Source organism: Petromyzon marinus, chromosome 65 (assembly GCF_048934315.1).
Source record: "Petromyzon marinus isolate PM22_M1 ecotype Great Lakes invasive population chromosome 65, UKy_Petmar_22M1.pri1.0, whole genome shotgun sequence".
In the NCBI taxonomy this organism is placed as follows: domain Eukaryota; kingdom Metazoa; phylum Chordata; class Hyperoartia; order Petromyzontiformes; family Petromyzontidae; genus Petromyzon; species Petromyzon marinus.
Window position 1 is genome coordinate 5,236,299 of NC_133731.1, and position 72,089 is coordinate 5,308,387.

The following is a 72,089-nucleotide window of genomic DNA, read 5'->3' on the forward strand; positions in this document are numbered from 1 at the left end:
GGGAGAGGGGCAGGGGAGAGGGGCAGGGGAGAGGGGCAGGGAGAGAGAGGGGGGGAGAGAGGGATGGGGAGGGAGGGAGAGAGAGAGGGTAGGGAAGAGCTAATTACAGCTCCGCTGATAGGCCAATGACTTTGAAATTGACTCCGCGTGCATAAAACCAGCAGCCTCCTCCCCCATCTTTCTCCCCATACAACCTCATCTCTCTCCTCCTCACCACAGATTCAACTCCGCCTCATGCAACCTCATCTCTCTCCTCCTCACCACAGATTCTACTCCTCCTTATGCATCCTCGTCACTCTCCTCTTCACCACAGATTCTACATCTCCTCATACAACCTCATCTCTCTCCTCACCACAGATTCAACTCCGCCTCATGCAACCTCATCTCTCTCCTCCTCACAAGAGATTCTACTCCTCCCCATACAACCTCATCTCTCTCCTCCTCACCACAGATTCTACTTCTCCCCATGCAACCTCGTCACTCTCCTCCTCACCACAGATTCTACACCTCCTCATGCATCCTCATCTCTCTCCTCCTCACCACAGATTCCACTCCTCCCCATGCATCCTCATCTCTCTCCTCCTCACCACAGATTCTACTTCTCCCCATACAACCTCATCTCTCTCCTCCTCACCACAGATTCAACTCCTCCTCCTCATGCAACGTCATCACTCCTCCTCACCACAGATTCTACTTCTCCCCATGCAACCTCGTCACTCTCCTCCTCACCACAGATTCTACCCCTCCTCATGCATCCTCCTCGTCAGCATCATGCATCCTCGTCATGCAACCTGCACCACCTCCTCCTCTTCCACCATCTCAGCTCTCCCGCCAGCTCCCCTCTCCTCCTCTATTTCTCACTCTTTACACATCTTCATCCTCCATCCTTCCATCCCCTTCCTCTATCTCCACCTCCTCCACCACCTTCTCCACCTCCTCCTCCTCCTCCTCATGCAACCTCCATCTTACTCCTCTTTCCTCCCCTTCCTTCCCGCTCTCCCTCCTCGTTATGCTTAACTCGCGTCTTCCTCTTTGAAGGCAGCGAACGTGACCCTGAGCAAGTGGTTGAAATTCCACATTCTCATGGCCAGACCAGTGCCTCCCAATCGTAATACGTGAGAGTCGGAGGCGACGGTGTTGGGATGAACCCCACCCTCATCACCACAAGTCCCCCGTCTCTTGTGGAGTCTCTCTAGGTGGGGTTTTAAAGGCCCAAAAGTGCCAAGCGCCCAGCTACAAGCAGCACTTGACTTGAGCAAATGTCACCACCGTTGTAAGCGTTGGGTATGCGAGGTGAATTCCAAAGTGGAACGGTGCGAGGGGAAGGTGATTGGGTGAGTGGGTGGTGGGTGAGTGAGTGAGTGAGTTGGTGGGTGAGTAGGTGGATGAGTGAGTGGGTGGGTGAGTGAGTTAGTTGGTGGGTGAGTGAGTGGATGGGTGAGTAGGTGGATGAGTGAGTGAGTGGGTGGGTGAGCTGGTGTCTGGGTGAGTGAGCTACTGGGTGGATGAGCTGTTGGGTGGGTGAGTGAGTGACTGGGTGAGTAGGTGGGTGAGTGAGTGGGTGGATGGGTGGGTGAGTGGGTGGGTAGGTGAGTGAGTGGGTGGGTGAGTGAGTGGGTGGGTGGGTGAGTATGTGGATGAGTGGGTGGGTGGGTGAGTGGGTGGGTGAGTGAGTGAGTGGGTGGGTGAGCTGGTGTATGGGTGAGTGAGTGACTGGGTGAGTAGGTGGGTGAGTGAGTGGGTGGGTGAGTGAGTGGGGTGGGTAAGTGCGTGGGTGAGTATGTGAATGAGTTAATGATTGGGTGAGTAGGTGGGTGGGGGTGGGGGATTAGCTGGTGGGTGGGTGGGTGAGTGACTGGGTGAGTAGGTGGGTGAGTGAGTGGGTGAGTGAGTGGGTGGGTAGGTGAGTGGGTGGGTTGGTAAGTAGATGAGTGAGTAGGTGGGTGAGTGAATAATTGGGTGAGTAGGTAGGTGAGTGAGTAGGTGGGTGCGTGAGTAAGTGTCCGAGTGAGTGTTTGAATGTCGGTGAGTGGGCGAGTGGGTTGAGGGAATGGGTGGGTGGATGAATGGGTGGGTTGGTGGTGGAGTGGGTGTGGGTGAGTGCGTGGGTGAGCAGGTGAGCGAGTGAGTGGGTAAGTGAGTGGGTTCATTGGTGGGTTGGTGGTTGAGCGGGTGTGGGTGAGCGGGGGAGTGAGTGAGTGGGTGGGTGAGTGGGTTCATTGGTGGGTTGGTGGATGAGCGGGTGTGGGTGAGGGGGTGAGTGAGTGAGTGGGTGGTTGAGCTGTTGGGTGGCTGAGTAAGTGACTGGGTGAGTGAGTGGGTGAGTGAGTGCGTGGGTGAGCGCGTGAGCGAGTGGGTGAGTGGGTTAATTGGTGGGTTGGTGGTTGAACGGGTGTGGGTGATTGTGTGGGTGAGCGGGTGAGCGAGTGAATGGGTGGTTGAGCTGTTGGGTGGGTGAGTAAGTGACTGGGTGAGTGAGTGAGTGGGTGAGTGAGTGGATGAGTAGGTGGGTGAGTGAGTGAGTGAGTGGGTGAGTGTGTGGGTAAGCGGTTGAGTGGGTGGTTGAGCTGTTGGGTGGGTGAGTAAGTGACTGGGTGAGTAGGTGGGTGAGTGATTGAGTGGGTGAGTGAGTAGGTGGGTGGGTGAGTGAGTGAGTGGGTGAGTGAGTGGGTGAGTAAGTGACTGGGTGAGTAGGTGGCTGAGTGAGTGAGTGGGTGAGTGTGTGGGTGAGCGGGTGGTTGAGTTATTGGGTGGGTGAGTAAGTGACTGGGTGAGTGAGTGAGTGGGTGGGTGAGTGAGTGGGTGAGTAGGTGGGTGAGTGAGTGAGTGGGTGAATGTGTGGGTGAGCGGTTGAGAGAGTGGTTGAGCTGTTGGGTGGGTGAGTAAATGACTGGGTGAGTAGGTGGGTGAGTGACTGAGTGGGTGAGTGAGTAGGTGGGTGAGTGAGTGAGTGGGTGAGTGAGTGGGTGAGTAAGTGACTGGGTGAGTAGGTGGGTGAGTGAGTGAGTGGGTGAGTGTGTGGGTGAGCGGGTCGTTGAGTTGTTGGGTGGGTGAGTAAGTGGGTGAGTGAGTGAGTGAGTGGGTGAGTAGGTGGGTGAGTGAGTGGGTGGGTGAGTAAGTGGGTGGGTAAATGACTGGGTGAGTGTGTGGGTGAGTGGGTGGTTGAGCTGTTGGGTGGGTGAGTAAATGACTGGGTGAGTAGGTGGGTGAGTGACTGAGTGAGTGAGTAGGTGGGTGAGTGAGTGAGTGAGTGGGTGAGTGAGTGGGTGAGTAAGTGACTGGGTGAGTAGGTGGGTGAGTGACTGAGTGGGTGAGTGTGTGGGTGAGCGGGTGGTTGAGTTGTTGGGTGGGTGAGTAAGTGACTGGGTGAGTGAGTGAGTGGGTGAGTGAGTGAGTGAGTGGGTGAGTAGGTGGGTGAGTGAGTGGGTGGGTGAGTGAGTGGGTGAGTAAGTGACTGGGTGAGTATGTGGGTGTGAGTGTGTGGGTGGGTGAGTGAGTGGGTGATCGGGTGAGTGGCTGTAACTTGCAGTGTGGCACAGTGTGGATGAGACGAAACAGTCAGTGTCAAAGTTGACCGAGTTCGATTCCCACTCACGGCCAACACCGGTGACGATTATAATCTGAACCGGTCCTGGGACCTCCTCGCCGTAGGTCGACTCGGCCTCAAATGAGTACCCGGTGCGATGAGTAAAACATCGCCACTCGGGAGACAAAGGCGGCCGGGCGTGGTGCTGGCCACACACCCCCTCGTGTGCCGTGCCGGCCTTCATAGGTGCTCGCTAACAGCCCCTTGAAAGAAGTTCAACAGACCCACGCACTTGCCCCAACAGTCTGTGGAGGCTATACGGGGGGATGAGTGGGCCTTTGTCTTTGCGTCAGCACAATGGGGAGCGGTGGTGCAGTGCTTAGGGTACTGCGCCGCGAACCTGGCCCACCCGAGTTCGATTCGCGACCAAAATCGGTGAGGAATGTACGAAACCGATCCTGGGCTATGTGACCCCTCTAGGTCGACTCAGACTTAAAAAAATGAGTACACCGCTGCAGTGGGTGTATGTGTATATGCGTGTGTGTGTATGGGTATACGTGACTGTGTGTGTGTGTATGTGAATGTCTCTACGTGTATATATATGTGTGTGTGTAAAAACAACACGTAAATCAGTACTGGGGAGACAAAGGCGGCCGGGCGTTGTGTTCTACACCATGGGTAGTTTAACTCGCTCACAGCACTTTCCCCAGCAGCGTGTGCAGGCTAACCGGGGCACCTTTGCGTGTTGCTGAGTCGGTGAATCACCACGTGGTCCCCTCCCACTCTGGTGCCCCCCCCCCCGAATTCATGCGCAAAATTCCAGCCACACACAAATCCGCATCACTCACACAGCACCACACACATACACATACATACACATACACACACACATAGATACACATACACACATATACACACATACACATACATACACACACATAGATACACACATACACACACACACATACACACACACACACACGTACACACACATACACACATACACACACACATACACACGCACACATACACACACATACACACACATATACATACACACATACACACATATACATACACACACAGCACCACACACACACAAATACATACACACATATACATACACACATACACACATACATACACACATAGAGACATTCACACGTAGAGACATCCACATACACACATGTACACACGTACACATATATATACACACACACATACACACAAATCCGCATCACTCACACACCTGCACTCATGCATCAGTGTCTACACACACACACATGTACACACATACACACACGTACACACAAACATACACACATAGAGACATTCGCATACACACATGTACACACATACACACATACATACACACATACATTCACATAGACATATACACACACATACACACATGTACACACATACATTCACATATACATACACACACATATACAACAACAACAACAACCGCCATTCGCCACTAAGTGGCGGTGACGTCACCACGACGCTTGTGCCAGGCTATGTGCACCCTGAGGCCACGTGAAGTGTCGAACGCCCGCTGGCAGGAGGTCACGGGGCAGACCCAGGTGCCACGGGTCGACTGACTGAGATGACTGGCTGATGCACCACCTGTGCCCCCTACTGTGCCAACCTACTGTGCTTTAGCCACCCGGCGCTCCGCTCGCTGTTGTGAGCGTCGCTCCTCCGCCCTCCGTTGTTGTTGGAGGGCGACTGCCTCCAACTGCCCAGTAGCATCCTTCACGAGCCTCCTCCACAGAGGCCGATCTTGACACCGCTGGTACCAGTCATCGGCAAGTCCACTCAGCTCCACGTCCTCCTGTACCACATCACTCCATCTCTTCTCTAGCCCGTGCCGCGCCCGCTTAGCCCCCTCAATCCGGCCAAACAAAAGCTGTTTCGGCATGCGGTGGCTGGGCATGCGGGCTACATGACCCAGCCATCGCAGCCTTGCCTGCCGGAGGAGCTCACCGATGGGACCCTGCCCAGATCTTTCAAGGATTTGTGAGCTCCTCACACAATCCAGTCTGGTTAAACCCAGGATGGATCGTAGGCAGGTCAGCCTAAATGTTTCTAACCGGCGAAGATGTTCCATTAGGGGGGTCCACGTTTCGCAAGCGTAGAGAAGGGAGGGAATGACCGTGGCCGAGAAGACCTGAAGCTTAGTGCGGAGCGACAGACCAGGTAGCTTCCACACAGCGTTACGCAACCGATGAAAAGATATTGCCGCTCGACTGATTCGGAGTGAGACCTCTGCTGTTAAACTGGAGCCAGTCATAAGCACACTGCCCAGGTATGGGAAACTCTCCACTCTCTCCACAACTGCCCCATCACCGATTGGGAGTTGTGGGGGTGGAGTGTCCGATGGTACAAAATACCCAGGCAGGTGCTTAGTTTTGGTGGGGCTGATGGTAAGGCCCCACCTCTTAGTGGCACGCTCCAGTCTCAGCAGCAGCGTCTCCAACTCCTCCTCTGACTGAGCAGCTATTACCAAGTCATCAGCATACATAACGTGGTTGAGCAATAGGGAGCCATCCCTTGACCGCACCCGGGCATCGATTAGCCTCCCATTATATCTGTACCATATGGAGATTCCCCCGGTACAGCTATTGAAGGCTTCACGAACTACGTGGTCAAAATAGATGTTAAATAATGTGGGAGCCAGAGGACATCCCTGTCGCACCCCAAGGTGTACAGGGAATGGCTCTGACTCCCGGCCACGTAGTTTTACCCGGGCCCGCTCACCATCATGAAGGTCCTTAATGATCGTGAGCAGAGGGTCAGGTACTCCAAAAGCACGAAGAACGACCCAGAGCCCAGGCCTACTGATGGTATCATAGGCCTTGACCAGGTCAATAAAGCAGAGATGTAGGTCTTGTTGGAATTCCCTACACCTCTGCTGTAGCAGACGGACAGAAAATATGGCATCTGTGCAGGACCGCCCTTTCCTGAAACCGCATTGGGGCTCCGCAAGCCTCTCCTCAGCGTGCCTGGCAAGGCGATGCTGAATAATCCTTGCCAGGACCTTTCCCGGCACACTGAGGAGTGAGATGCCCCTGTAGTTGTTACAGTCTGTGCGGTCCCCCTTCTTAAAAAGGGGGACCACCAGGGCATCCTTCCAATCCTGCGGAACCCGTCCAGTGGTCCAGACTGTTGTTATGATGTCATATAGGGCAGTCTGTGCACAAACGCCACCCTCCCTCAGCATTTCGCTTGGGAGATCATCTCTGCCCGCTGCCTTTCCTGGTCTCAGACTCCGTATCGCCTTCAATACTTCCTCAGCAGATGGCACCTCAGCCAGCCACTCACAGGGGGTGACTTCATCCAATATTTGAGGCACCGCAGCCTCAGCAGGGTCATCCTCACTTTGTGCCACGATGTTTTCCTGGCTGTGGGATTTTCCCTCCCCCAGGACCTCACAGAAATGCTCAGCAAATCTGCGAACCTGTTCCTGGTGGTCGGAAATTGGATCACCGTTTTTTCCCCTAATGATGGTAATAGGTGTGGCGCTGCAGGTTACTTTTTTGATGGAGTTAAATAGCGATTTGTGATCACGGGCCACTGAGGCAGACTCCATCTCCTCAGCAACCCGCGACCACCACCCATCCTTGCAGCGCCTCACGGCTCTCCGAACCTCCGAGCGAAGGCTGCGGTAAGCCTCCTCATTCTCTGACGTGGGATTCTGTAGCCGATGACAGTGGGCCTGTCGCTTTTTCTCAACCATCCTGAACAACTCCTCTGTCATCCAGGGTGTCTGGGGAGGTCTGGACCGCGTACCCAAAGCAGCCATTGCAGCTGCATGAGTCACAGTCCTAAACCTCGCCCATTTACCCTCGACATCAGGAGGAGTCGGGGACGATGCCAATCCCAGCCGCAAGCGATGATGAAATTCTCGCTTGCAACTTTCATCAGATAACTGAGACCAGGCCACTTTAGGTTGGAATGGGGTCCTGGGTGTACACCCACCACCGGAGTGGAAGAATGGCAGGCGCATCTTACAGATGACTAGTCGATGGTCAGAGGGCAGATCAGCTCCACGGTAGGTCCTGGTGTCAAGGACATGGGCTCGCATTCGCTGGTCCGTCACTATGTAGTCCAGCAGATGTTCTTGCTTGGACCCGGCATGCATCCATGATGTTGTGTGGATGCGCCGATGCCGGAACAGCGTGTTGGTAATTACAAGCCCATGGGCTGCACAAAAATCTAGCAGCCTCCTACCGTTGTTATTGAGCTGATCTGGCCCATGCCCTCCAATCACTCCAGACCAGGTGCCAGTATCATGACCAACTCGGGCATTGAAGTCACCCAACATGATGACTCTATCCCGAGGGGCCACTTTAGCCAGCACCTGTGACAGGAGGTCATAGAAGGCATCTGACTCATCGGCTTTGCCTGCATCCCTCCACGGATGTTCATCTTCGGTGGGGGCATAAGTAACCACGACCACCATTCCTCGCCTCCGGTTGATGGGAAGGCGAGCCCAAAGTAGCCTGGGGCTTACAGCTTCCCACACCTCACCGCCACGCTCCCACGCCCCCTTCATTCTTTTGTTCAAAAGAAGACCCACACCCTGTTGTTTGGCAGTCTGCTGCCCCGAGTAGAGGACTGTCCACCCCTCATGGTGGCAGGAGCCAGAGCCGGTCCACCGGACCTCCTGAATGCCGCATAGATCCATGCGGTACCGGTCCAGCTCCCGACAGAGGAGTGGCAGCCTCTCCTCTGCAGTGAGCGTTCGAACATTCCACGTGGCCACCCGTAGTGGCTTTTCGTTGTTTCTGGAGTAGCCCCGAGGGTAGGTATTCAATCTCCTGGCTCCGCCAATTGGGGTTTGGCCAGGAGACGTCATAGACGCCTGGCCCCCCGGGGCCTCCGGCACAAGCTTAGTTGTTACATATTTCACTTTAATTCGTGGTTTTGTGGTAATTAATTGAAGGTGGAGGGGTTACCAGCCCCTCGCACCCGTCCAGAGCCCCCGTTTAGCCCCTGTGGTGGACACATATGCCATGAGGGGAGGAGCCAATCAAAATTGGAACTCCCCCCACAGCACTGTCCACGACAGAGTTGCCCGTCCGGCACCGCGAGGAGGTAGGGGGTTGTTTTGCCGGACACATATACACATACATACACACATACACACATATATACATCACACATAGAGACATTTTCATACACACACATTCACATACACCCATACATATACACATACATTTACATATACACATATACACACACACATATACAACAACAACAACAACAACCGCCATTCGCCACTAAGTGGCGGTGACGTCACCACGACGCTTGTGCCAGGCTATGTGCACCCTGAGGCAACGTGAAGTGTCGAACGCCCGCTGGCAGGAGGTCACGGGGCAGACCTAGGTGCCACGGGTCGACTGACTGAGATGACTGGCTGATGCACCACCTGTGCCCCCTACTGTGCCAACCTGCTGTGCTTTAGCCACCAGGCGCTCCGCTCGTTGTTCTGAGCGTCGCTCCTCCGCCCTCCGTTGTTGTTGGAGGGCGACTGCCTCCAACTGCCCAGTAGCATCCTTCACGAGCCTCCTCTACAGAGGCCGATCTTGACACCGCTGGTACCAGTCATCGGCAAGTCCACTCAGCTCCACGTCCTCCTGTACCACATCACTCCATCTCTTCTCTAGCCCGTGCCGCGCCCGCTTAGCCCCCTCAATCCGGCCAAACAAAAGCTGTTTCGGCATGCGGTGGCTGGGCATGCGGGCTACATGACCCAGCCATCGCAGCCTTGCCTGCCGGAGGAGCTCACTGATGGGACTCTGCCCAGATCTTTCAAGGATTTGTGAGCTCCTCACACAATCCAGTCTGGTTAAATCCGGATGGATCGTAGGCAGGCCAGCCTAAATGTTTCTAACCGGCGAAGATGTTCCATTAGGGGGGTCCACGTTTCGCAAGCGTAGAGAAGGGAGGAAATGACCGTGGCCGAGAAGACCTGAAGCTTAGTGCGGAGCGACAGACCAGGTAGCTTCCACGCAGCGTTACGCAACCGATGAAAAGATATTGCCGCTCGACTGATTCGGAGTGAGACCTCTGCTGTTAAACTGGAGCCAGTCATTAGCACACTGCCCAGGTATGGGAAACTCTCCACTCTCTCCACAACTGCCCCATCACCGATTGGGAGTTGTGGGGGTGGAGTGTCCGATGGTACAAAATACCCAGGCAGGTGCTTAGTTTTGGTGGGGCTGATGGTAAGGCCCTACCTCTTAGTGGCACGCTCCAGTCTCGGCAGCAGCGTCTCCAACTCCTCCTCTGACTGAGCAGCTATTACCAAATCATCAGCATACATAACGTGGTTGAGCAATAGGGAGCCATCCCTTGACCGCACCCGGGCATCGATTAGCCTCCCATTATATCTGTACCATATGGAGATTCCCCCGGTACAGCTATTGAAGGCTTCACGAACTACGTGATCAAAATAGATGATAAATAATGTGGGAGCCAGAGGACATCCCTGTCGCACCCCAAGGTGTACAGGGAATGGCTCTGACTCCCGGCCACGTAGTTTTACCCGGGCCCGCTCACCATCATGAAGGTCCTTAATGATCGTGAGCAGAGGGTCAGGTACTCCAAAAGCACGAAGAACGACCCAGAGCCCAGGCCTACTGATGGTATCATAGGCCTTGACCAGGTCAATAAAGCAGAGATGTAGGTCTTGTTGGAATTCCCTACACCTCTGCTGTAGCAGACGGACAGAAAATATGGCATCTGTGCAGGACCGCCCTTTCCTGAAACCGCATTGGGGCTCCACAACCCTCTCCTCAGCGTGCCTGGCAAGGCGATGCTGAATAATCCTTGCCAGGACCTTTCCCGGCACACTGAGGAGTGAGATACCCCTGTAGTTACAGTCTGTGCGGTCCCCCTTCTTAAAAAGGGGGACCACCATGGCATCCTTCCAATCCTGCGGAACCCGTGCAGTGGTCCAGACTGTTGTTATGATGTCATATAGGGCAGCCTGTGCACAAACGCCACCCTCCCTCAGCATTTCGCTTGGGAGATCATCTCTGCCCGGTTCCTTTCCTGGTCTCAGACTCCGGATCGCCTTCAATACTTCCTCAGCAGATGGCACCTCAGCCAGCCACTCACAGGGGGTGACTTTTTCCAATATTTGAGGCACCGCAGCCTCAGCAGGGTCATTCTCACTTTGTGCCACGATGTTTTCCTGGCTGAGGGATTTTCCCTCCCCCAGGACCTCACAGAAATGCTCAGCAAATCTGCGAACCTGTTCCTGGGGGTCGGAGATTGGATCACCGTTTTTTCCCCTAATGATGGTAATAGGTGTGGCGCTGCAGGTTACTTTTTTGATGGAGTTAAATAGAGATTTGTGATCACGGGCCACTGAGGCAGACTCCATCTCCTCAGCAACCCGCGACCACCACCCATCCTTGCAGCGCCTCACGGCTCTCCGAACCTCCGAGCGAAGGCTGCGGTAAGCCTCCTCATTCTCTGACGTGGGATTCTGTAGCCGATGACAGTGGGCCTGTCGCTTTTTCTCAACCATCCTGAACACCTCCTCTGTCAGCCAGGGTCTCTGGGGAGGTCTGGACCGTGTACCCAAAGCAGCCATTGCAGCTGCATGAGTCACAGTCCTAAACCTCGCCCATTTACCCTCGACATCAGGAGGAGTCGGGGACGATGCCAACCCCAGTTGCAAGTGATGATGAAATTCTCGCTTGCAACTTTCATCAGATAACTGAGACCAGGCCACTTTATGTTGGAATAGGGTCCTGGGTGTACACCCACCACCGGAGTGGAAGAATGGCAGGCGCATATTACAGATGACTAGTCGATGGTCAGAGGGCAGATCAGCTCCACGGTAGGTCCTGGTGTCAAGGACATGGGCTCGCATTCGCTGGTCCGTCACTATGTAGTCCAGCAGATGTTCTTGCTTGGACCCGGCATGCATCCATGATGTTGTGTGGATGCGCCGATGCCGGAACAGCGTGTTGGTAATTACAAGCCCATGGGCTGCACAAAAATCTAGCAGCCTCCTACCATTGTTATTGAGCTGATCTGGCCCATGCCCTCCAATCACTCCAGACCAGGTGCCAGTATCATGACCAACTCGGGCATTGAAGTCACCCAACATGATGACTCTATCCCGAGGGGCCACTTTAGCCAGCACCTGTGACAGGAGGTCATAGAAGGCATCTGACTCATCGGCTTTGCCTGCATCCCTCCACGGATGTTCATCTTCGGTGGGGGCATAAGTAACCACGACCACCATTCCTCATACACACACATATACATACACACATACATTCACATAGACATATACACACATACATATATTCATACATACACACACATATTCATACACACATACATTCACATAGACATAGACATATTCAAATACAAAGATCCCCCATATAGCCTTAACAGACTGTAGGGGCAAGTGCTGTTAGCGAGCACCTATGAAGGCCGGAACGGTACACGAGGGGGTGGGTGGCCAGCGCCACGCCCGACCGCCTTTGTTTCCCTAGTGGCAATGTTTACACACCGCACCAGGTACTCATTTGAGGCTGAGTCGACCTAGGGGAGGCCCGGCACCGGTTCAATAATCGTCACTGGTGTTGGCCGTGAGCGGGAATCGAACCCGGGTCGCCAGGTTCATAGACATATACAACAACAACAACCGCCATTCGCCACTAAGTGGCGGTGACGTCACCACGACGCTTGTGCCAGGCTATGTGCACCCTGAGGCCACGTGAAGTGTCGAACGCCCGCTGGCAGGAGGTCACGGGGCAGACCCAGGTGCCACGGGTCGACTGACTGAGATGACTGGCTGATGCACCACCTGTGCCCCCTACTGTGCCAACCTGCTGTGCTTTAGCCACCCGGCGCTCCGCTCGCTGTTGTGAGCGTCGCTCCTCCGCCCTCCGTCGTTGTTGGAGGGCGACTGCCTCCAACTGCCCAGTAGCATCCTTCACGAGCCTCCTCCACAGAGGCCGATCTTGACACCGCTGGTACCAGTCATCGGCAAGTCCACTCAGCTCCACGTCCTCCTGTACCACATCACTCCATCTCTTCTCTAGCCCGTGCCGCGCCCGCTTAGCCCCCTCAATCCGGCCAAACAAAAGCTGTTTCGGCATGCGGTGGCTGGGCATGCGGGCTACATGACCCAGCCATCGCAGCCTTGCCTGCCGGAGGAGCTCACCGATGGGACCCTGCCCAGATCTTTCAAGGATTTGTGAGCTCCTCACACAATCCAGTCTGGTTAAACCCAGGATGGATCGTAGGCAGGCCAGCCTAAATGTTTCTAACCGGCGAAGATGTTCCATTAGGGGGGTCCACGTTTCGCAAGCGTAGATAAGGGAGGGAATGACCGTGGTCGAGAAGACCTGAAGCTTAGTGCGGAGCGACAGACCAGGTAGCTTCCACACAGCGTTACGCAACCGATGAAAAGATATTGCCGCTCGACTGATTCGGAGTGAGACATATACAGACACACATACACACACATGTCACCCAACAAGATGACTCTATCCCGAGGGGCCACTTTAGCCAGCACCTGTGACAGGAGGTCATAGAAGGCATCTGACTCATCGGCTTTGCCTGCATCCCTCCACGGATGTTTGTCTTCGGTGGGGGCATAAGCAACCACGACCACCACTCCTCGCCTCCGGTTGATGGGAAGGTGAGCCCAAAGTAGCTTGGGGTTTACAGCTTCCCACACCTCACCGCCACGCTCCCACTCCCCCTTCATTCTTTTGTTCAAAAGAAGAGCCACACCCTGTTGTTTGGCAGTCTGCTGCCCCGAGTAGAGGACTGTCCACCCCTCATGGTGGCAGGAGCCAGAACCGGTCCACCGGACCTCCTGAATGCCACAGAGGTCCAGGCGGTACCGGTCCATCTCCCGACAGAGGAGTGGCAGCCTCTCCTCCGCAGTGAGCGTTCGAACATTCCACGTGGCCACACAAAGTGGCTTTTCGTTATTTCTGGAGGAGCCCGGAGGGTATTGATTCAATCTCCTGGCTCTGCCAATTGGGGTTTGGCCAGGAGACGTCATAGACGCCTGTCCCCCCTGGGCCTCCAACACATGCTTATTAGTAAAAAATTGTATTCGTGGTTTCGTGGTAAAAATTTTGAAGGTGGAGGGGTTACCAGCCCCTCGCACCCGTCCAGAGCCCCCGTTTAGCCACTGTGGTGGTCACAGACGCCATACATACACACACATACACACATACATACACACATAGAGACATTCGCATACACCCATACATACACACACACACATATACACACACACGCATACACACACATTCACATACACCCATACATACAACAACAACAACAACAACCGCCATTCGCCACTAAGTGGCGGTGACGTCACCACGACGCTTGTGCCAGGCTATGTGCACCCTGAGGCCACGTGAAGTGTCGAACGCCCGCTGGCAGGAGGTCACGGGGCAGACCCAGGTGCCACGGGTCGACTGACTGAGATGACGGGCTGATGCACCACCTGTGCCCCCTACTGTGCCAACCTGCTGTGCTTTAGCCACCCGGCGCTCCGCTCGCTGTTGTGAGCGTCGCTCCTCCGCCCTCCGTTGTTGTTGGAGGGCGACTGCCTCCAACTGCCCAGTAGCATCCTTCACGAGCCTCCTCCACAGAGGCCGATCTTGACACCGCTGGTACCAGTCATCGGCAAGTCCACTCAGCTCCACGTCCTCCTGTACCACATCACTCCATCTCTTCTCTAGCCCGTGCCGCGCCCGCTTAGCCCCCTCAATCCGGCCAAACAAAAGCTGTTTCGGCATGCGGTGGCTGGGCATGCGGGCTACATGACCCAGCCATCGCAGCCTTGCCTGCCGGAGGAGCTCACCGATGGGACCCTGCCCAGATCTTTCAAGGATTTGTGAGCTCCTCACACAATCCAGTCTGGTTAAACCCAGGATGGATCGTAGGCAGGTCAGCCTAAATGTTTCTAACCGGCGAAGATGTTCCATTAGGGGGGTCCACGTTTCGCAAGCGTAGAGAAGGGAGGGAATGACCGTGGCCGAGAAGACCTGAAGCTTAGTGCGGAGCGACAGACCCGGTAGCTTCCACACAGCGTTACGCAACCGATGAAAAGATATTGCCGCTCGACTGATTCGGAGTGAGACCTCTGCTGTTAAACTGGAGCCAGTCATAAGCACACTGCCCAGGTACGGGAAACTCTCCACTCTCTCCACAACTGCCCCATCACCGATTGGGAGTTGTGGGGGTGGAGTGTCCGATGGTACAAAATACCCAGGCAGGTGCTTAGTTTTGGTGGGGCTGATGGTAAGGCCCCACCTCTTAGTGGCACGCTCCAGTCTCAGCAGCAGCGTCTCCAACTCCTCCTCTGACTGAGCAGCTATTACCAAGTCATCAGCATACATAACGTGGTTGAGCAATAGGGAGCCATCCCTTGACCGCACCCGGGCATCGATTAGCCTCCCATTATATCTGTACCATATGGAGATTCCCCCGGTACAGCTATTGAAGGCTTCACGAACTACGTGGTCAAAATAGATGTTAAATAATGTGGGAGCCAGAGGACATCCCTGTCGCACCCCAAGGTGTACAGGGAATGGCTCTGACTCCCGGCCACGTAGTTTTACCCGGGCCCGCTCACCATCATGAAGGTCCTTAATGATCGTGAGCAGAGGGTCAGGTACTCCAAAAGCACGAAGAACGACCCAGAGCCCAGGCCTACTGATTGTATCATAGGCCTTGACCAGGTCAATAAAGCAGAGATGTAGGTCTTGTTGGAATTCCCTACACCTCTGCTGTAGCAGACGGACAGAAAATATGGCATCTGTGCAGGACCGCCCTTTCCTGAAACCGCATTGGGGCTCCGCAAGCCTCTCCTCAGCGTGCCTGGCAAGGCGATGCTGAATAATCCTTGCCAGGACCTTTCCCGGCACACTGAGGAGTGAGATGCCCCTGTAGTTGTTACAGTCTGTGCGGTCCCCCTTCTTAAAAAGGGGGACCACCAGGGCATCCTTCCAATCCTGCGGAACCCATCCAGTGGTCCAGACTGTTGTTATGATGTCATATAGGGCAGTCTGTGCACAAACGCCACCCTCCCTCAGCATTTCGCTTGGGAGATCATCTCTGCCCGCTGCCTTTCCTGGTCTCAGACTCCGGATCGCCTTCAATACTTCCTCAGCAGATGGCACCTCAGCCAGCCACTCACAGGGGGTGACTTCATCCAATATTTGAGGCACCGCAGCCTCAGCAGGGTCATCCTCACTTTGTGCCACGATGTTTTCCTGGCTGTGGGATTTTCCCTCCCCCAGGACCTCACAGAAATGCTCAGCAAATCTGCGAACCTGTTCCTGGGGGTCGGAAATTGGATCACCGTTTTTTCCCCTAATGATGGTAATAGGTGTGGCGCTGCAGGTTACTTTTTTGATGGAGTTAAATAGCGATTTGTGATCACGGGCCACTGAGGCAGACTCCATCTCCTCAGCAACCCGCGACCACCACCCATCCTTGCAGCGCCTCACGGCTCTCCGAACCTCCGAGCGAAGGCTGCGGTAAGCCTCCTCATTCTCTGACGTGGGATTCTGTAGCCGATGACAGTGGGCCTGTCGCTTTTTCTCAACCATCCTGAACAACTCCTCTGTCATCCAGGGTGTCTGGGGAGGTCTGGACCGCGTACCCAAAGCCGCCATTGCAGCTGCATGAGTCACAGTCCTAAACCTCGCCCATTTACCCTCGACATCAGGAGGAGTCGGGGACGATGCCAATCCCAGCCGCAAGCGATGATGAAATTCTCGCTTGCAACTTTCATCAGATAACTGAGACCAGGCCACTTTAGGTTGGAATGGGGTCCTGGGTGTACACCCACCACCGGAGTGGAAGAATGGCAGGCGTATCTTACAGATGACTAGTCGATGGTCAGAGGGCAGATCAGCTCCACGGTAGGTCCTGGTGTCAAGGACATGGGCTCGCATTCGCTGGTCCGTCACTATGTAGTCCAGCAGATGTTCTTGCTTGGACCCGGCATGCATCCATGATGTTGTGTGGATGCGCCGATGCCGGAACAGCGTGTTGGTAATTACAAGCCCATGGGCTGCACAAAAATCTAGCAGCCTCCTACCGTTGTTATTGAGCTGATCTGGCCCATGCCCTCCAATCACTCCAGACCAGGTGCCAGTATCATGACCAACTCGGGCATTGAAGTCACCCAACATGATGACTCTATCCCGAGGGGCCACTTTAGCCAGCACCTGTGACAGGAGGTCATAGAAGGCATCTGACTCATCGGCTTTGCCTGCATCCCTCCACGGATGTTCATCTTCGGTGGGGGCATAAGTAACCACGACCACCATTCCTCGCCTCCGGTTGATGGGAAGGCGAGCCCAAAGTAGCCTGGGGCTTACAGCTTCCCACACCTCACCGCCACGCTCCCACGCCCCCTTCATTCTTTTGTTCAAAAGAAGACCCACACCCTGTTGTTTGGCAGTCTGCTGCCCCGAGTAGAGGACTGTCCACCCCTCATGGTGGCAGGAGCCAGAGCCGGTCCACCGGACCTCCTGAATGCCGCATAGATCCAGGCGGTACCGGTCCAGCTCCCGACAGAGGAGTGGCAGCCTCTCCTCTGCAGTGAGCGTTCGAACATTCCACGTGGCCACCCGTAGTGGCTTTTCGTTGTTTCTGGAGTAGCCCCGAGGGTAGGTATTCAATCTCCTGGCTCCGCCAATTGGGGTTTGGCCAGGAGACGTCATAGACGCCTGGCCCCCCGGGGCCTCCGGCACAAGCTTAGTTGTTACATATTTCACTTTAATTCGTGGTTTTGTGGTAATTAATTGAAGGTGGAGGGGTTACCAGCCCCTCGCACCCGTCCAGAGCCCCCGTTTAGCCCCTGTGGTGGACACATATGCCATGAGGGGAGGAGCCAATCAAAATTGGAACTCCCCCCACAGCACTGTCCACGACAGAGTTGCCCGTCCGGCACCGCGAGGAGGTAGGGGGTTGTTTTGCCGGACCACATTCACATACACAAAAATAGGATCCCCCGTGTAGCCTTAACAGACTGTAGGGGCAAGTGCTGTTAGCGAGCACCTATGAAGGCCGGAACGGCACACGAGGGGGTGGGTGGCCAACACCACGCCCGGCCGCATTTGTCTCCCCAGTGACGATGTTTATACACCGCACCAGGTAACTCATTTGAGGCTGAGTCGACCAAGGGAAGGCCCAGGACCGGTTCAAATAATCGTCACTGGGTGTTGGCCGTGAGCGGGAATCGATCTCGGGTGGCCGGGTTCTTAGCGCAGCGTAGCGCTAACCGCTGCACCACCGCTCCCCACACACACAGCTGGACATACACACACATACTCTTACACACACACATACACGGTGTGGAGAGATTTAATCTAGCAGTGGATCGACCATGCCTCCTGATGATGATGATGATAAATGAATGGCATGCCTCTGATGGTGATGATGTTGGCCTGCGGGGGAGCACGGGGGGGGCGGGGGGGCCACGGGGGGGACACGGGGGGGTGCACAGGGAGGGGGCAACCTTCCCCCCAAAACCGCACACATTTATCCATTTATTTTCAGTAATTTACGCTTAAGAATAATAATTAATTGTATGCACCGGCGATTCGTGATGTGAGGGACAAAACGAACCCCTGCCCCCCCCCCCTCTATCCCCCCCCCCAAATGTAGAAATAGAACTCCGGCTCAGAGTAAAGCCACAACATAGACAATCCGAGTGCGACGTTTCGCTGACGATAGCTAAATTGGGTTGCGTCGGGTGACTGTGTCGGGTTTGACGACAGAATATTCACATTTAGGCGATCTAAGATAATAACGCCAACCCACTCCTCCGCCCTTTATTATGAATATAATATTTGTAGCGAAAGCCAGTGTCGGATTAAGCGAGTGTGGGGCCTGTATCATATGTTACAAAGGGGCCCTAAATAAAAAAAACACGGAAATATTAAAACACAAATGTTTAACTTGCACAGTAAAGTTATTGTTTTTTTTTCATTCGCTATACAGCCCAGATAATACGCCAAATCTCTAACCTGAAGCACCCGGTCGTTCATAAAAGTTGAAGGGCAGTATAGTACTATAGTAATTGAGCAAGTGCAGAATCACTGAACCGGAATTGATAGCTTGAAATCATTTAGCGCGGGGCCCTTGAAAGTGCGGGGCCCGTAGCTACTACTACATATGTAGTAGCTGCACGTGTAGTAGCTGCACGTGTAGTAGCTGCACGTGTAGTAGCTGCACGTGTAGTAGCTGCACGTGTAGTAGCTACAACACGTGTAGTAGCTGCACGTGTAGTAGCTACAACTACACGTGTAGTTGTAGCTACTACTACAACTACACGTGTAGTTGTAGCTACTACTACACGTGTAGTTGTAGCTACAACTACACGTGTAGTTGTAGCTACTACACGTGTAGTTGTAGCTACAACTAGTAGTTACACGTGTAGTAGTAGCTACAACTACACGTGTAGTTGTAGCTACAACATAGCTACTTTTGCTACGAGGATCATCCGGCACTGGCGAAAGCCTGGCCACGTCTTTTTACTCCGTCTCCAACTGCCATGGTTCAACTCACGTGGAGGAACACTGCCACCTAGCGGTCAAAACCTCCACGCACACTCACACAGTCTCCATACCTGAGACGACAAGGCCCCATGCACCACCTGTGCCCCTTACTGTGACAACTCGCTGCGTTTTAGCCGCACGGCGCTCCGCTCGTTGTTGTGAGCGTCTGCCTCCAACTGCCCAGTAGCAGCGGCGTCCTTGACGAGCCTCCTCCACAGAGGCCGACCTTGACACCGCTGGTACCGGTAATCGGCAAGTCCACTCAGCTCCACATCCTCCTGTACCGCATCACTCCATCTCCACACGAAGCTTCAGGGTCTTCTCGGCCATGGTCATGCGCTCCCCTTCTCTACGCTTGACAAACGTGGACACCCCTAATGGAACATCTTCACCGGTTTATCCAGGCTGGATTGTGTGAGGTGCTCACAAAGCCTTGAAAGATCTGGGACAAAGTCCCATCGGGTGAGCTCCTCCGGCAGGCAAGGCTGCGTTGGCTGGGTCATGTAGCCCGCATGCCCAGCCACCGCATGCCTAAACAGCTTTTGTTCGGCCGGATCGAGGGGGGCTAAACCGGCGCGGAACGGGCTAGAGAAGAGATGGAGAGATGTGGTACAAGAGGACGTGGAGCGTAGTGGATTTGTCGATGGCTGGTACCGGCGGTGTCAGTTTTCAGTTTCATTTTCGTTTATTTGGTATAGCCCTGTGAGCCATTCGGGTCTTGAATCGGGTGCAACCGCAACAAACCAAAAACTAAAAACATGAACAAGAAAACAGGTTAAGTGACTATGCGCAAACAGAAAAATCCAGAAAAAGCAGCAAAAATCTTCCAGAAAAAGCACCGTGTACACCAACGCTGTGTGCAAAAATCCCAGTGGGATGCAAGTAAAATAACAACAACCACAAGACAACTTAAATTTAAAGCCATCAGTCTAACTCCGTACTATAACAAACAAACATGGCCAAACCAAAACACTTTTTCGACGTTTTTTGGTTTGGTGTCAAAGTCGGCCTCTGTGGAGGAGGCTCGTGAAGGACGCTGCTGCTGGGCAGTTGGAGGCAGTCGCCCTCCAGCAACAAGGGAGGGCGGAGGAGCGACGCTCACAACAACCAGCGGAGCGCTGGGCGGCTAAAACACAGAAATTTGGCACAGTAGGGGTGCAGCTGGTGGTGCATCGGCCAGTGATCTCAGTCATCACAGTCAGTCGACCCGTGGCACCTGCTGGGTCTGTCCCGTGACCTCCTGCCAGCGGGCGGTCGACACTTCACGTGGCCTTAACGTGCACCTAGCCTGGCACAGGCGTCGTGGTCACATCGTGGCGGTTGTTGTTGTTCTGGGGAGCGGTGGTGTAGCGGTTAGCGCTACGCTGCGCTACGAACCTGGCTACCCGGGTTCGATTGCCGCTCACGGCCAACACCAGTTGACGATTATCTGAACCGGTCCTGGGCCTCCCCTAGGTCGACTCAGCCTCAATTGAGTTGCTGATGCGGTGTGTAAACATCGCCACTGGGGAGGCAAAGGCGGCCGTTAGTGATGTTGGTCACCCACCCCCCTCGTGTGCCATGCTGGCCTTCATTAACAGTCTGTTCAGGGTATACGGGGGTTCTTTCTCTTTGTGATCACACAATTCATTGAATAATTTGCGGTGTAAATGTTTCGAATTTGACACCGGTGGCACACAAAAAAACTCAACAATTTTTTGTATTTTATTTTACCGGCTAAGAGGGCCCATAGAGGCATTGTGGCGATTTGTTTCAGAAACGACCTGGCCACACATGATAGTTCAACCAAGTAGCTCATCATCATCATCATTTAAATTCATCAAGAGCCCTTAAACAATCGTTCTCAGTGGCCCTATTCATGAAAAGGGGGAGGGGGTGGCGGAAAATAGGTAAACGTGAACCAAGGAGAGAAAGAAAGACGTCAGAAGGACGTTCGAACTAAAGAGATAGAGGAAGACATTTTTAGACGGATACGTTTTTAGTCGACATTTGAAGACGCGTCAGTGTGTCTCGAAAGCCGTCCCCTTGACCTCGAAGGGGTCAAGGGGCCGTCCATAAATGACGTCACGCGATTTTTGACCCGCCCCCCCCCTCGTCACACGGCGTCACAAAAAGTCAAACCCCCCCCCTCAAATATGACGTCACAAAGCTCTGCCCCCCCCCCCAAAAAAAATATCAAACATGCTTCAAATCGTTAGGCATCATGCAAACATGATGCCTTGAATAAAGGTGTCAGTTTTTCTGCCAGTTAAAAGGGTAAAACCTATTTCTATATGCTTCAAATCGCTTTAAACTATTGTCATTGTAGCGCGTATTTAATGTGGCGCTGCACTCTGATGTTGTAGGTAGAAAACATTTATTAAAAAGTCTATTTAATTAAGTAGAACGCGTTGTCCGTATTTATTTAAAGTTGCGCATTTTGATGTGACGTCACATTTCTCAAACACCCCCCCTCCCTCCCCCTCGTCACACATCGTCACAAATGTCTGACCCCCCACCCACCTAGCTGCGTGACGTCATTTATGGACGGCCCCAAAGAGGAGTTGCAGCGTTCAGGTGACACAATTGCAAAGGCATCGTCGTCACCCCCACCTGTGCCGGACTAAGCTCGTGGGGGGCCCTGTAGCAAATGTTATAAAGGGGGCCCTAAATTAAAAAAAAACACGTAAATATTAAAACACACTTTTTTTTTACTTTGCATTGTAAAGTAATTGTATTTTTTCATTTGCTATACGACAAAATCGCTAAACCTTAAACACCGGGTCGTTCATAAAAGTTCGAAGGCGGTGTAGTACTATAGTAATGGAGCAAGTGCGGAATCACTGAAGCGGAATTGATAGCTTGTAAGCGTTTAGCGCGGGGCCCTTGAAAGTGCGGGGCCCGAAGCATTTGTAGCAACTTGTGCTCCTAGGATAATAACACACTGCCCGCCACCCCCCACTGAGCGTGAAGCTGACAGACCCTGGGGACGTTGACCAATGCACACCGCGCTTCCGCTGAGGCCCGCTTGAAGGAGGGTCATTGGCCGAAACGTCGACTGTTTTACAAACACATTCGGTGTTCTACACCACCATCACCACTACCACACGGTGGTGGTAGTGGTGGTGTTCTTGAGGAATGTTTGTTTTTCATGGGAACGTAGGGCGACACTTTTTGGAGAGATGTTAACTACCTCGCCTGGTATACAGGAGGGCATGGGTTCGATCCCGACCCTTGACGCCTGTTGTATATTTGGAGTTTGCGTGTCTCTCGCGCTCATCATCATCATCATCACGGTGCCTTGGAGATGTTAACTACCTCGCCTGGTATACAGGTAGAACGTGGGTTCGATCCCGACCCCTGGCACTTGTTGTATATTTGGAGTTTGCGTCTCTCTCTCTCTCTTCCCGTGGCCACGTGGATTATTTTTTCGGCTCTTCCGTTTTTTCCCCTCGACATGCATTTGTAATATATGGCTACGGCTGTACCTTTCCACGCGAAGATGATAAACCACTTCGTCGGGCTATCATTCGTCGCCAGGGTCGCTTCGAGAAAAATAACCACATCGCTCAGAGGGGCCTTTAACTGGTGAAATAAAAAAAATGTAGTGGACTGATAACACGGTGGACGGTACACGTTGATTGTTTTTTTTTTTTAACAAATATCAGACAATGTACGTGTACGTATATTTCAAATACAACTCACACACGTGTATAGGTTCATCATGCTTCTTTAATAAAAGATGGAATGCATTAACTTAAAGCACCACGAGTCTATCAATGCCATTTGTTTTATGGCAGGGGGCTTTGGGTTATCAGCAGTCACAGGCCAGCCACGATTAGCCGGATTTAGGAGCCAGCAGTTTCCGTACATTCCACATCACTCTGACGAGTCTCTGTCACGTCACAAAGAAGAGAGCATCGCACAAATAACGATTACAACCTGCGACGATAACGCAGCAGCCGAAGATGATCCTGTTGCTGCTGATGCATGTACCGTATGCATCAGTTACTGTGATCACTGTCACGTTGTTTTTTATAGCTTTATCTTGGTGATTTTTAAAACGCCTCCGTTTGGCCATGTTTGTCTGTTTAAGTACAGAGCTAGCCTGATAACTTTAATCTAAATTGTCTTATGGTTGTTAATGTTTGACTTGCATCCCACTGGTGAAAATGCGGTGCTTTTTCTGGAAGACTTTGCTGTTTTTTTCCGGGATTTTTCCTGTCGCGCGTAGTCACTTTCAGATGTTTCTCATCGCGGTTGCACCCGAGTCAAAGAGCCGCATGGCTCACAGGGTTATGCCTAACGCATGAAACTGAAAACTGAAACGTATGCTGAACTTCTTTCGCACCGTACGAGAGCCAACCGTGTGTGTAATCGGAGGCGCGGAAATGCCCGCATGCAAACCGCGTGGATCATTGAGTTTCGTCCAGGAGAACTCTCGTGCCCACCACCGCCAACCTCAATTCCCGCCCTCTCGACCGTAACCGGAGTGGGGGAGCTGCGGTGCGCACGGCTGCGCGCGACCAACAATCTCGCCACGGGCCCTTCGAACAACACGGGCGTACGTAAAAAAATAAAAAAATAAAAGGGAAAACTGTCAACGCGGCAGAATAACTTAAACATTTTTTTTTTTTACCGCGGACGCTTCGGCATCTGCGCTGGCCGTAAATCACGCCAAGAAAATGTTTCGTACTTTGGCGAGATGTTAACTACCTCGCCTGGGGTACAGGAGGTTGCGGGTTCGATCCCGATCCTGACGTCTGCTGTATGTTTGGAGTTTGTGGCGTCTCTCTCATCATCATCATCATCACGGTGGCTATGAGATGTTAACTACCTCGCCTGGTATACAGGAGGTCGTGGGTCTGATCCCAACCCTGACGCTTGCTGCTATATATTTGCAGTTTGCGGTGTCTCTCTCTCTGTGCTCGTGTGGATTTTTCCCCGGATCCTCCGGTTTTTCCCTCCGCATTCAGAATCCACGTGCATTCAGAGTATTCGGCTGCTATACATTTCCACACGATGACGATAAGCCACTTCGTTCAGCGATCGTTTGCGATAGGCCAGGTCACTCCTGAAACAAGAGCGACACGGCTCAGTGGGCCTTCACCTGGTAACAATAAAATGTTATAGTTGAGTTGGCTTTTCCACCGAATTTCTTGTTTGCGGCGACTGCCACATTTCTATTTTTATTTTGTCGAATAAAAAACGTCGAGAACTCGGCGTTGCCCTGACCAAATATCCGCGGACGCCGCCGTTTAGCGAGCGCGCAAATTTGGCCCAAGGATTTTTCGTAAAAAAGGAATATTACCCCCCCCCCCCTTCACCATTTTCCCCTCTGCCAGACCCGAGAGCCGGGGCCGGCGTTATTGGGCCCTTCGCTGGTTTTCCGGGCGCTGTTTTCCACAGCGACAGTTCTGCGGCGTCAGAGGCCGCCGCCGCCGCCGCGAACCAACGCGACGTCCGAATCTGATTCCGGGGGCCCAAGCGGACGCCGGTGGGCGGGTGCCGACGACCCGGCCGTGGGACGTCGACGGCTCGGCTTCTGCGGTGGAAGGAAAATAAAAAAAACCAGACCCACCAGCCGGGGTGCCAGCACCGGCACGGCTTAGTTGTGCCAGTGGAAAACAAACGACTCGCCAGCCGGGGGCCGGCACCGGCAAGGATCGGTTGTGCCAGTGGGAAAAAAAAAAAATGGACGTCGCGCTCCAGGCGGCCGCTCAGCTGCCGCGCCTTACTTATAAGGGGTGGAGGTATCGCGAGATCTTGGATTTTAGAAAGCGCAGGAAGGACTTTGGAAATAGATTCTTGGCGTGCTGAGACGTGGACTTGAAGTAGCTGTGAGGATTCGCCAGGACTTCGAATAGGGTCTTTACCAGCTTCTTGTTCTGAGAACGAAAGACGGAGAGGGGAAGAAGGACAAAAGAGAGAGAGAGATTTGTTAAAGATATGCATCTGATGAATGCCCTCGCGCCCAGGTTTCCGATTGGGGTCTCTCGCAGACAAATGATGAGACCGATGGTCTAAGCTTGGCCACAATATCGGAAAATCGCTACCCCAACTACTGCGCATGTATACCACCCTCCCCCCCCCCCCCCATTTTACAGCCCCCACCATGACCCACCGATCACGCCATCCCTCACTCCAAATCACCTCGGCTCTGGCCGAGTCTCACCGTGGAACACAGTGGCCACATACACCTTTAAAAACACAAGCCCACACAACAAACCCAAGCCCCGTTCGTCCGGAGAACGGGGCGGAACCTACAGAGGAAGGTGCGGGGCCTAAGTGCGAAGGGGTGGGACTGTGAGGCGAGGGGGGGGCGGAGCATACAAAGAAGACGGTGGGAGCTAAAGAGGAAGGGGCAGGGCCTGAAGAGGAGGGGATGGAGCCTAAGGAGGAAGGGGTGGGGCTTAACGAGGAGGGGGGCGGGAACTAAACAGGAAGGGTCGGAGCCTGAAGAGGAATGAGCTCGCCAGAAGGCGGTGCAGAAAAGTGTTGACTGATCTCCGTCTGTTTACATCTGTGTGGGGTTGTTGTCCCCTCGTGAGAGACGGTGACTCAGATGGCTCGAACATGTTCACAGAAAGGACCAGGGACCGTATACCAAAAACGTCCCTAAGGTGGCCACCACCAGGCAAAAGAAAACCTGGGTTGACCCGAGACCACCTGGTGCAAGGCCGTAAGGTAGGGGTGAGGAACGTCCGACCCGCGGGCCGTATACGGCCCGCGAAATCATCTGGTGTGACCCTGCCAAGGCAACCGCAGGCGGGACTCGAAATTCAATAAATCTAGGAGCAAACCTGGAAAAAGCAGTTGCGAGTAGCAACATCGTCAATACCGGCTAACATCATCACACACCTCGCCAAAGAGAAGCGGTTCCAGCCATCGCATTAGGGGCGAGTTAATTCAATGTTTGACCAAAAATAACAGGCTAATTTTTCAGTTGGTAATTGTGTATGGCCCGCGAATGATGTTATAAATATCCAAGTAGCCCTGGGCAGAACATTTTTTTCCCACCGCCTGCCATTAAGGTTGAGCTGGCAGCAGCGATCAACCTATCTTGGGGTGAGGCTCAACAAGAAGCGGAGGGAACTCATTGTGCGGCCTTATGTCCAATAGGGGATGAAGAGGATGAACTCACTAACTATACATTTGTGTTGCTTTTAATCTTTGTTTTTTTCGGTAAAGTAACGTTATCAATCGGGCTATGCGTTAATTGTGTTTTGACCGTCTGTGTTGCTTTATATGTGTTGCTTTTTTTAACCCAGTATAGCAGAACCCTCGTGACAAAGAGTCATCAGACTTAGTGTAGCTCTCCTGGTTTTTTTTATTATCGCTATAGTATTTCGAATGCAGTCTCCGTCTCAAGGCAAAACGTAGACGATTTGTAAAAATGTAGACATCTCGTAGACAGGGAGATGGACTGACCTTGAGCACCTGTTGATGAGACTCGAAGGAGTAGAGATGACCATCGCTGATGATGTCCTGGATGAGGTCTTCGTATTCCTCTGGAGGGCCAGAGTGTTCACCATGACATTTACCACGAGTTACCACTGTGTGCGTACCGTGGTATGTATGTATCACTGTGGGTAGTGCAGTGGTTAGCGCGCTGCTGTGCTACAAACCCTGGGGGGAGATCTTTCTCTTTGGAGTGTTTAGAGCATCGTGCCACCAACCCCACGACTCGAGTTCAATTCCCGCTCACGGCCAACACCGGTGACGGTTATCTGAACTGGTCCTTGGCCTCCCCTAGGTCGACTCAGCCTTAAGTGAGTACCTGGTGCGGTGTGCAAACATCGCCACCGGGGAGCAAAAAGTGGCCGGGCCGTGGTGCTGGCCAACCACCCCCTCGTGCGCCGTGCCGGCCTTCATAGGTGCTGCAACTCGCTAAAAGTCTCGATGTGCTGTGCGGTCTCTCAAGGCTACACGGGCGATATTTGTCCATGTGTACCGTGGTAGGCCACGTAGTCCATGTGGAAGCCCGCCGCTGTCGCGCCCTCTGCCTCTGCTGCGGCGATGCCCGTTGAGCCGGAGGAGGAGGAGAAGTCGACCCAGACTCGCCGCGCCGGGACGTTGAGCAGCAGGGGTCGCGCGCGTGACGAGCACAGCTCGAGCCACACGCGGCCCTGCGGTGACACTGCAGCGGCCCCTCGTTAAGGACACGTTCCGGTGATGCTCGTGAAAAGCAAATTTCGTGAGCGTGCAAATTGCGGCGTTCCCTCGTTATCCGCGAGGGACACGTTCCGGTGATGCTCGTGAAAAGCAAATTTCGTGAGTGTGCAAATTGTGGCGTTCCCTCGTTATCCGCGAGGGACACGTTCCGGTGATGCTCCTGAAAAGCAAATTTCGTGAGGGTGCAAATTGCAGCGTTCCCTCGTTATCCGCGAGGGACACGTTCCGGTGATGCTCGTGAAAGGCAAATTTCGTGAGCGTGCAAATTGTGGCGTTCCCTCGTTATCCGCGAGGGACACGTTCCGGTGATGCTCCTGAAAAGCAAATTTCGTGAGGGTGCAAATTGCGGCGTTCCCTCGTTATCCGCGAGGGACACGTTCCGGTGATGCTCGTGAAAGGCAAATTTCGTGAGGGTGCAAATTGCGGTGTTCCCTCGTTATCCGCGAGGGACACGTTCCGGTGATGCTCGTGAAAAGCAAATTTCGTGAGCGTGTAAATTGCGGGGTTCCCTCGTTATCCGCGAGGGACACGTTCCGGTGATGCTCGTGAATACCGGATTTCGCGGATAATGATATTCTCTTTGGTTCTTTCGGTAAAGTAACGTAGGATGAGAATAAAATAATAAATTAATAAAATAACACAATAAAATTCTCACGACGTTTCGGCCACAACACAAGTGGCCTTCTCGTGTTGTGGCCGAAAAACGTCGTGAGAATTTTATTGCGTTATTTTATTTCATTAATTTATTATTTCATTCTCATTCTACGTGGTGGTGACTTTACCGAAAGAACCAAAGAAGACGAATCCTTGCAGTCACGAAAGCTTTAAATCGAAATGATATTCTCTTTTGAATCAACGACCTGAAATCAATACACTCGCATGGTGTTCGGGCTGTATGTACGGCGGCTAACTTCGTTCAACCGGAAGTGAGCGACACGTGTTTGGTTTGAATTCACTCAGATGCGGATATGCGGTCGGGCGTGGTACAGCAAGGTACCGTGTGTACTGTGTGTACTGTGTTTGTATTTCATGCACTGTGTGTGTGCATTGAGGGCGCTACTCGGCAGGCAGCTGACGCCTCGTGCGGTTTGGCTTCGTGCGCCCCATTATTTCGGAACGCATCTACTACCACTACTACTACTACCACCCGCACAGAGCGAGGGGAAACCTCTACCCTATATTATACAGTGTGTTGCGCAGCACACTGTACGTCGCACAGCACGTGGCGCATCGCACTGTGCATCGCGCTGTGCGCTGTACATTGCACGCGGCACTGCGCGTTGCACTGCGAACCATACATTGCACGCGGCACTGCGCGTTGCACGGCGCACGGCGCCTGCACCCCGCGTCGTGCATGTCCACGAACTCACGGCTGGCCTTGACCGACAGGCGGTCGGTGCAGGCGACGTCACAGGGGCGAAGCTCCGCCTCCGGCAGCAGCAGCAGGAGGCGGTGACGCGCAGGGGCCGTGACGAGCCACTGGCACGAGGCCGGCACGGGGTAGCTCCCGGGGTGGTTGGGGCTCTCCAGCTCGCCCACCAGGTCCCCCAGGTCCCCGCCACAGCGGGCACCTTGCCAACCCACCCCCCCCCCCCCCCGAAGATAAAGATCGCTCCACCCGCGGCGCGGCAAGTCCTCGCTTAACGTGTGGCGGTGTTCACACCGCTCTATGTAACGCGGGTTTTTTTGTTGTTTGTTTTGTTCTCTCTCTCTCTCTATCGCTACAACGCGATTCTTCCATTAGGGGAACATTGTTCGCATATGGCGGAACGTGTGTCCTCCGTTATAACGTGTAACTCGCGCTACGTTGTAACGTGTAACTCGCGCTACGTTGTAACGTGTAACTCGCGCTCCACGTTGTAACGTGTAACTCGCGCTACGTTATAACGTGGAACTCACGCTCCACGTTATGACGTGGAACTCGCGCTCCACGTTATGACGTGGAACTCGCGCTCCACGTTATGACGTGGAACTCGCGCTACGTTATGACGTGTAACTCACGCTCCACGTTATAACGTGTAACTCGCGCTCCACGTTATGACGTGGAACTCGCGCTCCACGTTATAATGTGTAACTCGCGCTCCACGTTATGACGTGGAACTCTCGCTACGTTATAACGTGGAACTCTCGCTACGTTATAACGTGATACTCGCGCTACGTTATAACGTGGAACTCGCGCTACGTTATAACGTGGAACTCACGCTCCACGTTATAACGTGGTTTCTGATCGGTCGACAATGAACTACTTTCTTGAGCTGCCCGGCTGAGCGCTACAGTGATGCAGTGTAATTTATGGCCAGATCGCTTCTGAAAAAGAGCTGGAAAGCTCAGTGGGCCTTACCCTGTAAAATAAACAACTTGCCAAATTTGAATATGACCTGTAAATTACTCTTTCGGGAATATTAAACTTTAAAGACTATTTAAACTAGTTTTAATTTTACCAGGTAAGGCCCACTGAGCAATACAGCTCTTTTTCAGAAGCGACCAGGCCACACGTGATGGCTTAGCATCATCACGTGGAAATTTGGAGCAGGCAAATACTCAAACAGCACGTTGATTCGAAATACGCACGGGAAGAATCGGAGGACCCGGAGAAAAATCCACGCGACCACGGGGAGAGAGAGAGAGAGACTACAAACTCCAAATATACAGCAGCAGGCATCAGGGTCGGGATCGAACCCACGACCACCTGTATACCAGGCGAGATAGTTAGCATCTCCTAGCCACCGTGATGATGATGAGAGACGCAAACTCCAAATATACAGCAGCAGGCGTCACAGGGTCGGGATGGAACCCACGACCTCCTGTATACCAGGCGAGGTAGTTAACATATCATAGCCACCGTGATGATGATGATGATGAGAAACGCAAACTCCAAATATACAGCAGCAGGCGTCAGGATCGGGATTGAACCCACGACCTCCTGCATGCCGGGCGATGGAGTTGACATCTCGGCTAGGCCACACAGCAGCGACAATTGCCCCCCACCCCCCCCCCCCCCCTACTGGCAGACTCATGATCGCTCGCAGGGCCAGGAGCTAAGTCACACATTTGGCTGCACAGAGACATCTGCCACTGGGGGTGGGGGGGGGGGGAGGTGGACATATCAAATGTGTTGATGTGAGCTGATGAGGAGCATGGCGGCGCGGCTCAATCAAAATCGAATCGGTATCATCAGCATCAGCAGCAGCTTTGTCGTCGGCAGTCGCATCAGCATCCAAAGTGTTGGTCATCGTCACCATCGTCGTGTTTATCATCGTTCGCACCGCCTTCATCAGCAGCAGCGGTATTAGCAACAGCACCATCATCATCATCATCGGTAGCAGTCATTTACGTCGTAAGTAGCAGCAGCGTCATCACCATCATCAATAATAACAACATCACCATCATCACCATCAACAATAACATCATCATCATCATCACCATCACCAGTTACCGGCATCATTGACCTCAGCCGGGCGCTAGGTGTCTAACCTGTACCTTTGCACTGCGTGAGGCTGGTGGCGCCGTCGCTGTCCGTGGTGCTGCCCTGGGGGCATGGAGAGCACCACCGCTGTCCCGACCTCGCCTGGTAGGAGCCCCGAGGGCAGCGGTGGCAGTGCATGGATGATGATGATGGTGATGTTGATGATGGTGATGATGATGATGATGTTGACTGTTCATAGTAGTGGCCGGGTGGGCAGAGAACTGCAAAACAAAGGCAAAGATCCCCCTTATAGCCTAGGCAGACTGGTTGGGGCAAATGCTGTACTTATTAAGGCTGGCACGGCGCAGGAAGCGCCTGGCATGGCCAGAACGATCCCCGGTCGCCTTTGTCTCCCCAGCGCTGATGTTTATTTACACACCGCGCCAGGTGCGTCATTTTCAGGCTGGGTTAACCTAGAAGAGTCCCAGAACTTGTTCGGATATCACTAACGTTAGCCGTGGCGGGGAGTCGAACCCAGGTCGCCAGGTTTATAGTGCAGTGTGCTGAGCAGACGCACCAAATACAAAGATCCCCCATACGGACTTTAACAGACTTGGGGCAAGTGCTATTAGCGAGGACACAAGATAAAGGCCTCCCGTATAGCCTTAGCAGACTGTTGGGGCAAGTGCTGTTAGCGAGCAGCACCTATGAAGGCCGGCACGGCGCACGAGGGGGTGGGTGGCCAGCACCACGCCCGGCCGCCTTTGTCTCCCCTGACACAGATACACCACATACACACACGCGTGCACACGCACGCACAGAGGCGGCGACCTGGCCACAAATGATAGCTCAAACAAATAAAATGGCTTGTCGTCATCATCATCATCAGCACGTGGAAATTTATTGCAGTAGCCAAATGCACTAAACGCGTGACGCTGATTCTAAATGTGGAGGGGCAAAATCGGAGGACTCGGAGAAAAATCCACGCGACCACGGGGAGAGAGAGAGACACGCAAACTCCAAATATACAGCAGCAGGTGTCAGGGTCGGAATCGAACCCATGACCTCCTGTATACCAGGCGAGGTAGTTAACGTCTCCTAGCCACCGTGATGATGATGAGAGAGACACCGCTAACTCTAAACATACAGCAGCAGGCGTCAGGGTCGGGATGGAACCCACGACCTCCTGTATGCCAGGCGAGGTAGTCAACATCTCATAGCCACCGTGATGATGATGAGAGAGACACCGCTAACTCTAAACATACAGCAGCAGGCGTCAGGGTCGGGATGGAACCCACGACCTCCTGTATGCCAGGCGAGGTAGTCAACATCTCATAGCTACCGTGGCGTCCCGAAGTTCCCACTTTCGTGAATAAAAACACCGCCGCCACCGCGTGCGCGCGTGTCCCCTGAATAAAACAAAACATAATAGGCGACGTTTCGGGCAACGACGCTCCTCCATGTGTTCTCATTGTGTTCGGCGGTGACGCTTAGCCTCTTGGCCACGTTCCTGGGGCGAGCGGCATTTCCTTGTGTCTACGCCTCTGTCGTGAAATTCCCTGCCGCTGGAAATGCGTTTAACGAGACACTGTGGATACGTTTAAGTGGCATCTAAACAATGAAAACCCGCATTTTATTAAGTTCGTATATTCTATGCAGCTCCCCCTTATCTCTCGGCCTTCTCGTTAACCTCAATCTTACAAGGCGCCGTGAGACGTCAGTGTCAGGCGCCTTACAAACACGCGGCGACTATTTTATTATTGTTGTTGTTGTTAGTAGTAGCTACCGGCCGAGGCAAGTGAACAATCTCCTCGTCACGGTGGGTACCCCCCCCCTCACTCGCCCCCTCCCTCGCACCCCCCCCTCCCTCGCCCCCCTCCCTCGCCCCCCCTCCCTCGCCCCCCCCACCCCCCCACCCCCGACTCACCGCGCGCGTCGCAATCCCCGAAGCGTGCTCCTCGCGTCCTCCGTGCGCGGCCCCTGCACGGCGCGCACGCCACGCGCCCCGCCTCCGCCTGGTAGGAGCCCCGGGGGCACGGGGAGCAGGGCTCGAACCCGTCCGGCGACACGGAGCCTGCGGGGCACGGCACTGCGGCAAGGCGCGCGCCGCGGTTCGGGACGAGGCCGTGAGCTCCCCCGACTCGCGTGCGAGGAGGTTCGTCGCGTTCGACTCCCCCCGCCCGGAGGTGATGACGCCTCTTGTGTATTTACAAGTGTTGCGTGTTCTGTGTCTGAGTGAGTCACTCTCTCACTCACTCTCACTCACTCTCAATTACTCGCTCTCACTCTCACTCACTCTCTCACTCAATCTCACTCACTCTCACTTACTCTCACTCACTCTCTCAATCTCACTCACTCTCTCTCACTCTCTCACTTACTCTCACTCACTCTCAATTACTCACTCTCACTCACTCTCTCAATCTCACTCTCACTCACTCTCTCAATCTCACTCACTCTCACTCACTCTCACTCACTCTCTCAATCTCACTCACTCTCACTCACTCTCTCAATCTCACTCACTCACTCTCTCAATCTCACTCTCACGCATTCACTCTCACTCACTCTCTCAATCTCACTCACTCACTCACCCTCACTTACTCTCACTCACTCTCACTCACCCTCTCAATCTCACTCACTCACTCTCTCACTCTCTCAATCTCTCAATCTCACTCTCACTCACTCACTCTCTCACTCTCACTTACTCGCTCTCACTCTCACTCACTCTCACCCACTCTCTCAATCTCACTCACTCTCTCAATCTCACTCACTCTCTCACTCACTCTATCACTCTCACGCACTCATTCACTCACTCTCTCACTCACTTACTCTCACTCACTCTCTCTCTCAATCTCACTCATTCTCTCTCGCTCTTTCTCTCACTCTCTCTCTCGCTCTCTCTCTCGCTCCCCGTGGTCGGAGTGGATTCCTGTCCGGGTCCTCCGTTTGTTTTTCTTCTTCACCACTAAGTGTCGGTGACATCACCATGTGGATTGTGTACAGGCTAGGTGCAGGAGGTTCACGGGACAGACGCCTGCTGCTGTATAGTCGAAGTTTGCGTGTTTCTCTCTCCCTCTGCCCGTGGATTTGTCATTCGGGACCCCCGGTTTCCCCCCTCCGCATTTAGAAGCAACGTGGACAGAACGTCTGGCTGCCGTTCTAAATGTCGACGCGATGATGACGACGACAAGCCGCTCGGGGTCGAGCTATCCGTCACTTGTGGCCAGGTGGCTTCTGGAAAACAGCTAAGTGGCTGGGTGGAATATTATGATTTTCTGTATCTAGAGAGAGAGAGAGACCCAGGATAGAGAGGCTCATTTGCAAGAGTTTTCTGCCAGCATTCGTCTGCTGCCAATGTGATGGTGATGGTCGCTGATGCTGCGGATGCTGCGTTTCTGTGGGGGGCTATATGAGTTCTCTCGCCCTGTACAAGCAAGCATCCGAACTCAACGTTTGTTATTCTTGGTTCTTCTACGTGGTGACTTTACCGAAAGAACCGAGAATATGAATCCCTGCAGTCACGAAAGCTTTAAATCAAAATTCAACTATTGTTCTTTCATTTACCTGCTATCTGTCTGTGTGTGTGTGCGTGTATGCTAACCACTGCACTACCGCTCCCCAAAAAGACAAAGATCGCTCGTATAGCCCGTAACAGACTGTTGGGGCAAGTGCTGTTAGCGAGCTCCTATACCCACACAACACAAACAACAGCAACAACAAACGTATGCTGCTGCTGATGCTGCTGCTGATGCTGCTGCTGTGTAGATGTGAGAACCATGTTGTGTTTGCATGTTCACCGCATGTACTGCTGTGTGTGTGTGTAGTTAATGTAGTAAACTCGATCCCTTGCAAAAGGTTTGTGTTTGGTGTTCGAACATCTCAACACGACCCCTGTTTTTCTGCCAGGCAGGGTAAAGCCCATTTGATTAGTTTTAATACTTTGAAACTGGGAAAAAAAAGGTATTCCGTGAAAAATCTGCTCACCCCCGAGCCTCACATGCAATGATAAGTGGCATTGTGCTTGTACTGGTCGCCTTTTTGGTGTTGTTCTCTGGTGTGACACTGGTGGTGAGACTGGGCCCTAAATAATGCTGCTTGTCTCTGGTGCAGGCCAATCAAGTGTAAAAAGACAATGCCCATAGATTATTATTATTACTACCAGAGTTTTGTTTACATGTCCACCGCAAGTACTGTGTGAGGCTAATGCAGTAAACTTTATCCCTTGCAAAAGGTTTCTTCTGTTTGGTGTTCGAACATCTCAACACGACTCTGGTGTTATTGCCGGGCAGAGGAAAGCACGTATTCTTATTTATCGTATACTTTGATACTGGAAAAAAGGTCCCGTATATATTATACTACTAGCTGTACTAGCCGGCTTCGCCCGGGACTTGGATCCACCACGCCCGGCCGCCTTTGTCTCCCCAGTGGCGATGTTCACACACCACAACAGTTACTCGTTTGAGGCTGAGTCGACCTAGGGGAGGCCCAGGAGCGGTTGAAATAATCGTCACCGGTGGTGGCCGTGAGCGGGAATCAAACTCGGGTCGCCGGGTTCGTAGCGCGGCGTAGCGCTAACCACTACACTACAATGCGTTACGCTTCCACGTGCGCGGGTCACATGACAGATTTGACGTCACAGCTCACTTGCCATGCAAAGAATAAATGTATTATTGAGCTCCCCCCCCCCCCCTAAAAAAACTAAAGTGTATTTTTATAGTTTTTGTATGGCGTACAGTCTGGAAAGTACCCACATGGCAAATTTCAAGTTTGTTGCATGTCGGGAAGTACGCTAAACATTTTCAACAGACACACATAATCACGTCTTTGCCTTTTATATATATGGAGATGACATATTTATATTATTTAAAATGGGCATTGCTCGGGGTGTGCCGTTCCGGCCTTAAAATGTCACATTTAAGGACGTGCAGGCTGCCCGTAGTAGCATTACCATCACCACGGGATCATTCGTCGTTATCATCATCATTATCATCATCATTATTATCATCGGTCAGTGGTTGTTGAGATCGTTTGTTAGCTGTAGCTGACGGCTTGGTGAGCTTGATTGGCTGCTACTCACCGCCGCAGTCGGAGACGTCGAGGGTCTGGCCGGGGTGTTTCGCGACGGCTGGGCACAGCACGCAAGCTTCCCCGTGGTGTCCCGCGCTATGCAACACCGCAACGCAGCTGGCTGTCAAACATCGCGGTCAGCTTCGTCGTGGTCACCACCATCATTAGCATCACCACCATCACCACGACCACCATCATCATCACCATCATCATCACCACCATGACCACAATCACCACCATCATCTTCACCACCACCATCATCATCGCCACGACCACAATCATCATCACCATCATCATCACCACCACGACCACAACCACCACCATCTTCATCACCACCACCATCATCATCACCACGACCACAATCACCACCATCATCTTCACCACCACCACCACCATCATCACCACCACCACCACCATTATCATCACGACCACAATCACCACCATCATCTTCACCACCACCACCACCATCATCACGACCACAATCACCACCATCATCTTCACCACGACCACAATCACCACTATCATCACCACCACCACCATCACCACCACGACCACTATCATCACCACCATCACCACCACGACCACAATCACCACCATCATCTTCACCACGACCACAATCACCACCATCATCACCACCACCACCACCATCATCATCACCACCACGACCACAATCACCACCATCATCTTCATCACCACCACCATCACCACCACGACCACAATCACCACCATCATCTTCACCACGACCACAATCACCACCATCATCACCACCACCATCATCATCACCACCACGATCACAATCACCACCATCATCTTCACCACGACCACAATCACCACCATCATCACCACCACCATCATCATCACCACCACGACCACAATCACCACCATCATCATCACCACCACCACGACCACAATCACCACCATCATCTTCACCACGACCACAATCACCACCATCATCACCACCACCATCATCATCACCACCACGACCACAATCACCACCATCATCTTCATCACCACCACCACTACCATCATCACCAATACCATCATCATCACCACAACCACCATCATCACCATGACCACAATCACCACCATCATCACCATCACAACAACCACCATTATCACCACCACAACCATCATCATCATTACCACCACCTCAACCACCACCACCACCACGGCCACCTCCAGCATCACCTGCAGTGGAGCACGCTGGGTGGAGGTGCTGGTTAGGCGAAGAGTGAAGGAGGGGGCGAGGGTTGGACATCACAGACGGCCTTACGGAGAGCCGTGCACACACGTCTGTGAATCGAGACAACAACAATAACAACAACAACAATAACAACAATTACACCAACAACAATAACAACAATAACACCAACAATAATAACAATAGTAACAACAACAATAACAACAACCGCCATTCACCACTAAGTGGCCGACCATAGAGATAGTATCGTCTGTGTGGTTGTTGGTGTGCGTCTGCACGGTGTGTGTGTCTGTGTGGTGTGTTTGTGTCTGCACGGTGTGTGTGTCTGTGTGGTGTGTGTGTGTGTCTGCACGGTGTGCGTGTCTGCGTGGTGTGTGTCTGTGTCTGTGCGGTGTGTGTGTGTCTGTGCAGTGTGTGTGTGTCTGCACGGTGTGTGTGTGTCTGCACGGTGTGTGTGTCTGCACGGTGTGTGTGTGTTGGTGTGGTGTGTGTCTGTGTGGTGTGTGTCTGCACGGTGTGTGTGTGTGTCTGCGCGGTGTGTGTGTGTGTCTGCACGGTGTGTGTGTGTCTGTGCGGTGTGTGTGTGTCTGTGTGTGTGTCTGCACGGTGTGTGTGTGTCTGCACGGTGTGTGTGTGTCTGTGCGGTGTGTGTGTGTCTGTGTGGTGTGTGTGTGTGTCTGTGCGGTGTGTGTGTGTCTGTGTGGTGTGTGTGTCTGTGCGGTGTGTGTGTGTCTGTGCGGTGTGTGTGTGTGTCTGTGCGGTGTGTGTGTCTGTGTGGTGTGTGTGTGTCTGTGTGTGTCTGTGTGTGTGTGTCTGCGCGGTGTGTGTGTGTCTGCACGGTGTGTGTGTGTCTGCACGGTGTGTTTGTGTCTGTGCGGTGTGTCTGTGTCTGCGCGGTGTGTGTGTGTGTCTGTGCGGTGTGTGTGTGTGTCTGTGCGGTGTGTGTGTGTGTCTGTGCGGTGTGTGTGTGTGTGTCTGTGCGGTGTGTGTGTGTCTGTGCAGTGTGTGTGTGTCTGTGCGGTGTGTGTGTGTGTCTGCACGGTGTGTGTGTGTGTCTGTGCGGTGTGTGTGTGTGTCTGTGCGGCGTGTGTGTGTCTGTGCGGTGTGTGTGTCTGCACGGTGTGTGTGTGTCTGCGCGGGGTGTGTGTGTCTGTGCGGTGTGTGTGTGTCTGCACGGTGTGTGTGTGTGTCTGCACGGTGTGTGTGTGTGTCGGCACGGTGTGTGTGTGTCTGTGCGGTGTGTGTGTGTCTGCACGGTGTGTGTGTGTCTCTGTGTGGTGTGTGTGTGTGTCGGCACGGTGTGTGTGTGTCTGTGCGGTGTGTGTGTGTCTGCACGGTGTGTGTGTGTCTGTGCGGTGTGTGTGTGTGTCTGTGCGGTGTGTGTGTCTGTGTGGTGTGTGTGTGTGTCTGCACGGTGTGTGTGTCTGTGTGGTGTGTGTCTGTGTGTCTGTGACTCACCCACGCAGTCCTTGAGGTTCCAGTGCAGGCTCATCCCGGGAGGACAGCCGCACGCATAGCTGCCCTGGCTGTTGACGCACGAGTGGGCACATCCGCCCTTCTCGACAGCACACTCATCCACGTCTACACGCAGCACCCCGCACAGCACACCGTACCTGTGTCACGCTACGCTGTTCCGTGGTGCTATGCTATGCGACGCCGTGGTGGTTTATGCGATTCTCTTCTGTGTCATGCTATGCCGCGTGACGCTATGCTTGATACGATGTTCACAGAATGCTATGCTATGCAATACAATGCGATGCTATGGTGTGTGCTGTTTTACAACGCAATGCTACGTGATGCTATGTTTTATGCTATGCGTTGTAATGTTATGATTTATACTATGACATGCTGTGTGATACTATGTTTGTATGCTATGCTGTGTAACGCTATCTTTTATGCTATGTTATGCGGTGTAATGCTATGTTTATGCTATGTGATGCTTTTCAATACCATGGGATGCAATTGTGTGTTGTTTTACAACGCTATGCTTTGTGATGCTATGTTTTATATTATGCTATGTGATGTTATGTAATGCTATGCGATGCTATGGTGCTTTATACTATGCTAAGCAATGTTATGGTGTGTCTGTGGTATGTGAGGTTATGATGTGATGCTATGCCATGCTATGTGATGGTATTCTGTGGTGCTCTCTGATGCTATGTTGTGATGCTATATTACTCTATGTTGTGATGCTATGCTATGTGATGCTATGCCATGCTATGCGATGACATACTATGTAACGTTATGCTGCTACGCTATGCGATGCTGTGCTGTGATGTTATGTTTCCATGCTATGTGACGCTATGCCATGCTGTGATGCTATGGCATGCTATGCGATGCTATGCCATGCTATGCCATGCCAGGCTATGCTGCGATGCTATGCCATGCCATGTTATGCTGCCATGCCATGCTATGCCATGTTGTGGTGCGATTCAATGCCATGTATGATGCCATGCCATGTTATGCCATGCTTTTCCAGGCTATGCTGCGATGCTATGCTAGCATGCTATGCTGCCATGCTATGCTGCGATGCTATGCTGCCATGCTATGCTGCGATGCTCTGCTGGGGGGCTGTGCTGTGATGCTATGCTGCGATGCTATGCTGCCATGCTATGCTGTGATGTTATGCTGTGATGCTATGCTGCGATGCTATGCTGTGATGCTATGTTGCGATGCTATGCTGCCATGCTATGCTGCGATGCTATGCTGCGATGCTATGCTGTCATGCTATGCTGCGATGCTATGCTGTGATGCTATGCTGCCATGGTATGCTGCCATGCTATGCTGTGATGTAATGCTGTGATGCTATGCTGCCGTGCTATGTTGCGATGCTATGCTGCCATGCTATGCTGCCATGCTATGCTGTGATGTTATGCTGCGATGCTATGCCGCCATGCTATGCTGCGATGCTATGCTGCCATGCTATGCCGCCATGCTATGCTGCGATGCTATGCTGGGGGGCTGTACCTCCGCAGTGTGTGAGTCCGTAGAGCGCGAATCCCGGGCGGCAGGAGCAGAGGAACCCGCCCGGGAGGTTGGAGCAGGAGTGCTCGCACCGCGAGAGCTGCGAGCACTCGTCCACGTCTACACACACACACAGAGGCAAAGGTCCCCCGTGTAGCCCTAGCACACTGCTGGGGCAAGTGCTGTTAGCGAGCAGCGCCTAAGCGGCGCACGAGGGGGTGGGGTGACCAGCACCGCGCCCGGCCGCCTTCGTCTCCCTCAGTGGCGATGTTTTTACGCATCCGCACCAGGTACTCATTTGAGGCTGAGTCGACCTAGGGGAGGCCCAGGACGGGTGCAGATAATCGTCTCTGGGTGTTGGACAATCGAACTCGGGTCGCCAGGTTCGTAGCGCAGCGCGCTTACCGCTACACCACCGCTCCCCACATACACGCACAGACACACACGTAGACACACACACAGACATACACAGACACACACACACATAGACACACACACAGACATACACATACACAGACACACAGACCTAGACACACCCAGACACACACAGACACACAAACACACCTAGACAACAACAACCGCCATTCGCCACTAAGTGGCGGTGACGTCACCACGACGCTTGTGCCAGGCTATGTGCACATTGAGGCTACGTGAAGTGTCGAACGCCCGCTGGCAGGAGGTCACGGGGCAGACCCAGGTGCCACGGGTCGACTGACTGAGATGACTGGCTGATGCACCACCTGTGCCCCCTACTGTGCCAACCTGCTGTGCTTTAGCCACCCGGCGCTCCGCTCGTTGTGAGCGTCGCTCCCTCCGCCCTCCGTTGTTGTTGTTGGAGGGCGACTACCTCCAACTGCCCAGTAGCGTCCTTCACGAGCCTCCTCCACAGAGGCCGATCTTGACACCGCTGGTACCAGTCATCGGCAAGTCCACTCAGCTCCACGTCCTCCTGTACGACATCACTCCATCTCTTCTCTAGCCCGTGCCGCGCCCGTTTAGCCCCCTCGATCCGGCCGAACAAAAGCTGTTTCGGCATGCGGTGGCTGGGCATGCGGGCTACATGACCCAGCCATCGCAGCCTTGCCCGCCGGAGGAGCTCACCGATGGGACCTTGCCCAGATCTTTCAAGGATTTGTGAGCTCCTCACACAATCCAGTCTGGTTAAACCCCGGGTGGATCGTAGGCAGGCCAGCCTAAATGTTTCTAACCGGTGAAGATGTTCCATTAGGGGGGTCCACGTTTCGCAAGCGTAGAGAAGGGAGGGAATGACCGTGGCCGAGAAGACCTGAAGCTTAGTGCGGAGCGACAGATCAGGTAGCTTCCACACAGCGTTGCGCAACCGATGAAAAGATACACACACAAACACATAGACACACACACAGACACACACACAGACACACACAAACACAGACACACACACAGACAGACACACCCAGACACATACCCAGACACACACACAATCACACATAGACACACACACCTAGACACACACAGACACACACACACAGACAGACACAAACACACAGACACACACGCAGACACATCCAGACACAAAAGACAAAGATCCCCCGTATAGCCTGCACGGACTGTAGGGGCACGGCACACGATGGGGTGGGGTGACCAGCACCGCGCCCGGCCGCCTTTGTCTCCCCCAGTGGCGATGTTTGAGGCTGAGACTTAGGGAGAGGCCCAGGACCGTTTCAGATCATTGTCACTAATACAAACATTAATTGTATCAGTCCGATTCATGAAGATTGGCCAAGGTAGCAATGAACAAGAAGTCACCGACGTGACTTTACCGAAAGAACCAAAGAGTATGGATTCAAGCAGTCACGAAAGCTTAAAATCAAGGTTGGAAGAAAGGGGTCCTCTGACCACACCGAGATGCACGCCACAAAGTGGCAGCGGTCACTCGATGCAATGGCTCGCTGACATTGAACTATCGACGTCACACGGGCAGTGATCAAAGTGACGCATCGCATTTGCAAATCTGACGGTGCTGTATTCAGCAGCGCGACATCTTGGGCCACGTAGGCAACAGTGCTCATGGGAAATGTGGGGGAAGGAGAACAATCTATGGGTCTCTGTGTGAGTCTATGGGTCTCTGTGTGAGTCTATGGGTCTCTGTGTGAGTCTGTGGGTCTCTGTGTGAGTCTGTGGGTCTCTGTGTGAGTCTATGGGTCTCTGTGCGAGTCTGTGGGTCTCTGTGCGAGTCTGTGGGTCTCTGTGTGAGTCTATGGGTCTCTGTGCGAGTCTGTGGGTCTCTGTGCGAGTCTGTGAGTCTCTATGTGAGTCTATGGGTCTCTGTGCGAGTCTGTGGGTCTCTGTGCGAGTCTGTGGGTCTCTGTGCGAGTCTGTGGGTCTCTGTGTGAGTCTATGGGTCTCTGTGCGAGTCTGTGGGTCTCTGTGCGAGTCTGTGGGTCTCTGTGCGAGTCTGTGGGACTCTGTGTGAGTCTGTGTGTCTCTGTGTGAGTCTGTGGGTCTCTGTGCGAGTCTGTGGATCTCCGTGCGAGTCTATGGGTCTCTGTGTGAGTCTATGGGTCTCTGTGTGAGTCTATGGGTCTCTGTGCGAGTCTGTGGGTCTCTGTGCGAGTCTGTGGGTCTCTGTGCGAGTCTGTGGGTCTCTGTGCGAGTCTGTGGGTCTCTGTGCGAGTCTGTGGGTCTCTGTGTGAGTCTGTGGGTCTCTGTGCGAGTCTGTGGGTCTCTGTGTGAGTCTGTGAGTCTCTGTGCGAGTCTGTGGGTCTCTGTGTGAGTCTGTGGGTCTCTGTGCGAGTCTGTGGGTCTCTGTGTGAGTCTGTGGGTCTCTGTGTGAGTCTGTGGGGCTCTGTGCGAGTCTATGGGTCTCTGTGCGAGTCTGTGGGTCTCTGTGCGAGTCTGTGGGTCTCTGTGTGAGTCTGTGGGTCTCTGTGCGAGTCTATGGGTCTCTGTGCGAGTCTGTGGGTCTCTGTGCGAGTCTGTGGGTCTCTGTGCGAGTCTGTGGGTCTCTGTGTGATTCTGTGGGTCTCTGTGTGAGTCTGTGGGTCTCTGTGTGAGTCTGTGGGTCTCTGTGTGAGTCTGTGGGTCTCTGTGTGAGTCTGTGGGTCTCTGGGTGAGTCTGTGGATCTCTGTGCGAGTCTGTGGGTCTCTGTGCGAGTCTGTGGGTCTCTGTGCGAGTCTGTGGGTCTCTGTGCGAGTCTGTGGGTCTCTGTGTGAGTCTGTGGGTCTCTGTGTGAGTCTGTGGGTCTCTGTGCGAGTCTGTGGGTCTCTGTGCGAGTCTGTGGGTCTCTGTGCGAGTCTGTGGGTCTCTGTGTGTGTCTATGGGTCTCTGTGTGTGTCTATGGGTCTCTGTGTGAATCTGTGGGTCTCTGTGTGAGTCTGTGGGTCTCTGTGTGAGTCTGTGGGTCTCTGTGTGAGTCTGTGGGTCTCTGTGCGAGTTTGTGGGTCTCTGTGTGAGTCTGTGGGTCTCTGTGTGAGTCTGTGGGTCTCTGTGTGAGTCTGTGGGTCTCTGTGCGAGTCTATGGGTCTCTGTGCGAGTATGTGGGTCTCTGTGCGAGTCTATGGGTCTCTGTGCGAGTTTGTGGGTCTCTGTGCGAGTATATGGGTCTCTGTGCGAGTCTGTGGGTCTCTGTGTGAGTCTGTGGGTCTCTGTGTGAGTCTGTGGGTCTCTGTGTGAGTCTATGGGTCTCTGTGTGAGTCTGTGGGTCTCTGTGTGAGTCTGTGGGTCTCTGTGTGAGTCTGTGGGTCTCTGTGCGAGTTTGTGGGTCTCTGTGCGAGTATATGGGTCTCTGTGCGAGTCTGTGGGTCTCTGTGCGAGTCTGTGGGTCTCTGTGCGAGTCTGTGGGTCTCTGTGCGAGTCTGTGGGTCTCTGTGAGAGTCTGTGGGTCTCTGCGTGAGTCTGTGGATATCTGTGCGAGTCTGTGGGTCTCTGTGTGAGTCTGTGGGTCTCCGTGTGAGTCTATGGGTGTCTGTGCGAGTCTGTGGGACTCTGTGTGAGTCTGTGGGTCTCCGTGCGAGTCTGTGGGTCTCTGTGCGAGTCTGTGGGTCTCTGTGCGAGTCTGTGGGTCTCTGTGCGAGTCTGTGGGTCTCTGTGTGAGTCTGTGGGCTTCTGTGTGAGTCTGTGGGTCTCTGTGTGAGTCTGTGGGTCTCTGTGTGAGTCTATGGGTCTCTGTGTGAGTCTGTGGGTCTCTGTGTGAGTCTGTGGGTCTCTGTGTGAGTCTGTGGGTCTCTGTGCGAGTTTGTGGGTCTCTGTGCGAGTATATGGGTCTCTGTGCGAGTCTGTGGGTCTCTGTGCGAGTCTGTGGGTCTCTGTGCGAGTCTGTGGGTCTCTGTGCGAGTCTGTGGGTCTCTGTGAGAGTCTGTGGGTCTCTGCGTGAGTCTGTGGATATCTGTGCGAGTCTGTGGGTCTCTGTGTGAGTCTGTGGGTCTCCGTGTGAGTCTATGGGTGTCTGTGCGAGTCTGTGGGTCTCTGTGTGAGTCTGTGGGTCTCCGTGCGAGTCTGTGGGTCTCTGTGCGAGTCTGTGGGTCTCTGTGCGAGTCTGTGGGTCTCTGTGCGAGTCTGTGGGTCTCTGTGCGAGTCTGTGGGTCTCTGTGTGAGTCTATGGGTCTCTGTGTGAGTATATGGGTCTCTGTGTGAGTCTATGGATCTCTGTGTGAGTCTATGGGTCTCTACGTGAGTCTGTGGGTCTCTGCGTGAGTCTGTGGATATCTGTGCGAGTCTGTGGGTCTCTGTGTGAGTCTGTGGGTCTCTGTGTGAGTCTGTGGGTCTCTGTGCGAGTCTATGGGTCTCTGTGCGAGTCTGTGGGTCTCTGTGCGAGTCTGTGGGTCTCTGTGCGAGTCTATGGGTCTCTGTGTGAGTCTATGGGTCTCTGTGCGAGTCTGTGGGTCTCTGTGTGAGTCTGTGGGTCTCTGTGTGAGTCTGTGAGTCTCTGTGTGAGTGTGTATGTATGTTGAACTACGGATGGTGTCGCGGTGCACAGCAGCGGAGGTAGCAGCGGCGGTAGCAGTGGAGGGAGCCTGTCACCGTGGCACGAGCGCTGGTCGGGCTGGAGGGTGAACCCCGGCGCACAGCGGCACGCGAAGCTGCCGGGGACGTTCACGCAGAGGCCCAAACAGCCCCCGTTAGCCACAGCGCACTCGTCCACATCTGAGGGTGGGGGGTGGGAGGGAGGGGCAGGAGGGGAGGGGAGGGAGGGAGGGAGGGGAGGGAGGGGGAGGGAGGGAGGGGAGGGGAGGGAGGGGACGGAGGGGTGGGAGGGAGGGAGGGGAGGGATGGGAGGGGGTGGCGGCAGGGAGGGGGGAGACACGTGGTAAGCCAGAGAAAATGAATGGGGATGGACTTGTGTCGTCATTCCCTGGTCTCACAGCGGTGCAAGAGACGAGGCCCTGTGAAGACAAAGAAGAAGGCTGACTGGTGGAGCACAGTGGTTCTTACCCTGGGGGTGCACTACACTATACACTACACTAATATACACTACACTACTATACACTACACTACTATACACTACACTAATATACACTACACTAATATACACTACACTACTATACACTACACTACTATACACTACACTAATATACACTACACTACTATACACTACACTACTATACACTATACACTACACTATACACTACACTACTATAAACTACACTATACACTACACTACTATACACTACACTACTATACACTACACTACTATACACTACAATACACTACTATACAATACACTATACACTACACTATACACTACACTACTATAAACTACACTATACACTACACTACTATACACTACACTATACACTACACTACTATACACTACACTACTATACACTACACTACAATACACTACACAACACTACTATACACTACACTACTATACACTACACTATACACTACTATGCGCTACACTATACACTACACTATACACTACTCTACACTATACACTAAACTATACACTACACTATACACTCCGCTCTACACTACACTATACACTTCTCTACACTATACACTACTCTATACTATAAAGTAAAATACACTACACTGTACATGACACTATACACTACTACACACTACTGTACTCTACACTATACACTACTATACACTGCTATACACTACTATACACTACACTAGACTATACACTACTATACACTACACACTACTATACGCTACACTATACACTCATATACAGGACTCTATACACTCCGCTCTACACTACACTATACACTAATATACACTACACTATACACTACACTATACACTCTGATCTACACTACACTATACACTAATATACACTACAATATACACTACAATATACACTACACTATACACTACAATATACACTACACTATACACTACACTACTATACACTACACTATACACTAATATACACTACACTATACACTACACTATACATTACACTATACACTACACTATACACTACACTATACACTACTATACACTAAACTATACACTACGCTGTACACTAATATACACTACAATATACACTACAATATACACTACAATATACACTACACTATACACTACACTATACACTACACCAACGAACCACTGGTGTAGGCCAATCAGTTTCAAAGACGATGCGAACCTCATTATTATCAGGGCACGCTTGTGTGCCTGTCTTACCCACAAGCGCCTCCGTGTGGTTAATGCGGTACTTGATTCGTTTGGTGTTTGAACATCCGAACATCTCCTGGTTTGTTTAAATGTCAGAAAGGGTAACACAGTACTTTGATACTGGTAAAAAACAAACAAACATAGTGGTGAATGAGTTGATCAAGTTAGTCACCGTAATCACCTTTACTGACCCCCTCCCCCCCCCCCAGGAAATTGAACCTCATGGCGTGACCCCGGGGTCCTGAATAAACGGAAGTCAAAATGATAATTCGTGAATTTATTTTTGGCGACTCCGTCCCACGGCGCGCACAAACGCTGCGACCCCCCAGAAACCATTCCTCTCGTTCGTCGTCCGAGCACCCCCCCCCCGTTGTAGTCACCAGGGGCTGAGCCACAGGGGGGGCTGGGGGGGGCTCAGCCCCCCCTGAAATTTTGGGAAAGTCGGTAATCGTGATAACCGGATATCCGGCTGCTGCAAAATGCTGCAGGCTGCCACCTCGTGCTGCCCTGCAGGCTGCCACCTCGTGCTGCCCTGCAGGTTGCCACCTTGTGTGCTGCCCTGCAGGCTGTCACCTCGTGTGCTGCCCTGCAGGCTGCCACCTTGTGCTGCCCTGCAGGCTGCCACCTCGTGTGCTGCCCTGCAGGCTACCACCTCGTGCGCTGCCCTGCAGGCTGCCACCTTGTGTGCTGCCCTGCAGGCTGCCACCTTGTGTGCTGCCCTGCAGGCTGCCACCTTGTGTGCTGCCCTGCAGGCTGCCACCTTGTGCTGCCCTGCAGGCTGCTTGAGCGGCAGCCTTTCGAACTTATCGAACTTATTATTAGCCACATCAGCGGCTCCGACCTATTAATAAACTCTGCGTTCAAATCCAATAAAATTTGTTTGTTTTTTACATTTGTGGAGCCCATTGGAAAACATAAACACTGGATATCTCAGAATATTGAAGTCAGCCCCCTCCCCAAAGTCAAAATCCTGGCCCCGCCCCTGGTAGTCACAGACAAAACTTTGAAATCTACATCATGGGGCCTCCTTTGGCAGTACCACAACATGATCATAGGTTTCCAGCATTTTTTTCTGGCAACAAAACAGCTGTGTTGAGATGTTCAAACACCAAACTGAAACCTTTTACAAGGAACCATGTCTGCATCAACCACAATGCTTGTGGTCAGAATGCAGACGAAAAACTCTGATAAAGTATGATGCATTGTCCTTGAAACTGATTGGTCCACACCAGAGACCGCTTTCTTTTGAGCCTTTTGGCATCCTCTGGTCTAGCGCCGTTTGAGACGAAGCTCAAAAAAAAAAGCTGTCTCTGAGTGTGGACCAATCAATTTCAAAGACAATGCATCGTGCTATCAGCGTGCTTTTTTGTTTTCATTCTGACCACAAGCATTGTGGTTAATGCAGACACATGATTCCTCGTAAAACGGTTTCAGTTTGGTGTTCTAACATCTTAACACAACAACAACAACAAAAAAGGGGTGAAAAACCTATCATCAAAACTTTGAAACTTCGACGAGAGACATCGCGTGGAGCTCGCCGAGAGGGATCGATCGCGGTGCCGATCGCCTTCAACAGACATACAATGACGTCGCAACGCAGTTCATGCGAGAGCCGTGGGCTTCAATTACCGAAGTTGAACTTATTTCGCCTATAGGGTGGATCCTTGTGTAACTGTGCGTCGGAGTGGATGTGCGTGCGTACGTAGATGTGCGTGCGTGTGTGTATGCGCGCGTGTGTATGTGCGTTTGTGTATGTGCGTGCGTGAATGTGCGTGCATGCGTGGAAGTGTGTTGCGTGGATGTGCGTGTGTGGATGTGCGTGTGTGGATGTGCGTGTGTGTATGTGCGTGCGTGGATGTGCGTTTGGATGTGCGTGTGTGGATGTGCGTGCGTGTGTGTATGTGCGTGCGTGGATGTGCGTTTGGATGTGCGTGTTTGGATGTGCGTGCGCGCGTGGATGTGCGTGCGTGGATGTGCGTGTGTGGATGTGCGTGTGTGTATGTGCGTGCGTGGATGTGCGTGTGCGTTTGGATGTGCGTGTGTGGATGTGCGTGCGTGTATGTGCGTGCGTGAATGTGCGTGCGTGGATGTGCGTGTGCGTTTGGATGTGCGTGTTTGGATGTGCGTGTTTGGATGTGCGTGTGTGGGATGTGCGTGCGTGAATGTGCGTGCGTGGATGTGCGTGCGTGCGCGCGTGTATGTGCGTGCGCGCGTGGATGTGCGTGTGTGGGATGTGCGTGCGTGGATGTGCGTGCGTGCAGGTTCAGGAGGAATGCCCCGTCGCGTGCGTGCCGTGCGCGCACCAGAGGCCCCGCGATGAGCTGCGAGCCAGCGTTGCGTGATCGTGATGAGCGCTCGGCCGCGCCGTGCGTGTGGGGAGCGAGGTATGCCCCATGCGTGGCGTGCCCCCGAATTCGGCTCCCGATCAAACGCGGACTCCTCATTCCGAGCGCGCCAGCCTCCGCGAGACAGGCGAAACTTCCTCCCCTTTCGCTACCCCGTGACACACACCTGCTACGCATTCTTGCGTGCCGGAATTCTCTGTGCGCACGCACGCACGTGTCTGTGCGTGCGTGCGTGCGTGCGTTGAACATCTTTCGCGCCGTTACTTGGCCCAGCCGTGGATGATCGGAGAGTGCGGGGGGAAGGACAACAAACTAAACGCGACGACATTGCCGCCCTAGCTAAGACATTGCCACTCTATGTAAGACATTGCCACCCTATGTAAGACATTGCCGCTCTATGTAAGACATTGCCGCTCTATGTAAGACATTGCCACCCTATGTAAGACATTACCATCCTATGTAAGATATTGCCACCCTATGTAAGACATTGCCACCCTATGTAAGACATTACCACCCTATGTAAGACATTGCCACTCTATGTTTGACATTGCCACCCTATGTAAGACATTGCCACCCTATGTAAAACATTGCCACACTGTGTAAGACATTTGCCACCCTATGTAAGACATTGCCACCCTATGTAAGACATTACCACCCTATGTAAGACATTACCGCCCTATGTAAGATATTGCCACCCTATGTAAGACATTGCCACGCTATGTAAGACATTGCCGCTCTATGTAAGACATTGCCACCCTATCTAAGACATTACCACCCTATCTAAGACATTACCACTCTATGTAAGACATTGTCACCCTATGTAAGACATTGCCACCCTATGTAAGACATTGCCACCCTATGTAAGACATTGCCACCCTATCTAAGACATTTCCACCCTATGTAAGACATTTTCACCCTATGTAAGACATTGCCACCCTATGTAAGACATTTCCACCCTATGTAAGACATTGCCACCCTATGTAAGACATTGCCACCCTATCTAAGACATTTCCACCCTATGTAAGACATTGCCACCCTATGTAAGACATTGCCACCCTATGTAAGACATTGCCGCTCTATGTAAGACATTGCCACCCTATGTAAGACATTGCCACCCTATGTAAAACATTGCCACCCTATGTAAGACATTGCCACCCTATGTAAGACATTGTCACCCTATCTAAGACATTGCCACTCTATGTAGGACATTACCACCCTATCTAAGACATTGCCACCCTATGTAAGACATTGCCACCCTATGTAAGACATTGCCACCCTATCTAAGACATTGCCACTCTGTGTAAGACATTGCCACCCTATGTAAGACATTGCCACCCTCTCTAAGACATTGCCACCCTATGTAAGACATTGCCACCCTATGTAAGACATTGCCACCCTATCTAAGACATTGCCACCCTATGTAAGACATTGCCACCCTATCTAAGACATTGCCACCCTATGTAAGACATTTGCCACCCTATGTAAGACATTGCCACCCTATGTAAGACATTGCCACCCTGTGTAAGACATTTCCACCCTATGCAAGACATTGCCACCCTATGTAAGACATTGCCACCCTATGTAAGACATTGCCACCCTCTCTAAGACATTGCCACCCTATCTAAGACATTGCCACCCTATGTAAGACATTGCCGCTCTGTGTAAGACATTGCCACCCTATGTAAGACATTGCCACCCTATGTAAGACATTGCCACCCTATGTAAGACATTGCCACCCTATCTAAGACATTGCCACCCTATCTAAGACATTGCCACCCTATCTAAGACATTGCCGCTCTGGGTAAGACATTGCCGCTCTGTGTAAGACATTGCCACCCTATCTAAGACATTGCCACCCTATGTAAGATATTGCCGCCCTATGTAAGACATTGCCACCCTATGTAAGACATTGCCACCCTATGTAAGACATTGCCACCCTATCTAAGACATTGCCACCCTATGTAAGACATTGCCACCCTATCTAAGACATTGCCACCCTATGTAAGACATTTGCCACCCTATGTAAGACATTGCCACCCTATGTAAGACATTGCCACCCTGTGTAAGACATTTCCACCCTATGTAAGATATTGCCACCCTATGTAAGACATTGCCACCCTCTCTAAGACATTGCCACCCTATCTAAGACATTGCCACCCTATCTAAGACATTGCCGCTCTGTGTAAGACATTGCCACCCTATGTAAGACATTGCCACCCTATGTAAGACATTGCCACCCTATGTAAGACATTGCCACCCTATCTAAGACATTGCCGCTCTGGGTAAGACATTGCCGCTCTGTGTAAGACATTGCCACGCTATCTAAGACATTGCCACCCTATGTAAGATATTGCCGCCTTATGTAAGACATTGCCACCCTATGTAAGACATTGCCACCCTATCTAAGACATTGCCACCCTATGTAAGACATTGCCACCCTATCTAAGACATTGCCATCCTATGTAAGACATTTGCCACCCTATGTAAGACATTGCCACCCTATGTAAGACATTGCCACCCTGTGTAAGACATTTCCACCCTATGTAAGACATTGCCACCCTATGTAAGACATTGCCACCCTCTCTAAGACATTGCCACCCTATCTAAGACATTGCCACCCTATCTAAGACATTGCCGCTCTGTGTAAGACATTGCCACCCTATGTAAGACATTGCCACCCTATGTAAGACATTGCCACCCTATGTAAGACATTGCCACCCTATCTAAGACATTGCCGCTCTGGGTAAGACATTGCCGCTCTGTGTAAGACATTGCCACTCTATCTAAGACATTGCCACCCTATGCAAGACATTGCTACCCTATGTAAGACATTGCCACTCTGTGTAAGACATTACCACCCTATGTAAGACATTGCCACCCTATGTAAGACATTGCCACCCTATGTAAGACATTGCCACCCTATGCAAGACATTGCTACCCTATGTAAGACATTGCCACCCTATGTAAGACATTGCCACCCTATGTAAGACATTACCACCCTATCTAGGACATTGCCACCCTATGTAAGACATTGCCACCCTATGTAATACATTGCCACCCTATGTAAGACATTGCCACCCTATGTAAGACATTGCCGCTCTGTGTAAGACATTGAGTTGCGTGTAACCAAGGTGAACCCAGCTGGAGAGAGCGGGGAGACACAGCGTGGGAGGGGGGTGGGAGGGCGAAGTGGAGCCGGAATACTTCGATTGCTGGCTAACACCTGTGCCTAAGCGAGGCCACATTTTCTCAAAATCTTTAAAAAAAAGTTTCTGTTTTCCGTAGGAAGCGACAGATATTGATGGGTGGGGGTAGCGGTGAGTGTGGGTGGATTCTTTTTATTTTTTTCAACGAATATATATTTTTAAACGTGATGTCTTTTTTTCTAAAATTAAATTTTTAAAGATATGTTGTAATTTTTTTTATTTATTATTTTCAGCAGACGGCCAAAATGTGAAACATGCAGTTCGCACAGCACCCCCCCCCCCCCCCGATCCCCCAGCGAAAACAAAGACGCAAACAACTTTGATCGGCTTAAATTTTGACTTAAAACTTTCGTGACTGCAGGAATTCATATTCTTGATTATTTCGGTAAAGCCACGTAGATAGAAAGTACGAATACAATTTCAAAAAAGAATTCTATTTCATGGGACCTCCTTTGCCAGTACCAACATATGATAATCGGTTTTTCCCCTTTTTTTCTGGCAACGAAACAGGTTGTGTTAAGATGTTAAAACACCAAACTGAAACCTTTTTAGAAGGAATCATGTCACTGCATTAACCACAATACTTGTGGTCAGAATGCAAACATAACAACATACTCTTAGAATATGATGCATTGTCTTTGAAACTGATTGGTCCACACCAGAGACGGCTTTCTTTTGAGCCTTTTGGCATCCTCTGGTCTCACGCCGTTTGGCGTGGACCAATCAGATTCAAAGACAATGCATCATACTATCAGAGTGTGTTTTTTTGTTTTCATTCTGACCACAAGTATTGTTGTTAATGCAGACACAGGATTCCTTGTAAGACGGTTTCTGTTTGGTGTTTAAACATCTTAACACAACCTGTTTTGTTGCCAGATCAAAGGGGGAAAACCTATTGCCATAAATTATATTTTAGAACAATTTTTACATTTAAAATTTGTATTATTATTATTATTTTATTTTCTATCTACGTGACTTTACCAAAAGAACCAATAATTTGATCGGCTTCTAGAATCAGCTAGATGTGCCCGGTCGCTCGCGTTTCACGGGTGGGGGTGGGGGGGGTGACGCCTGTTTACGCATTCCCAGCGTCCCGCTGTCTTGTCTGTCTGTGTGTTGTCTGTCTGTGTGTGTGTCTGTCTGTCCGGCAAAACAACCCCCTACCTCCTCGCGGTGCCGGACGGGCAACTCTGTCGTGGACAGTGCTGTGGGGAGAGGGCCAATTCCGATTGGCCCTCTCCCCTCATGGCGTCTGTGACCACCACAGTGGCTAAACGGGGGCTCGGGATGGGTGCGAGGGGCTGGTAACCCCTCCACCTTCAAAAAATTACCACGAAACCACAACTTAAATATATAACTAATAAGCTTGTGCCGGAGGCCCCGGGGGTCAGACGTCTATGACGTCTCCTGACTAAACCCCAATTGGCGGAGCCAGGAGATTGAATCTCTACACTCGGGGCTCCTCCAGAAACAACGAAAAGCCACTTCGTGTGGCCAGGTGGAAGGTTTGAACGCTCACTGTGGAGGAGAGGCTGCCACTCCTCTGTCGGGAGCTGGACCGGTACCGCCTGGATCTATGTGGCATTCAGGAGGTCCGGTGGACCGCTTCTGGCTCCTGCCACCATGAGGGGTGGACAGTCCTCGACTCGGGGCAGCAGACTGCCAAACAACAGGGTGTGGCTCTTCTTTTGAACAAAAGAATGAAGGGTGCGTGGGAGCGTGGCGGTGAGGTGTGGGAAGCTGTAAGCCCCAGGCTACTTTGGGCTCGCCTTCCCATCAACCAGAGGCGAGGAGTGGTGGTCGTGTTTACTTATGCCCCCACCGAAGACGAACATCCATGGAGGGATGCAGGCAAAGCCGATGAGTCAGATGCCTTCTATGACCTCCTGTCACAGGTGCTGGCTAAAGTTGCCCCTCGGGATAGAGTCATCTTGTTGGGTGACTTCAATGCCCGAGTTGGTCATGATGCTGGCACCTGGTCTGGAGTGATTGGAGGGCATTGGCCAGATCAGCTCAATAACAACGGTAGGAGGCTGCTAGATTTTCGTGCAGCCCATGGGCTTGTAATTAACAACATGCTGTTCCGGCATCGGCGCTTCCACACAACTATCATAGATGCATGCCGGGTCCAAGCAAGAACATTTGCTGGACTACATAGTGACGGACCAGCGGATGCGAGCCCATGTCCTTGACACCAGGACCTACCGTGGAGCTGATCTGCCCTCTGACCATCGACTAGTCATCTGTAAGATGCGCCTGCCATTCTTCCACTCCGGTGGTGGGTGTACACCCAGGACCCCATTCCAACCTAAAGTAGCCTGGTCTCAGTTAGCTGATGAAAGTTGCAAGTGAGAATTTCATCATTGCTTGCGGCTGGGGTTGGCATCGTCCCCACTCCTCCTGATGTCGAGGGTAAATGGGCGAGGTTTAGGACTGTGACTCATGCAGCTACAATGGCTGCTTTGGGTACGCAGTCCAGACCTCCCCAGAGACCCTGGCTGACAGAGGAGGTGTTCAGGATGGTTGAGAAAAAGCGACAGGCCCACTGTCATCGGCTACAGAATCCCACGTCAGAGAATGAGGAGGCTTACCGCAGCCTTCAATTGGAGGTTCGGAGAGCCGTGAGGCGCTGCAAGGATGGGTGGTGGTCGCGGGTTGCTGAGGAGATGGAGTCTGCCTCAGCGCAGCGCTACACCTATTACCATCATTAGGGGAAAAAAACTGTGATCCAATCTCCGACCCCCAGGAGCAGGTTTGCAGATTTGCTGAGCATTTCTATGAGGTCCTGGGGGAAGGGAAATCCCTCAGCCAGGAAAACATCGTGGCAAAAAGTGGGGATGACCCTGCTGAGGCTGCGGTGCCTGAAACATTGGAGGAAGTCACCCCCTGTGAGTGGCTGGCTGAGGTGCCATCTGTTGAGGAGGTACTGAAGCCGATCTGGAGTCTGAGACCAGGAAAGGCACCGGGCAAAGATGATATCCCAAGCGAAATGCTGAGGGAGGGTGGCGTTTGTTCACAGACTGCCCTATATGGCATCATAATAACAGTCTGGACCACTAGAAGGGTTTCGCAGGATTGGAAGGATGGCCTGGTGGTCCCCCTCTTTAAGAAGGGAGACCGCACAGACTGTAACAACTACAGGGGCATCTCACTCCTCAGTGTGCCGGGAAAGGTCCTGGCAAGGATTATCCAACATCGCCTTGCCAGGCACACTGAGGAGAGGCTTGCGGAGCCCCAATGCGGTTTCAGGAAAGAGCGGTCCTGCACAGATGCCATATTTTCTACAGCAGAGGTGTAGGGAATTCCAGCAAGACCTACGTCTCTGCTTTATTGACCTGGTCAAGGCCTATGATACCGTCAGTAGGCCTGGGTTCTGGGTTGTTCTTCGTGCTTTTGGAGTCCCTGAACCTCTGCTCACGATCATTAAGGACCTTCATGATGGTGAGCGGGCCCAGGTAAAACTACCACGTAGTTCGCGAAGCCTTTATTAGCTGTACCGGGGTAATCTCCATTTGGTACAGATATAATGGGAGGCTGATCGATGCCCGGGTGCGGTCAAGGGATGGCTCCCTATTGCTCAACCACGTTATGTATGCCGATGATTTGGTAATAGCTGCTCATTCAGAGGAGGAGTTGGAGACGCTGCTGCTGAGACTGGAGCGTGCCACTAAGAGATGGGGCCTTACCATCAGTCCCACCAAAACTAAGCACCTGCCTGGGTATTTTGTACCATCGGACACTCCACCCCCACAACTCCCAATCGGTGATGGGGCAGTTGTGGAGAGAATGGAGAGTTTCCCATTCCTGGGCGGTGTGCTTATCACCGGCTCGAGTTTAACAGCAGAGGTCTCACTCCGAATCAGTCGAGCGGTAATATCTTTTCATTGGTTGCGTAACGCTGTGTGGAAGCTACCTGGTCTGTCGCTCCGCACTCCCTTCTCTACCCGTGGCACCTGGGTCTGCCCCGTGACCTCCTGTCAGCGGGCGTTCGACACTTCACGTGGCCTCAAGGTGCACATGGCCTGGCACAAGCGTTGTGGTGACGTCACCGCCACTTAGTGGCGAATGGCGGTTGTTGTTGGTGTGTGTCTGTCTGTGTCTGCGTGTCTGTCTGTGTGTATCTGTCTGTGTGTGTCTTGTCTGTCTGTGTGTCTGTCTGTGTGTTGTCTGTCTGTGTGTTGTCTGTGTGTTGTCTGTCTGTGTGTTGTCTGTGTGTTGTCTGTGTCTATGGTGTCTGTCTGTGTGTGTGTCTGTGTGTCTGTCTGTGTGTCTGTCTGTGTGTGTCTGTCTGTGTGTGTCTTGTCTGTCTGTGTCTGTGTGTGTGTCTGTGTGTGTCTGTGTGTCTGTCTGTGTGTGTCTGTCTGAGTGTGTCTTGTCTGTCTGTGTCTGTGTGTGTGTCTGTATGTGTCTGTGCTCGCTAACAGCACTTCCACCTACAGTCTGTTAAGGCTATATGGGGGATCTTTATATCTTTGTCTCTGTGTGTGTGTCTGTCTGTTTGTGTCTGTCTGTGTTGCGTGCATGCAACTCCCTGGGGTATACACAGCTATCCTCCCCGTGCCTCTCAGATGCACAAACGCACGGGCAGTGTTGCTGAGCCCGTGCCCACCGTGACGCTACGCAAACTTTTTTTTGTTTGACTTCCGTCAGAGTCTAACTCAAGCCAAAAAAAAACTAACTTTTTTTAACATTTCATATTTTTTTTACCGGCTATAAGAGGTCCCCCACTGCCGAGCTGCAACGCAGCTCTTTGTTTCAGAAGCGACTTGGCTATCACAGATGAGAACTCAACGAATTAGGGGCTTATCGCCGTCGGCACCGTCAGTATCAGCACGTGGGCACTTCGAGAAGCAGCTGAATGAACGTCCACGCCGGACTCGTGGACGTTCAGGGTCGTACTCGTGGACGTTCAGGGCCTGCAGTGCGAGTGGACTAGTGGCCACGAGAATGATCGAGAATAGGGGCGTGGCCTGGTGATGTAATGAGACAGTGGAGTCAAACCTGCAGTGTGAGTGGACTAGTGGCCACTAGAATTATCGAGAATAGGGGCGTGGCCAGGTGATGTAGTGAGACAGCGGAGTCAACCTGCAGTGCGAGAGGACTAGTGGCCACGAGAATGATCGAGAATAGGGGCGTGACCAGGTGATGTAATGAGACAGTAGAGTCAACCTGCATTGCGAGTGGACTCGTGGCCACTAGAATGATCGAGAATAGGGGCATGGCCAGGTGACGTAATGAGACAGTAGAGTCAACCTGCAGTGCGAGTGGACTAGTGGCCACGAGAATGATCGAGAATAGGGGCGTGGCCAGGTGATGTAATGAAACAGCGGAGTCAACCTGCAGTGTGAGTGGACTAGTGACCACTAGAATGATCGAGAATAGGGGCGTGGCCTGGTGATGTAATGAGACAGCGGAGTCAACCTGCAGTGCGAGTGGACTAGTGGCCACTAGAATGATCGAGAATAGGGGCGTGGCCTGGTGACGTAATGAGACAGCGGAGTCAACCTGCAGTGCGAGTGGACTAGTGGCCACGAGAATGATCGAGAATAGGGGCGTGGCCTGGTGATGTAATGAGACAGCGGAGTCAACCTGCAGTGCGAGTGGACTAGTGGCCACTAGAATGATCGAGAATAGGGGCGTGGCCTGGTGACGTAATGAGACAGCGGAGTCAACCTGCAGTGCGAGTGGACTAGTGGCCACGAGAATGATCGAGAATAGGGGCGTGGCCTGGTAATGTAATGAGACAGTGGAGTCAACCTGCAGTGCGAGTGGACTAGTGGCCACGAGAATGATCGAGAATAGGGGCGTGGCCTGGTGATGTAATGAGACAGCGCAGTCAAAGTCAAACCTGCAGTGCGAGTGGACTAGTGGGCACGAGAATTATCGAGAATAGGGGCGTGGCCTGGTGATGTAATGAGACAGCGGAGTCAACCTGCAGTGCGAGTGGACTAGTGGCCACGAGAATGATCGAGAATAGGGGCGTGGCCTGGTGATGTCATGAGACAGTGGAGTCAAACCTGCAGTGTGAGTGGACTAGTGGCCACTAGAATGATCGAGAATAGGGGCGTGGCCTGGTTGAGTCAACCTGCAGTGTGAGTGGACTAGTGGCCACGAGAATGATCGAGAATAGGGGCGTGGCCAGGTGATGTAATGAGACAGTGGAGTCAAACCTGCAGTGTGAGTGGGCTAGGGATAGCGAGAACGTTCGGGAATAGGAGCGTGGCCACGGGACAGGGGCGTGGCCTTGGGACAGGGGCGTGGCCACGGGACAGAGACGTGGCCACGCACCGTATATAAGGGGAATGCGCAGGAGATTCGGGGCTGCTGCGGTGGGGTTTTGGCCGGTTCGCGGGTGAGCACGTGGCTCCTTAAATGAAGAATCCTTTCCCGAACAAGTGCGCCGAAGTCGTATCTACACGTGCGCGTGCGTGTACTGCATTGCAGAGTGTGTGCGTATGTAATCGCATATCTAAACGTGTATCCAATGGGTACCTTGGCACTCGTTGGCTCCGGGAGGCTGGTGGAAACCCTGTGGACAGGTGCATGTTCCACCACTGCCACACTTGTGGACACAGCCGCCATCTCCACCATCACCGTCCGTGCAACTGTCTGCTGTTAATGCGTGAAACAGCAGTGCATTTACACACTATCATCCCCATTTTCATCATCAGTGATGGTCTATCTGGAGGAAGGCATCCCCACCGCCACCGTCGCCACAACCACCGCCACCATTACGGTCGCCACAACCACCGCCACCACAACCACCACCGCCGCCACCACCACCGTTACCACTTCCACCACCACGGCCGCCACCGTCACCGCCACCACCACCATGACCACCAACACGACCACCGCCACCGCCACTGCCACCACTGTCGCCACAACAACAACAACAACCGCCATTCACCACTAAGTGGCGGTGACGTCACCATGACGCTTGTGCCTGGCTTTGTTGAACGTTGAGGCCACGTGAAGTGTCAAACGCCCGCTGGCAGGAGGTCACGGGGCAGACCCAGGTGCCACGGGCCGACTGACTGAGATGACTGGCTGAGCCGTTCTTGTGAGCATCGCTCCTCCGCCCTCCATTGTTGTTGGAGGGCGACTGCCTCCAACTGCCCAGTAGCGTCCATCATGAGACTTGGCGCCGCTGGTACCAGTCATCGGCAGGTCCACTCAGCTCCACATCCTCCTGTACCACATCACTCCATCTCTACTCTAGCCCGTGCCACGCCCGTTTAGCCCCCTCGATCCAGCCAAACAAAAGCTGTTTAGGCATGCGGTGGCTGGGCATGCGGGCTACATTACCCAGCCTATGCAGCCTTTCTTGTCGCAGGAGCCCACCGATGGGCCTTTGTCCAGATCTTTCAAGGATTTGTGGGCTCCTCACACAATCCAGCCTGGTTAAACCCAGCATGGATCGTAGGCAGGCCAGCCAAAATGTTTCTAACCGGTGAAGATGTTCCATTAGGGTGGTCCACGTTTCGAAAGCGTAGAGAGAAGGGAGGGAATGACCGTGGCCGAGAAGACCTGAAGCTTCATGCGGAGCGACAGACCCGGTAGCTTCCACACAGCGTTACGCAACCGATGAAAATATAATGCCGCTCAACTGATTCGGAGTGAGACCTCTGCTGATAAACCAGAGCCGGTCATGAGCACACTGCCTAGGTATCGAAAACTCTCCACTCCCTCCACTACTGCCCTATCACCAATTGGGAGTTGTGGGGGTGGAGTGTCCGATGGTACAAAATACCCAGGCAGGTGCTCAGTTTTGGTGGGACTGATGGTAAGGCCCCACCTCTTAGTGGCATGCTCCAGGTTCAGCAGCTGGGCCTCTAACTCCTCCTCTAAATGAGCAGCAATTTTCAGATCATCGGCATACATAACATGGTTGAGCAATAGGGAGCCATCCCTTGACCGCACCCGGGCATTGATCAGCATCCCATTGTATCTCTACTTTATAGAAATTCCTCCGGTACAGCTAATGAAAGTCTTCACGAACTACGTGAATAGATGTTAATTAATGTGGGAGCCCTAGGACATCCCTGTCGCACCCCAAGGTGAACAGAGAATGGCTCCGACTCCCAGCTATGTAGTTTTACCTGGGCCTGCTCACCATCATGAAGGCAAATGATCGTGAGCAGAGGGTCAGTGACTTCGAAAGCACGAAGAACTACCCAGAGCCCAGGCCTACTGATGGTATCATAGGCCTTGACCAAGTTAATAAAGCAGAGATGTAGGTGTTGTTGGAATTCCCTACACCTCTGCTGTAGCAGACGGACAGAAAAATATGGCATTGGGGCTCCACAAGCCTCTCCTCAGCATGCCTAGCAAGGCAATGTTGAATAATCCTTGCCACGACCTTCCCGGTACACTGTGGAGTGAGAAGCCTCTGTAGTTGTTACAGTCTGTGCGGTCCCCCTTCTTAAAGAGGGGGACCACCAGGGCATCCTTCCAATCCTGTGGAACCCGTCCAGTGGTCCAGACTGTTGTTATGATGTCATGTAGGGCAGTCTGTGCACAAACGCCACCCTCCCTCAGCATTTCGCTTGCAAGATCATCTCTGCCCGGTGCCTTTGCTGGTCTCAGACTCCGGATCGCCTTCAGTACTTCCTCACAGGGGATGATCACCACCACCACCACCACCGCCGCCGCCGCCACCACCACGACCACCACCACTGCCACCACCACCACCATCACCGCCGCCACCACGACCACCATCACTGCCACCACTGTCGCCACAACCACCACCACCGTCGCCACAACCACCACCGCCATCGCCGCCGGCGCTGCCGCCACCACAACTCTCGCCGCCACCACCGCCACCGCCATCACTCAGTGGAGTCGCTCACCCACGCAGCTGTGGCCGTCGGCGTGCAGGGTGTACCGTGCCTGGCACGAGCACACGGGCCCGCGCTCCGAGTCGGAGCACCTGTGCTGGCAGCCTCCGTTGCCGTGGGCACACGTCTCTGTGGTGGGCGGCACGGGAGGGTGGCAGGGACGGGTGTTTGTATGTACATACGTTGAACCTCTTTCGCACCATACGCGCTGATTGGGTGGGTGGGGAGCGGCCGTGCGAGGTGGTAAGCCCTCTGCACTTACGAACTCGGCGATCCGAGTTCGATTCCCGCTCACGTCTACCAACACCGGCTGACGATTTATCTCGGGGTTCTTCATTGCAAGGCCCGCGGGCCACCGACGGCCCCTGGTGGCCTTTAGTGGGGCCCCCTGGTGGCCTTTAATGTGGCCCCTGGTGGCCTTTAGTGTGGCCCCTGGTGGCCTTTAGTGTGGCCCCTGGTGGCCTTTAGTGTGGCCCCCTGGTGGCCTTTACTGCGGCCCCTGGTGGCCTTTAGTGGGGCCCCCTGGTGGCCTTTAGTGCGGCCCCTGGTGGCCTTTAGTGGGGCCCCCTGGTGGCCTTTAGTGTGGCCCCTGGTGGCCTTTAGTGTGGCCCCTGGTGGCCTTTAGTGTGGCCCCTGGTGGCCTTTAGTGTGGCCCCCTGGTGGCCTTTACTGCGGCCCCTGGTGGCCTTTAGTGGGGCCCCTGGTGGCCTTTAGTGGGGCCCCCTGGTGGCTTTTAATGTGGCCCCTGGTGGCCTTTAGTGTGGCCCCCTGGTGGCCTTTAGTGTGGCCCCTGGTGGCCTTTAGTGTGGCCCCCTGGTGGCCTTTAGTGCGGCCCCTGGTGGCCTTTAGTGGGGCCCCCTGGTGGCCTTTAGTGTGGCCCCTGGTGGCCTTTAGTGGGGCCCCCTGGTGGCTTTTAATGTGGCCCCTGGTGGCCTTTAGTGTGGCCCCCTGGTGGCCTTTAGTGTGGCCCCTGGTGGCCTTTAGTGGGGCCCCCTGGTGGCCTTTAATGTGGCCCCTGGTGGCCTTTAGTGGAGCCCCTGGTGGCCTTTAGTGCGGCCCCTGGTGGCCTTTAGTGGAGCCCCCTGGTGGCCTTTAATGTGGCCCCTGGTGGCCTTTAGTGTGGCCCTGGTGGCCTTTAGTGTGGCCCCTGGCGGCATTTAGTGCGGCCCCTGGTGGCCTTTAGTGCGGCCCATGGAGGCATTTAGTGGGGCCCCCTGGTGGCCTTTAGTGTGGCCCCTGGTGGCCTTTAGTACGGCCCCTGGTGGCCTATAGTGTGGCCCCTGGTGGCCTTTAGTGCGGCCCCTGGCGGCATTTAGTGCGGCCCCCCGGTGGCCTTTAATGCCACCAGGGGGCCACATGAGTGAAGAATGCTGGGTTTATCTGAACCAGTCGTGGTCTTCCTCGAGGTCGACTCAGCCTTAATATTTTCGTAAGATCAGCACCTGGTGCGGTGTGTAAACATCAGCATCCGGGGGAGGGGGGAAGCAAAGGCGGCCGGGAGTCGTCGTGGCCAAACAGCACTTGCCCCAACAGTCTGTTACAAGGCTACACGGGGAGAGCTTTGTCTCTGTAGTGTGTGTCTACGGGGTTGGTGGGTGTCTCACTGATGCAGCTTTCGAGATCAGGCGCCAGCGTGTGCCCAGGCCGGCACACGCACGGCACGTTGGGCTCCATCTCATTGACGCACAGGTGCGCACAGATGTGAGAACCGCTCACACATCCCGGGACACCTGTAACACAATCATCGTCGTCATCATCGTCGTCGTCATCATCATCGTCGTCAACGTCAGATCAATATAATCAGATTATCTACAGCGTGAGTCAAGGAATAACAACACAGGTGGCACACGGGTGAGACACAGGTGAGACACAGGTGAGACACACAGGTGACACACAGGTGAGACACAGGTGGCACACGGGTGAGACACAGGTGAGACACAGGTGAGACACAGGTGACACAAAGGTGAGACAGAGGTGACACACAGGTGAGACAAAAGTGAGACACAGGTGACACAGGTGGCACATAGGTGAGACAGAGGTGAGACAGAGGTGGCACACAGGTGAGAGACAGGTGAGACACAGGTGACACACAGGTGAGACACAGGTGACACACAGGTGAGACAGGTGAGACAGAGGTGAGACACAGGTGGCACACAAGTGAGACACAGGTGACACACAGGTGAGACAGAGGAGACAGGTGAGACAGAGGTGACACACAGGTGAGACACAGGTGAGACACAAGTGGCACACAGGTGAGACACAGGTGAGACAGAAATGAGACACAGGTGACACACAGGTGAGACACAGGTGAGACACAAGTGAGACACAGGTGAGACACAGGTGAGACACAGGTGAGACAGAGGTGAGACACAGGTGAGACACAGGTGGCACACAGGTGAGACAGAGGTGAGACACAGGTGAGATACAGGTGACACACTGGTGAGACACAGGTGAGACACAGGTGGCACACAGGTGAGACGCAGGTGACACACAGGTGAGACACAGGTGAGACACAGGTGGCACACAGGTGAGACACAGGTGAGACACAGGTGGCACACAAGTGAGACACAGGTGACACACAGGTGAGACAGAGGAGACAGGTGAGACAGAGGTGACACACAGGTGAGACAGAGGTGACACACAGGTGAGACACAAGTGGCACACAGGTGACACACAGGTGAGACAGAGGTGACACACAGGTGAGACAGAGATGAAACACAGGTGACACACAGGTGAGACAGAGATGAGACACAGGTGACACACAGGTGAGACAGAGGTGACACACAGGTGAGACAGAGATGAAACACAGGTGACACACAGGTGAGACAGAGATGAGACACAGGTGACACACAGGTGAGACAGAGGTAACACACAGGTGAGACAGGTAAGACACAGGTGAGACACAGGTGAGACAGAGGTGAGATACAGGTGAGACACAGGTGAGAGACAGGTGACACACAGGTGACACGCAGGTGAGACAGGAGACAGGTGAGGTAAATGACACATAGGTGAGACACGTGACACCACAGGTGTGACAGGTGGCACACATGTGTGAGACAGGTGTTACTCAGGTGACACCACATGTGTAACAGTAGACACAGGAGACACCACATGTGTAACAGTAGACACAGGTGTGAGACACAGGTGTGAGGCACAGGAGACACCACAGGTGTGACAGGTGACACCACAGGTGTGAAACAGGTGTGAGACACAGGTGTGAGACACAGGTGTGAGACACAGGTGTGAAACAGGTGTGAGACAGGTGTGAGACACAAGAGACACACGCAGGTGAGACAACGCAGGTGAGACAACGCAGGTGAGACAACGCAGGTGAGACACGCAGGTGAGACAACGCAGGTGAGACACGCAGGTGAGACAACGCAGGTGAGACAACGCAGGTGAGACAACGCAGGTGAGACAACGCAGGTGACACAACGCAGGTGAGACAACGCAGGTGAGACAACGCAGGTGAGACAACGCAGGTGAGACACGCAGGTGAGACAACGCAGGTGAGTGAGGGCGCGCACCGGGCTGGGCGGGCGTGCAGGTGTGCAGGTTGGCGCTCAGGTGGAAGCCGTCACGGCAGGAGCACTCATAGCTGCCCATGGTGTTGAGGCACAGCTGGTCGCAGCCGCCGCCGTCACTGAGACACTCATCCACATCTACACGGCACACGCACACCGATCCCGTGACTGCCCCGTGACTGTGACTGTCACGTGACTGTGACTGTCACGTGACTGTGACTGTCACGTGACTGTGACTGTCACGTGACTGCACGTGGCTGTGACTGTCACGTGACTGTGACTGTCCGTGACTGTGACTGTCACGTGACTGCACGTGGCTGTGACTGTCCCGTGACTGTGACTGTGACTGTCCCGTGACTGTGACTGTCCGTGACTGCACGTGGCTGTGACTGCCCCGTGACTGTGACTGTCACGTGACTGTGACTGTCACGTGACTGCCCCGTGACTGTGACTGTCACGTGACTGCACGTGGCTGTGACTGTCCCGTGACTGTGACTGTCCCGTGACTGTCACGTGACTGCACGTGGCTGTGACTGCCCCGTGATTGTGACTGCCCCGTGACTCTCCCGTGACCCGTGCGTGCTCGCCACCGGTCACGTGACTGCCGCGTGACTGACTGCCCCCGCGTGACTGACCCAGGCAGTCGAAGCCGGTGCCCGCGAGGCGGAATCCGTCCAGGCAGGAGCAGCGGAAGGAGGCGCGCGTCCGAGAGCACGCGTGGACACAACCCCCGCCAGCGGACAACGAGCACGTGTCCGACTCTGCACAATGGACACGGCGGCGGCGGCGGGGGCGGGTGGGGGGTTGGGGTGGAACGCGACACGTGGCTTGAGTGTGCAGACACAATAAAGTATTAAAGCTTTCGTGACTGCATAAAATTACTCATTGTGTTTTTTTTCGGTGAAGTCACGTATGTAGAAATACAATAAAATTATGTTAAAACAAAAAAAACAATCACGACGTTTCGATCACAACGCAAGCGATCTTCATCAGGTGTCAAGAACTGGTGTGGACTTGTATATGTATTTCTACTGACCGTGTACCTCGTAATTTTCATTCTATCTATGCTGGTATGTGCAATCCAAAGGTTGAACACGAAATTTATCACTCTTCTGAAATTCGTGGTCCGCCAGGAAGTGTCTAACTGTGTTGTTGGCCTGACTGGATGTGCTTCACATAATGTTTTTTTCAGGTTTGTTGAATTCTCGTCTCTCATCTTTTTGTTGTATTTACCTCCGTGATTTGCTCTTGACTCCTGATGAAGATCGCTTGCGTTGTGATCGAAACGTCGTGATAGTTTTTTTGTTTTAATATAATTTAATTGTATTTCTACATACGTGACTTTACCGAAAAAAAAACAATGAGTGTGCAGACAGATTAAAAAAACGCACTTCTTCAGAGACGCAGGTTCAGCAGTTCCACTGGTGGATCATATTTATTTATTTCCCGCCTGAGGAACGACCGCTCGTGTCGCGATCGAAACTGTAGCGACTTATTTGATGTTATACCTACGTGACTTCACCGAAAGAACCAAAGAGTTTGGGTTTTTGCGGTCAGCTTATTGTCCTCCCCCCGCACCTACGATTAGACACAGCTGGACTACGTGCGGCGGTGCGAAAGACTTTCAACTTACAGACGTAGACTCACACAGAAGCCCATAGACTCACACAGAGACCCATAGACTCGCACAGAGACCCATAGACTCGCACAGAGACCCATGGACTCGCACAGAGACCCATAGACTCGCACAGAGAACCATAGACTCGCACAGAGACCCATGGACTCGCACAGAGACCAATAGACTCACACAGAGACCCATAGACTCACACATAGAACCATAGACTCGCACAGAGAACCATAGACTCGCACAGAGAACCATAGACTCGCAGAGAGAACCATAGACTCGCACAGAGACCCATGGACTCGCACAGAGACCCATAGACTCGCACAGAAGCCCATAGACTCGCACAGAGACCCATAGACTCGCACAGAGACCCATAGACTAGCACAGAGAACCACAAACTCGCACAGAAACCCATAGACTCGCACAGAGACCCATAGACTCACACAGAGACCCATAGACTCACACACAATTCGATAGACTCACACAGAAGCCCATAGACTCACACAGAAGCCCATAGACTCACACAGAGACCCATAGACTCGCACAGAGACCCACAAACTCGCACAGAGACTCATAGACTCACACAGAGACCCATAGACTCGCACAGACACCCATAGACTCACACAGAGACCCATAGACTCACACAGAGAACCATAGACTCACAGAGACCCATAGACTCACACAGAAGCCCATAGACTCGCACAGAGACCCATAGACTCGCACAGAGACCCATAGACTCGCACAGAGAACCACAGACTCGCACAGAGACCCATAGACTGACACAGAGACCCATAGACTCGCACAGAAGCCCATAGACTCACGCAGAAGCCCATAGACTCGCACAGAGACCCGTAGACTGACACAGAGACCCATAGACTCGCACAGAGACCCATAGACTCACACAGAGACCCATAGACTCACACAGAGATCGATAGACTCACACAGAAGCCCATAGACTCACACAGAAGCCCATAGACTCACACAGAGACCCACAGACTTGCACAGAGACCCATAGACTCACACGGAGAACCATAGACTCGCGCAGAGACCCATAGACTCACACAGAGACCCATAGACTCGCACAGAGACCCATAGACTCGCACAGAGACCCATAGACTCAAACAGAGAACCATAGACTCGCACAGAGACCCATAAGCTCACACAGAGAACCATAAACTCGCACTGAGACCCATAGACTCACACAGAGACCCATAGACTAACAGAGACCCACAGACTCACACAGAGACCCATAGACTCGCACAGCGACCCATAGACTCGCACAGAGACCTATAGACTCACAAAGAAACCCATAGACTCACACAGAGACCCACAGACTCGCACAGAGACCCATAGACTCACACAGAGACCCATAGACTCGCACAGAAGCCCATAGACTCACACAGAGACCCATAGACTCACACAGAGACCCATAGACTCGCACAGAGACCCACAAACTAACGCAGAGACCCACAGACTCACACAGAGACCCATAGACTCACACAGAGACCCACAGACTCACACAGAGACCCACAGACTCACACCGGGACCCACAGACTCACACAGAGACCCATAGATTCACACAGAGACCCATAGACTCGCACAGCGACCCATAGACTCGCACAGAGACCTATAGACTCACAAAGAAACCCATAGACTCACACAGAGACCCACAGACTCGCACAGAGACCCATAGACTCACACAGAGACCCATAGACTCGCACAGAAGCCCATAGACTCACACAGAGACCCATAGACTCACACAGAGACCCATAGACTCGCACAGAGACCCACAAACTAACGCAGAGACCCACAGACTCACACAGAGACCCATAGACTCACACAGAGACCCACAGACTCACACAGAGACCCACAGACTCACACCGGGACCCACAGACTCACACAGAGACCCATAGATTCACACAGAGAACCATAGACTCGCAAAGAGACCTATAGACTCACACAGAGAACCATAGACTCGCACAGAGACCCATAGACTCACACAGAGACCTATAGACTCACACAGAGACCCACAGACTCACACAGAGACCCATAGACTCACACAGAGAACCATAGACACACAGAGAACCATAGACTCGCACAGAGACCCATAGACTCGCACAGAGACCCATAGACTCACACAGAGACCCATAGACTCGCAGAGAGACCCATAGACTCACACAGAGACCCATATACTCACACAGAGAACCATAGACTCGCACAGAGACCCATAGACTCGCACAGAGACCCACAGACTCACACAGAGACCCACAGACTCACACAGAGACCCACAGACTCACACCGGGACCCACAGACTCACATAGAGACCCATAGATTCACACAGAGAACCATAGACTCGCAAAGAGACCTATAGACTCACACAGAGAACCATAGACTCGCACAGAGACCCATAGACTCACACAGAGACCTATAGACTCACACAGAGACCCACAGACTCACACAGAGACCCATAGACTCACACAGAGAACCATAGACACACAGAGAACCATAAACTCGCACAGAGACCCATAGACTCGCACAGAGACCCATAGACTCACACAGAGACCCATAGACTCGCAGAGAGACCCATAGACTCACACAGAGACCCATATACTCACACAGAGAACCATAGACTCGCACAGAGACCCATAGACTCGCACAGAGACCCACAGACTCACACAGAGACCCACAGACTCACACAGAGACCCACAGACTCACACAGAGACCCGTAGACTCACACAGAGACCCACAGACTCACACAGAGACCCATAGGCTCGCACAGAGACCCATAGACTCACACAGAGACCCATAGACTCACACATAGACTTATAGACTCACACAGAGACCCACAGACTCACACAGAGACCCACAGACTCACACAGAGACCCATAGACTCGCACAGAGACCCATAGACTCACACAGAGACCCATAGACTCACACATAGACCTATAGACTCACACAAAGACCCACAGACTCACACAGAGACCCACAGACTCGCACAGAGACCCATAGACTCACACAGAGACCCATAGGCTCGCACAGAGACCCATAGACTCACACAGAGACCCACAAGCTCACGCAGAGACCCACAGACTCACACAGAGACCCACAAACTCACACAGAGACCCACAGACTCGCACAGAGACCCATAGACTCACACAGAGACCCATAGACTCACAGAGACCCACAGACTCACACAGAGACCCACAGACTCACACAGAGACCCACAAACTCACACAGAGACCCATAGACTCACACAGAGACCCACAGACTCACAGAGACCCATAGAGGGTTCGGTGAAACGAAGTAAAGTTCTCTACTTACGTTGCCCCGTAGCTTAATTTGTATTTTCGATCATTTACATTCTAACAAAAAACAACTTCTGGCCGCGTCTCGTACCCACGCCCGGAAAGGGCATCTCGTACCCCAGGTGAAGAACAACTGGCACAGATGATGCATATTATTATCATTATTATTCTAGACGTGTGTCACTCTCTACAGACACTCTAAACCAGGGGTGCCCAACCACCGGGCCGCGGACCGGTACCGGTCCCGTGACCTGTTAGGAACCGGGCCGCACAGCAGCAGGAGGAGGTGAGAGCGGTGAAGTCCGATCACGTGGCCCCCCACCCCCCCCCCATTATTTTATAATTTACCACTTCCATCCGCGCCTCTATCCCAGCGCACTGCGCACTCAGTCTCAGTCACGTGGTGTTGGTAAGCCCACAAGCTACCAACCCCTTAAGTTGGGGGGGGGGGGGGGCCGCTGCTCGCAACGACACGAAAATTGACGCGGGCCCATTCACGGATGTGCGCCGCTGTAGATAGACGACATTCGGGAGCACCCCAGGGTCCAGAAGAAGAAGCAGCAGCCAGCAGCAGCCAGCCACTGGCCGCGAGGCAAACACATCGTCCACCTTGGCAGTGCCTGCCGTCCCCGTGGTGGCCCGGCGTGCACGTGCACGTGAACGAGCCCAGCGTGTTCCGGCAGATGGCGTCGGGGTGGCACTCATCCGTGCCTAGAGCGCACTCGTCCAGGTCTCCAGCTGCTGCTGCTGTAGGCATCAAAGATAAAGGCAAAAGACTTTCCCCACCCCCCCGTGTCGCCTTAACAGACTGTGGTCATCATCCACGCCCCGGCCGCCTTTCTCTCCCGCATCAGGTACTCGTTTTGAGGCTGAGTCGACCTAGGGGAGGCCCAGGACCGGTTTATTTAATCGTCACTGGGTGTTGGGTCGTGAGCGGGAATCGAGCTCGGGTCGCCGGATCCGTGGCACTGCGCCGACGCTGAACGTCACCCCACATCGCCGTCCTATCCCCGTGAAGCTTGTCGTCTTGCTCCACGCAACTCCGATATTAGCCACGGTTGGCCACGTACGGTGCGAAATGTTCAAAATACGTGCATACACACGTGACTACACACACACACACAAACGTCACACTATACACACACACACGTCACACACACGTGACAGTACGCACACACACGTGACACAACACACACACACACACGTGACACTACACACACGGCACACTACACACACGTCACACTACACACACACACGTCACACTACACACACACACGTCACACACACGTGACAGTACGCACACACACGTGACACCACACACACACGTGACACTACACACACGGCACACTACACACACGTCACACTACACACACACGTGATACAACACACACACACACGTCACACACGTGAAAGTACGCACACACACACGTGACACTACACACACACACACGTGACACTACACACACGTGACACTACACACACACACGTGATACAACACACATACACACACACACACGTCACATACACGTGACAGTACGCACACACACACGTGACACTACACACACACACGTGACACTACACACACGGCACACTACACACACGTCACACTACACACACACACGTCACACACACGTGACAGTACGCACACACACACGTGACACTACACACACACACGTGACACTACACACGGCACACTACACACACGTCAACACTACACACACACGTCACACACACGTGACAGTACGCACACACACGTGACACTACACACACACACGTGACACTACACACACGGCACACTACACACACGTCACACTACACACACACACACGTGACACAACACACACACGTGACACAACACACACACGTCACACACACGTGACAGTACACACACGCACGTCACACTACACACACACACACGTGACACATACGCACACACACGTCACACTACACACAAGTCACACGTCGTCGTGATCGTCATCATCATCGTGATCATCATCACCATCATCATCGTGATCATCATCGTGATCAGCCATGGTCTATCCACTATTGGACGAAGGCCTCCCGCGAGGCGCCACCACCTACGCATGTAAGTTGAACTTCTTTCGCACCGTACGTAGCCAACCGCGCTGTGGACCATCTTAGCGAGGTGTTCCATCTCCTTGGCTTCCACTCCGTTGTTAGTCTCGATCACCGTCCATCATCATTATCATCATCATCGACGTCATCGTCATCATCATCATTATCGTCATCATGGTCATCATTATCGTCAACATCGTCATTGTCATCATCGTCAACATCGTCATCATCATCGTCATCATCGTCGACATCGTCATCATCATCGTCATCATCGTCAACATCGTCATCATCGTCGACATCTTCATCATCATCGTCATCATCGTCAACATCTTCATTATCATCGTCAACGTCATCATCGTCAACATTAAATAATAGCATGCGACGTTTCGATTGCAACACAAGCAATCGTCATCAGGTACAAATGAAAGAGAAAACAAACCGAGTAAACTTAGAAATATAATGCAATTCAGCAATCTCTGGAAGGACGTAATCAATCAGGCCATGCGTTTATTGTGTGTTGACCGACTCGCTGTGTTGCATTGCATTACATTTCCAAATTTTACTAAGTTTGTTTGATTTAGTGTGTTTTCTCTCTCTCTGTCTCGTTTTGTTGTTCTTATTTCCTGCAGTTACGCAAGTTTGAACCACCTCAACGGGGAGGTTTTAAGT

The 72,089-nt window shown here is 52.9% G+C and overlaps 1 protein-coding gene across 2 annotated transcripts; it reads right to left on the reverse strand.

Annotated features, from left to right (window-relative positions):
- Positions 1–22,800: 22,800 nt before the first annotated feature.
- On the reverse strand, positions 22,801–40,506 carry LOC116956411 (signal peptide, CUB and EGF-like domain-containing protein 1). 2 transcript variants are annotated; one of them, XM_032978003.2, is made up of 10 exons: positions 39,900–40,506; positions 38,391–38,513; positions 36,920–37,024; positions 35,742–35,852; positions 32,595–32,756; positions 30,742–30,948; positions 28,632–28,832; positions 27,041–27,226; positions 26,518–26,597; positions 22,801–24,974 (listed from the first exon to the last, which is right to left on the reverse strand). In XM_032978003.2, the coding sequence occupies exons 2-10, from the start codon at positions 38,422–38,424 to the stop codon at positions 24,825–24,827; spliced, it is 1,236 nt and encodes a 411-aa protein (XP_032833894.2). In that variant the 5' UTR covers positions 38,425–38,513; positions 39,900–40,506; the 3' UTR covers positions 22,801–24,824. The 2 variants fall into 2 exon arrangements, with proteins under 2 accessions (XP_032833894.2, XP_075910392.1); XM_076054277.1 differs by lacking the exon at positions 39,900–40,506 and having other exon boundaries at positions 38,391–39,819.
- Positions 40,507–72,089: the final 31,583 nt, after the last annotated feature.

Bases quoted from the DNA above. Each gene is read 5' to 3' on its own strand.
- LOC116956411 (XM_032978003.2), bottom strand. From the start codon at position 38,424: ATGAGCCTGCACTGGAACCTCAAGGACTGCGTGG. The intron at 32,757-35,741 runs GTGAGTAGCAGC...GCCTTGCCGCAG, and splicing joins CGACGTCTCCGACTGCGGCG to TGCCGTGCCCCGCAGGCTCC. The intron at 24,975-26,517 runs GTCAGTCCATCT...TTTCGTTCTCAG, and splicing joins CTCATCAACAGGTGCTCAAG to AACAAGAAGCTGGTAAAGAC.